General features: G+C 44.1%; 3 protein-coding genes and 1 pseudogene across 4 annotated transcripts; all 4 read left to right on the top strand.

Annotated features, from left to right (window-relative positions):
- Positions 1-6,443: 6,443 nt before the first annotated feature.
- LOC125638912 (olfactory receptor 5AR1-like) lies at positions 6,444-11,510 on the top strand. Of its 2 annotated transcripts, none has more exons than XM_075129182.1 (2): positions 6,444-6,458; positions 10,569-11,510. In XM_075129182.1, exons 1-2 carry the CDS (start codon positions 6,444-6,446, stop codon positions 11,508-11,510), a joined length of 957 nt encoding a protein of 318 aa, XP_074985283.1. The 2 variants fall into 2 exon arrangements, with proteins under 2 accessions (XP_074985283.1, XP_048711163.2); XM_048855206.2 differs by lacking the exon at positions 6,444-6,458 and adding an exon at positions 8,876-8,887.
- Positions 11,511-36,994: 25,484 nt separating this feature from the next.
- Positions 36,995-37,927, top strand: LOC125638704 (olfactory receptor-like protein OLF1). The gene has a single exon (XM_048854788.2). It carries the CDS (start codon positions 36,995-36,997, stop codon positions 37,925-37,927), a length of 933 nt encoding a protein of 310 aa, XP_048710745.1.
- A 15,029-nt stretch (positions 37,928-52,956) lies between these two features.
- On the top strand, positions 52,957-53,895 carry LOC125638125 (olfactory receptor 5W2-like). The gene has a single exon (XM_048853443.2). The coding sequence runs from the start codon at positions 52,957-52,959 to the stop codon at positions 53,893-53,895; it is 939 nt and encodes a 312-aa protein (XP_048709400.2).
- A 14,918-nt stretch (positions 53,896-68,813) lies between these two features.
- On the top strand, positions 68,814-69,750 carry LOC125639188 (olfactory receptor 5G9-like; annotated as a pseudogene).
- Positions 69,751-72,089: the final 2,339 nt, after the last annotated feature.

A 72,089-nucleotide genomic window follows, 5' to 3' on the forward strand; every position in this document is an offset into this window, starting at 1 on the left:
TGGAGTTTTGGAGTCACACGGGCAAGTCACATTTTGATGCATGACTCAGTTCCTTACAGGCCGATGCCACATTCCCAGGAAAGCTCAGATGTGGATTGGCGTCTCTCAAAGTTGATTGTTAGCTTCAGTGTTTTTTGACTGGGCACTTACAGAGAATAGTCTTTTCTCAAATAGCTGACCAACTGCTTCACTGAGGTTACTTAAAATCAAACAAGTACAGAGCCAATATTCATAACTTCAAGTAAAAAAATGATACATGGAAATAGGATGACTATATCCAATAGATAATAACCTTTGCAGAGATATGTTACTTGGCCTATCTAGCATATAACATATTTCAATTTTGTCATATTTACAGCCATGAGCATATTTCTATAAAGAATTATGGGGAGCAACATCACACTCTGTTTCACGGACTGTAAGTTATAGGAAATAAATAAAATTAGCAAAAGAATCAGGAGGGAGCTGGCCTGCTCGGAGATATTTTGTAGCAGCATCTGCAGAGATGCTGCAGACATCTTGAGTGTTAACCACCAGTTTGGGAAATATCCTCGTTTTTGCAACCTGCAGTGACCTTGGCGTTTTCAGTGAGGACTGCCCCAGGCACTTCCAGGTCACAGGAAGCAAAGAAAGAAGAGGAGGAGTTATGAGTTCCTAGAGAAAGTAGGGGCAGAGCGTTTCCTGGGCACAGACCTGGGGTGATAGACTTTGGCGTTTCTGAATACAGAGATTGCTGGTTGTTTCCACTGGTGTTCAGGGAAGCAGGATGTTGTGTACATTCTTTGAAACCCGTCTCCCAGAGGGAAACCCGTCTCCCATACGAAAGAATATGGCTGACTTGGATGATCAATTTTTCCTCCTAATACAATATACCCTGCAATGCCTCACAGGTTGGCACCACTTAGGAGAAGGGGGCACCAACATTCCCTAGAGCACTGATAATACCAGGAAAGCCTGAACACCCGTGGGGAATAATTTCTCTTACCATAGTGAAGAAGGGAAAAGTCATCAATGGGCCTGCATTGGATCTCCTTGGTGGAGGTGATGACCACAATGTCCTTGTGCATCTGCAGCAATGGACCAGTGCATGGGCCCATGCCTGTGGTGACCTCACCGTTTCATGTCAATCAAACACTACTGTCAGTCAGCACCACACCTTTGGTGTGACTGGGATCTTTTCTAGGTTGGTGGCTGTGACATACCATTGTACAACTCAGTAATCAACAGCTGTGTCACACCTACATGTAACCTTACAATGCCTTGCTGAAGTGGCTTCCACCTGGGCCACTCACAAACAACTTTCAAGCATGCAAACCACACGAGGAAGTACACACGAGGCATGTGTGTGTAACTGCAACATGGCCAGGGATAGATGAGTTACACTCAGGCTCTTGCCACCCTTGGTTATAGTGCAGGGTGACTCCAACACACTCCCCAGTCTTCAATTTCCCTCCCGAAATGTACATCCTGTGCTCCCCAGTCCTCTCCTGGACAATACAGGTTACATTCTCCATTATTTCTTTATCAGCACTAATATGCATACAACTCTCAAACATTTGTATTTAAGCACACTGGATTAGATAAAACAATAAAACAAAGTTTATTGAGCACAAAGATAGATTTTCAGTGGGTGCAAATGAGAAGGCAAAGAAGTCACACATGGTTACAAGAAAAATAGAGCTAGAATGCAACTTGTGCTGAAGTTAGTAAATGATGTGAAATTGAAAGCAAAAGTTTCCTCACCACATTCTTAGAGAAGTCTTACTTACCAAACTTCTTAGTTCAGGACCCCTCCCCCAGTCTAATGGCTGCTTCCATTCTCCCTTCACATGCAGTGAATCAATGGGCAGGCAGAGAGACAGAGAGAGAGAGAGTGGTGCCTTGGGATGTCTGCCCCTTCTTTTTATAGTACTATCCCCACCTTTAGAAACATTTCCCCCTGGTTACCAGGAGACAAAATGTCAATGTAGAAGGATGTTTTCTTCCGCTTTTTCCTCACCTTTTCAGGCTACCTTTGTTTCCCTTCCTGCTTAATGACTCTGGTTACTGTTTAGATACAAAATTAATGAGAGCACACATTTCTTTGTTGAAGAGAGACCAGTTTGCCAGCTTCAGTTTGGAACATATATGAATAACATGATACAGTGTCATCTTATAACTTCACATATATTATAAAACAAAATGTATTAATATTTGTGATGAGAGCATGACTATTTCTAGTTGACTCATAGATTTATTTATCATCTTAAACTGAGCTCTGTGTGCAGATAATATGCATGCAAGAGGGATAGTTTTTTGAACTGCAGAATTCTGTTGCATGCTGAGGTCTACCTCTGAGCTCCTCTGGTACTCATGTTGTCTCCATCAAGCAAAATGAGTGTACCTACCTTTCCTACTTTGGGAAGTAACCTAGCAACAGAAGGACATAAAATATCATTGTGATTGGCATGCTATAAATAGCTGGATAATCTGGAGTACTCTTACATGTCTTACAGGTTTTACATTCCACCTATCGGGGCCAGGACAGTGAGGTGATTCTGAAACCTGGAATGACTTAGAAGATGTCACCTGCAATCAATTCATACATTTCACCTGTATCTAACTTTCTGTTCCTTTGATTCCAAATTTCTTGCTAAAGCTGGTTGAAAATTTTCCTTAAGACCTTTTTTATGGGAAATTGGATTTTGCATTCAACTATTTTTTTCATGTAATTATTTTTCCCTGGAAATTATCAGCTTTCCATCAAAATACAAAACTCCCATCTTCCCAAAACCATGGCTGTGTGACTCTGGTGAAGTTCCAGGGCAGTTCAGCAAGAGGAGAGACCATGATGCATAATGGGGGGATGTAGTCCAGCCTGGGAGCCTGCCCCATGGAAGAGATTGGTGGTGTGTGGTACCTGAGGCACCCCTGTGGCATTTCCAAGTCGAAATATTAAGTTTTTAGCAAAAAGATTTCGGTCTCCACAAAAAAACAAAACAAAAACCTTTGTGGATCAGGTCTACACAGTACCCAACTTGCACTGAAAACATCATGATGAAATATACCCTAACCTCATACTCTGTAACTATGGTAGAAATTGAATAATTTAATAACACAGTAAGAAAGATTGGGACAAATTAATCCCCAGGGCACCAATTACACCAAGGTGGCTTTGGTTCACTGAATGCATTAATTCGGTGTTGTGTCTCTCTGAGCTCAGGTATTCCCAGTTGCTTCTGGAATCATGTCCCATAGATCACACATGTCAGTATAAAATTTCCCACATGCTCCAAACTGGCAGTTTCTATTGATGGGGAAATGTCACCACATCTCTCTCTCTCTCTTCTCAGCAGGTACGTGCTATTGTCCTGAATTACAGTCACACACACATGCAGGCACGATGTTTATCAGCAGGTATTCAATTCAGGACCTCCAGCACTTCGCGCCTCAGTTCCAACTCCTACCCCTTCAGCTAAAGGAGCAACCTCCTGGGTTGGAAAAAATAGACAATTACCTAGTCACCGAAGCCAGGGTTTTCCATTATGTCTCTGGATTTTCATACAGGCTCAAGTAAATGCAAAAAAGCTTAATTAGCACAGTAAACAACTTTAACCCAAAAGGACATGCCAAGCCATAGAGCTCCCCTTGCCCAAAGACGGTAGAAAGATTGACACTACTTTGCCCTCACCCCTTATTTCAGGAAGGAATAATCTCTTCAAGCTGAGATGTTTTTTATCCTGATTCGGGTACAGCAGATTTCAGAGTAACAGCCGTGTTTGTCTGTATTCGCAAAAAGAAAAGGAGTACTTGTGGCACCTTAGAGACTAACCAATTTATTTGAGCATGAGCTTTCGTGAGCTACAGCTCACTTCATCGGATGCATACCGTGGAAACTGCAGCAGACTTTATATATACACAGAGACCATGAAAAAATACCTCCTCCCACCCCACTGTCCTGCTGGTAATAGCTTATCTAAAGTGATCATCAAGTTGGGCCATTTCCAGCACAAATCCAGGTTTTCTCACCCTCCACCCCCCCACACAAATTCACTCTCCTGCTGGTGATAGCCCATCCAAAGTGACAACTCTCTACACAATGTGCATGATAATCAAGTTGGGCCATTTCCTGCACAAATCCAGGTTTTCTCACCCCCCCACCCCCCTCCCAAAAACCAGAGTGGTGTTTATGTGACCATTGTTTATTAGCACTGTAGTGTTTGTCTTTGTGACTTTGTCCTTACCCATAACTATTTTACATTTGGGGACAATGTATACCTTCAGATCAGCGGCACTGCTATGGGTAACCGCATGGCCCCACAGTATGCCAACATTTTTATGGCTGATTTAGAACAACGCTTCCTCAGCTCTCGTCCCCTAAAGCCCGTACTCTACTTGCGCTATATTGATGACATCTTCATCATCTGGACCCATGGAAAAGAAGCCCTTGAGGAATTCCACCATGATTTCAACAATTTCCATCCCACCACCAACCTCAGCCTGGTCCAGTCCACACAACAGATCCACTTCCTGGACACTACAATGCTAATAAACAATGGTCACATAAACACCACCCTATACCGGAAACCTACTGACTTCTATTCCTACCTGCATGCCTCCAGCTTTCACCCTGACCACACCGCACGATCCATCGTCTACAGCCAAGCTCTGCGATACAACCGCATTTGCTCCAACCCCTCAGACAGAGACAAACACCTACAAGATCTCTGTCAAGCTTTCTTACAACTACAATACCCACCTGCGGAAGTAAAGAAACAGATTGATAGAGCCAGAAGAGTTCCCAGAAGCTACCTACTACAGGACAGGCCCAACAAAGAAAATAACAGAACGCCACTAGCCGTCACCGTCAGCCCCCAACTAAAACCCCTCCAATGCATTATTAAGGATCTACAACCTATCCTAAAGGATGACCCAACACTCTCACAAATCTTGGGAGACAGGCCAGTCCTTGCCTACAGACAGCCCCGCAACCTGAAGCAAATACTCACCAACAACCACATACCACACAACAGAACCACTAACCCAGGAACTTATCCTTGCAACAAAGCCCGTTGCCAACTGTGCCCACATATCTATTCAGGGGACACCATCACAGGGCCTAATAACATCAGCCACACTATCAGAGGCTCATTCACCTGCACATCCACCAATGTGATATATGCCATCTTGTGCCAGCAATGCCCCTCTGCCATGTACATTGGTCAAACTGGACAGTCTCTACGTAAAAGAATAAATGGACACAAATCAGATGTCAAGAATTATAACATTCATAAACCAGTCGGAGAACACTTCAATCTCTCTGGTCACGCAATCACAGACATGAAGGTCGCTATCTTAAAACAAAAAAACTTCAAATCCAGACTCCAGCGAGAAACTGCTGAATTGGAATTCATTTGCAAATTGGATACTATTAATTTAGGCTTAAATAGAGACTGGGAGTGGCTAAGTCATTATGCAAGGTAGCCTGTTTCCTCTTGTTTTTTCCTACCCCCCCCCCAGATGTTCTGGTTTAACTTGGATTTAAACTTGGAGAGTGGTCAGTTTGGATGAGCTATTACCAGCAGGAGAGTGAGTTTGTGTGTGTATGGGGGTGGGTGTGTATGGGGGGTGAGAAAACCTGGATTTGTGCTGGAAATGGCCCACCTTGATTATCATGCACATTGTAGGGAGAGTGGTCACTTTGGATGAGCTATTACCAGCAGGATAGTGAGTTTGTGTGTGTGGTTTTTGGGAGGGGGGTGAGGGGGTGAGAGAACCTGGATTTGTGCAGGAAATGGCCCAACTTTATTATCATGCACATTGTGTAAAGAGTTGTCACTTTGGATGGGCTATCACCAGCAGGAGAGTGAATTTGTGTGTGGGGGTGGAGGGTGAGAAAACCTGGATTTGTGCTGGAAATGGCCCAACTTGATGATCACTTTAGATAAGCCAGAGCTTCGCGAACCAGCTGAGCGGCGGAGAACCAGCTGAGCAGCGGGGACAGCAGAGCAGCTCACAGCAGGAGTTTGCCTGGGAGTTCGCCTGGAGTGAGCCCAGTGAGGCTTACGTCTTGCAAACTGCTCTGAGGAAGCTCATAGAAGGAAGGTGATATGGAAGGGGGGGTTCAGCTGTTGTGACCTGCACTGGATGTGCCATGTTTGTCTTTCTTCCACAGGACAGAAGCGACTTTGTCTGTACAAAGTGCAAGCTGGTCTCCATATTGGAAGAGAAGATTGAAGGTCTGGAGCAACAGATAACAACCCTGCGTTGCATACGGGAAACTGAGGATTTTCTGGACAAAACTCAGGATAGGCTTCTAGGGGCACAAAGCTCTACAGATATAGAGCAGGTTGCACAGAGGAGCCAAGAGGCCAGTGAAGAAGCTTGGCAACATGTGACCTCCAGAAGAGGTAAGCGGAATGTCCGGGTTCCAGTAACACAGATACAGGTAACTAACCGCTTTCATGTTCTCTCCACAGGTATCGTTGCGGAGAGTGGACCAGATGATATGTCTGGGGCGAGAAAGCAGAAGGAGACTCCGCTGGTTGGAAGGCATGAGATGCGCTGTCCTGAGGTTGGGAGTTCCACGACCACCACTCCCAAGAGGAGAAGGCGGGTGGTGGTGGTCGGGGACTCTCTCCTCCGGGGGACTGAGTCATCTATCTGCCGCCCTGACCGGGAAAACCGAGAAGTCTGCTGCTTGCTGGGGGCTAAGATTCGCGATGTGACGGAGAGACTGCCGAGACTCATCAAGCCCTCGGATCGCTACCCCTTCCTGCTTCTCCACGTGGGCACCAATGATACTGCCAAGAATGACCTTGAGCGGATCACTGCGGACTATGTGGCTCTAGGAAGAAGGATAAAGGAGTTGGAGGCGCAAGTGGTGTTCTCGTCCATCCTCCCCGTGGAAGGAAAAGGCCTAGGTAGGGAGCGTCGAATCGTGGAAGTCAACGAATGGCTACGCAGGTGGTGTCAGAGAGAAGGCTTTGGATTCTTCGACCATGGGATGGTGTTCCAAGAAGGAGTGCTAGGCAGAGACGGGCTCCACTTAACGAAGAGAGGGAAGAGCATCTTCGCAAGCAGGCTGGCTAACCTAGTGAGGAGGGCTTTAAACTAGGTTCACCGGGGGAAGGAGACCAAAGCCCTGAGGTAAGTGGGAAAGCGGGATACCGGGAGGAAGCACAGGCAGGAATGTCTGTGAGGGGAGGGCTCCTGCCTCATACTGGGAATGAGGGGCGATCAACAGGTTATCTCAAGTGCTTATATACAAATGCACAAAGCCTTGGAAACAAGCAGGGAGAACTGGAGGTCCTGGTGATGTCAAAGAACTATGACGTGATCGGAATAACAGAGACTTGGTGGGATAACTCACATGACTGGAGTACTGTCATGGATGGTTATAAACTGTTCAGGAAGGACAGGCAGGGCAGAAAAGGTGGGGGAGTAGCACTGTATGTAAGGGAGCAGTATGACTGCTCAGAGCTCTGGTACGAAACTGCAGAAAAACCTGAGTGTCTCTGGATTAAGTTTAGAAGTGTGTGCAACAAGAGTGATGTAGTGGTGGGAGTCTGCTATAGACCACCGGACCAGGGGGATGAGGTAGATGAGGCTTTCTTCCGGCAGCTCACGGAAGCTACTGGATCGCATGCCCTGATTCTCATGGGTGACTTTAATTTTCCTGATATCTGCTGGGAGAGCAACACAGCGGTGCATAGACAATCCAGGAAGTTTTTGGAAAGCGTAGGGGACAATTTCCTGGCGCAAGTGCTAGAGGAGCCAACTAGGGGGGGCGCTTTTCTTGACCTGCTGCTCACAAACCGGGTAGAATTAGTGGGGGAAGCAAAAGTGGATGGGAATCTGGGCGGCAGTGACCATGAGTTGGTTGAGTTCAGGATCCTGACACAGGGAAGAAAGGTAAGCAGCACGATACGGACCCTGGACTTCAGGAAAGCAGACTTCGACTCCCTCAGGGAACGGATGGCCAGGATCCCCTGGGGGACTAACTTGAAGGGGAAAGGAGTCCAGGAGAGCTGGCTGTATTTCAAGGAATCCCTGTTGAGGTTACAGGGACAAACCATCCCAATGAGTCGAAAGAATAGTAAATATGGCAGGCGACCAGCTTGGCTTAATGGTGAAATCTTAGCGGATCTTAAACATAAAAAAGAAGCTTACAAGAAGTGGAAGGTTGGACATATGACCAGGGAAGAGTATAAAAATATTGCTCGGGCATGTAGGAATGTTATCAGGAGGGCCAAATCGCACCTGGAGCTGCAGCTAGCCAGAGATGTCAAGAGTAACAAGAAGGGTTTCTTCAGGTATGTTGGCAACAAGAAGAAAGCCAAGGAATGTGTGGGCCCCTTACTGAATGAGGGAGGCAAACTAGTGACAGAGGATGTGGAAAAAGCTAATGTACTCAATGCTTTTTTTGCCTCTGTTTTCACTAACAAGGTCAGCTCCCAGACTGCTATGCTGGGCATCACAAAATGGGGAAGAGATGGCCAGCCCTCTGTGGAGATAGAGGTGGTTAGGGACTATTTAGAAAAGCTGGATGTGCACAAGTCCATGGGGCCGGACGAGTTGCATCCGAGAGTGCTGAAGGAACTGGCGGCTGTGATTGCAGAGCCATTGGCCATTATCTTTGAAAACTCGTGGAGAACCGGGGAAGTCCCGGATGACTGGAAAAAGGCTAATGTAGTGCCAATCTTTAAAAAAGGGAAGAAGGAGGATCCTGGGAACTACAGGCCAGTGAGCCTCACTTCAGTCCCTGGAAAAATCATGGAGCAGGTCCTCAACGAATCAATCCTGAAGCACTTGCATGAGAGGAAAGTGATCAGGAACAGCCAGCATGGATTCACCAAGGGAAGGTCATGCCTGACTAATCTAATCTCCTTCTATGATGAGATTACTGGTTCTGTGGATGAAGGGAAAGCAGTGGATGTATTGTTTCTTGACTTTAGCAAAGCTTTTGACACGGTCTCCCACAGTATTCTTGTCAGCAAGTTAAGGAAGTATGGGCTGGATGAATGCACTACAAGGTGGGTAGAAAGCTGGCTAGATTGTCGGGCTCAACGGGTAGTTATCAATGGCTCCATGTCTAGTTGGTAGCCGGTATCAAGTGGAGTGCCCCAAGGGTCGGTCCTGGGGCCGGTTTTGTTCAATATCTTCATAAATGATCTGGAGGATGGTGTGGATTGCACTCTCAGCAAATTTGCGGATGATACTAAACTGGGAGGAGTGGTAGATACGCTGGAGGGGAGGGATAGGATACAGAAGGACCTAGACAAATTGGAGGATTGGGCCAAAAGAAATCTGATGAGGTTCAATAAGGATAAGTGCAGGGTCCTGCACTTAGGACGGAAGAACCCAATGCACAGCTACAGACTAGGGACCGAATGGCTAGGCAGCAGTTCTGCGGAAAAGGACCTAGGGGTGACAGTGGACGAGAAGCTGGATATGAGTCAGCAGTGTGCCCTTGTTGCCAAGAAGGCCAATGGCATTTTGGGATGTATAAGTAGGGGCATAGCGAGCAGATCGAGGGACGTGATCGTTCCCCTCTATTCGACATTGGTGAGGCCTCATCTGGAGTACTGTGTCCAGTTTTGGGCCCCACACTTCAAGAAGGATGTGGATAAATTGGAGAGAGTCCAGCGAAGGGCAACAAAAATGATTAGGGGTCTAGAACACATGAGTTATGAGGAGAGGCTGAGGGAGCTGGGATTGTTTAGCCTGCAGAAGAGAAGAATGAGGGGGGATTTGATAGCTGCTTTCAACTACCTGAAAGGGGGTTCCAAAGAGGATGGCTCTAGACTGTTCTCAATGGTATCAGATGACAGAACGAGGAGTAATGGTCTCAAGCTGCAGTGGGGGAGGTTTAGATTGGATATTAGGAAAAACTTTTTCACTAAGAGGGTGGTGAAACACTGGAATGCGTTACCTAGGGAGGTGGTAGAATCTCCTTCCTTAGAGGTTTTTAAGGTCAGGCTTGACAAAGCCCTGGCTGGGATGATTTAACTGGGAATTGGTCCTGCTTCAAGCAGGGGGTTGGACTAGATGACCTTCTGGGGTCCCTTCCAACGCTTATATTCTATGATTCTATGATTCTATGATTCTAAGCTATTGCCAGCAGGACAGTGGGGTGGGAGGAGGTATTTTTTCATATTCTCTGTGTATATATAAAGTCTGCTGCAGTTTCCACGGTATGCATCCGATGAAGTGAGCTGTAGCTCATGAAAGCTCATGCTCAAATAAATTGGTTAGTCTCTAAGGTGCCACAAGTACTCCTTTTCTTTTTGGGTACAGCAGAGTCACTAGTCACTGTTGACTTCTGGGATTAGTGAATAGGAGTGTCCACGTGGGGGGCATGATTAACCTCTGTCATTGTATTTATGCAGTGTGTATTTTATCGAACAACTGGAAAGACCAGCCGTGAACATCTGGCTCTGTGGACTAAGCCCTTCCCTGAGTGCGCACTGATGACAATTGAGAAACTCATCTCCATTTATTTTCACGTACTTCATTAAGAGAAGGAACAGGTTTTCCACACCATCCACCTGCCCACATCTCTGTAGCTGCCTGATGACTGTTCAGAGGAGATGGAAAGGGGAAATCACTCAGAGGCGACTGAGTTCATTCTCTCAGGACTGACAGATCATCCAGAGCTGCAGGTCCCCCTCTTTGTGGTATTCCTACTGATTTATGGTATCACCCTGGTGGGGAATGGGGGGATGATCTTGTTAATCATGATTGATCCCCAACTCCACACCCCCATGTACTTTTTCCTCAGGAATTTGTCTTTCTGTGACCTCTGCTATTCCTCGATAATTTCCCCTAAGATGCTGCTGAATTTTCTAGTCGAGAAGAAAAGCATTTCTTACACTGCGTGCGCTGTGCAAATGTATCTCTTTTACGTTTTTTCAGATGTTGAGTGCCTCTTGCTGGCTGTGATGGCCTATGACCGTTATGTGGCCATCTGTAACCCGCTGCTCTATACGGTCACTATGTCCAGGCAGCTTTGTAATCAGCTAGTGGCTGGGGTGTACACTGTGGGGGTGGTGGATTCAATGATATACGCATGTTTTACATTTCGACTGTCATTCTGCAACTCCAACATCATCAATCATTTCTTCTGTGACATCCCACCACTGTTGGCACTCTCCTGTTCTGACACCCGCATCAATGAGATTGTGATGTTTACTTTAGCATGCTGCATTATCGTGAGCAGCTTTCTGACTGTCCTCCTTTCCTATGTCTATATCACCTGCACCATCCTGCAGATCCGCTCCTCCAAGGGCCGGCACAAAGCCTTCTCCACCTGCACTTTCCACTTGACCACTGTGGTTCTGCTTTTTGGCACCCTCCTCTTCATGTATTTACGTCCCACCTCCAGCTATTCCATGGATACAGACAAAGTGGCCTCAGTGTTTTACACGCTGGTGATCCCCATGTTGAACCCCCTCATCTACACCCTGAGGAACACGGAGGTGAAGGACGCCCTGAGGAAAGCAGTGAATAAACTCCTAACCAATTCTTGAATCTGTTTAACTCTGTACTGGTTTAGTGATGGGGAGTGGAAACAGGTGCATTCAATTCCCAGCCCACTGGAATGTAATTCTGCAAAGCCCATGGCAATATTGTTGATGATTGTATTGTTATTACTATTAAAATGTTTGTATTCCAACAAGGTCTGCAGGCCCCAACTGAGATCAGTGGACAAAACAAGGGAAGAATCAGAGGTCCAAAAGGAGAGAATGATTTTATCAGCTGGTGCAAGGGGCATCCACCTAGATATTCCATCATATTCCAGTTATGACATATTCATGAGCATATTTTCATAAAGCATATGGAGTATAATGTCACACATAGCTTTGCCCAGCCCTGGACAGAAGGAGGAAATGAATCTGGATCTCCCACCTTACAGGTGAACATCCCAGATATTGGGCTAAAAATTACAAAGGGAAGGACCACCACTGCCTCCTCCAGTGGCTGTCTTGCGACCGGCACCTAAACCCGCCTCCTGCACACAAGCATTGTTTTTTGACAAAGCTATTAGGAGTATTTTTGACACATTTGAGAAGAGTTTCAGGTCAATTCAAACGGTATTGTTTTTGACAATAAATTATTAGTCAGAAAAAGCTCACCCGTTTCTAGACACCTTTGTGTCTCAATGCTGGGAAATTACTTAAAGAGAATTTTGGAGAGGTGACCAACAAATAAAGTGGAATACATTCACCTCAGTTTTGTATCATATTAAAAAGACCTCACGGGAGAGACAGTGATCCAGAGTAGCTGATGCTCTGGCCCTCTGTGTTCCATTTTCAAAAGGAAAAGGAGGACTTGTGGCACCTTAGACACTAACCAATTTATTTGAGCATAAGCTTTCCGATTAAGTGAAGTGAAGTTTAGCTCACGAAAGCTCATGCTCAAATAAATTGGTTAGTCTCTAAGGTGCCACAAGTCCTCCTTTTCTTTTTGCGAATACAGACTAACACGGCTGCTACTCTGAAACCTGTCATTTCCAAAAGGAAAGACATGGCAAGAGCATTAATCATATTTGCTATGCACACCTGTTGTACTGGGAGCAAAGATGCTCCAGGGATCAAATCTCAGATTCATCAAAGCCAAATTTAACCACCAAGAAAGCAGCTACAGATGTATTAAGGGTATCGTTGGTGTGGTTAGCAAACAGGGAAAGATTCATCTATAAGTCTGATTTCTGGGTTCTGAGCAGGTACTGCTTCCATCCTTCTCAACTCATTGAAAGTGAAGGGAGGAAAAACAAAGAGATACCACCAAGTCATGGGTAAACAAGTCAGTTTCAGAGCACTTCAGCCTTTAATTGAAATGACAGTGGGCCATTCATGGGAGGGGAAGGAAGGAATTATTGTGAGAGGATAATTTTCAACTTTTGTGAACATATTTACCTATCTATCAAAAGAAGAAAAGAGCTTTACAAAGGGAGGGAGAAGAGTAACTGGAAGAGGAGACAAAAATAGCTTTAATAGAAATGGGTTAAACTCCCCCATCGATTCAGGGAATGTCTATCCTCAGGCCATTACATTGACTCAGCTATGGTGAGCAGCAGCACCGTAGTGTAGATGCTTTGCACATTGATGGAAGGGTTTTCCCTTTGATGTAGTTAATCCACTCCCCTGCATTCATGGCAGGACTGAGTATTATCTAGACCATCCCTAACAGGTGTTTGTCTAACCTGCTCTTAAAAATCTCCAGTAGTGGAGATTCCACAACCTTCCTGGGCAATTTATTCCAGTACTTCACCACCATCACTGTTGGGATGTTTTTCCTAATGTCCACTCTAAACCGCGCTTGCTGCAATTGAACTCCATCGGTTCTTGTCCTGTAGTTCCCCGCCTCCTCCATTGTTTTGCATTTTTAATCGTAAACTCTGTGTGACGGGTTGTGTCACAGAAACTCCTTTGGGACTGCCACCTGATGTGCCCAGATTACCTCTGAGACTGTTTCCCTGCCAGCTTGGGACTTCAGTACCTTACCTTGTTTGAGCCAGATATGCTGCCCTGCTACATACAAAGATCCAAGTCTGAACCATGTCCCATACAAACTGCTTAACTGAAAACAGCTTAAGCAGTGCTCTTGTCTGCAGAACTCAGATACCCCGCTCCCAATGAGGTCCAAACCCCAAAGAAATCCGTTTTACTCTCTATAAAGCTTATAAAGGGGCAACTCAAAAATTGTTCGCCCTCTATAACACTGATAGAGAGATATGCACAGCTGTTTGCTCCCTCCCCCTCCTGGTATTAATACATACTTTGGGTTAATTAATAATTAAAAAGTGATTTTATTAAATACAAGTAGCAGGATTTAAGTAGTCCAATGTAATAACAGACAGAACAAAGTAAATTACCAAACAATATAAAATAAATCATGCAAGTCTTAGCCTCATACAGTAAAAATTAAATGCAGGTAAATCTCACCCCCAGAGATGTTCCAATAAGCATCTTTTACAGACTAAACTTCCTCTTAGTCTAGGTCCAGAAATCACGCACACCCCTCTAGTTACTGTCCTTTTATCCAGTTTCTTTCAGGCACCTCCTTGGGGTGGAAAGGCTATCTAAAAGTTGAAGACAAAATGGAGGGGGTTCCCCAAGGGCTAATATAGTCTCTCTCTTGTGGGTGGAAACCCCTTCCCCTGTCCTATGGAGAATCCAGCTCCAAGATGGAGTTTTGGAATCACATGGGCAATTCACATGTCCATACATGACTCAGTTTCTTACAGGCTGACGCCACATTCCAGGAAACCTCAGGTGTGTATTGCTGTCTCTCAAAGTTCATTCTTGGCTTAAGTGTTTCTTGATTGGACACTTATAGAGAATAGTCTCTTCTCAAGAAGCTGACCAACTGCTTCACTGAGGCTACTTACAATCAAACAAGTACATAGTAAATATTTACAACTTTGAATTCAAAGTGATACGTGCATGCAAATAGGATGAATATATCCATTGATGATAACCTTTGCAGAGATATCTTACATGGCATATCTGGCATAAAACATATTCAAGTTATGTAATATTTACACTCATAAGCATATTTCTATAGAGCATTATGGGGTGCAACATCACACTCTGTTTCATGGACTATAAGTTATAGGAAATAAATAAAACTAAGAAAATAATTGGGAGGGAGCTGGCTTGCTCGGAGACATTTTGTAGGAGCATCTGCAGAGATGCTGCACAGGTCTGTGTTAACCACCTGTTTACGGAAAATCCTCCTTTTTGCAGCATGTGCTGACCTTGGCACTTTTAGTGAGGAATGGCCCAGGCACCTCCCGGTTACCGGAGGCAGAGAAACCAGGTGGAGGAGTTATGAGCATGACTCCTACAGGAAGTAGGGGCATAGTGTTTCCTGGGCACAGACCTGGGAGTTTCTGAATACAGAGATTGCTGTCTGTTGGTTGTTTCTACTGGTGTTCAGGGAAGCAAGACTTTGTGTACATTCTTTGTAGCCCCTTCCCCAAGGATTATACCAAACAATATAGCTGACTTGTATCATCAATTTTTCCTCCTAATACAATCAACCCTGTAATACCCCACAGGTTGTCACCACTTAGGAGAAGGGGGCACCAACATGCCCTGGAGCACTGATAATACCAGCCAAGCCTTGAGACCCATTCGGGATAATTTCTGCTACCATAGTGAATAAGGGAAGAGTCATCACTGTGCCTGCATTGTATCTTCTTGGTGGGAGGTGATGGCCACAATGTCCTTGTGCATAGAATCATAGACTATCAGAGTTGGAAGGGACCTCAGGACGTCATCTAGTTCAACCCCCTGCTCAAAGCATGACCAATCCCCAAATTTTGCCCCAGAACCCTAAATGGCCCGCTCAAGGATTGAATTTATAACCCTGGGTTTCACAGGCCAATGCTCAAACCACTGAGCTGTCCCTCCTGATCCATCTGCAGCCATGGATCAGTGCATTGGCCCATGCCTGTGGGGACCTCACTCTTTCATGTCAATTCAACACTACTGTCTGTCAGCACAAAACCTTTAGTGTTCCTGGGATATTTTCTAGGTTGCTGGATGTGACATACCAGGGTCCAACTCATACTAATCAGCAGCTGTGTCACACCTGCATGAAACCTTCAATGCCTTGCTGAAGTGGCTTCCACCTGGGCCACTCAGAAACAACCATCTAGCATGCAAATTGCACCCTGAGCATGTGAGTGTAACTGCAGCTTGGCCTGGAATAGTGGGGTTACACCCAGGCTCTCACCATCCTTGGTTATACTGCAGAGTGACCCCAATAGACTCCCCAGTCTTCTATTTCCTTCCAGAAATATATATCCTGTTCTGCCCAGCCATCTCCTGGACAATACAAGCTACACTGTCCATTATTTCTTTAATAGCATGCATGTAACTTAGTTTCTCAGACACTTCTATTTCAACACACTGGATGAAAAAACAATAAAAGAAAGTGTATTAACTACAAAGATAATTTTTAGGTGAGTGCAAATAAGGAGGGATAGAACTGAGACATGGTTAGAAGAAAAATATACTTTTTTGTCTTGACCCATAGATGAAGCAGCAAAAGTCAAGATTAACAGCAAACCAATGGCGGATTTGCATAGAAGGCAGACATGGTTACAAGAAAAATAAAGCTAAAATGAAACTTGTCCCTAAGTTAGCAAATGATGTGAAATTCAAAGCAAAAGTTTATTCACCACATGCTTTCAGCAGTCTTACTGACCAAACAGGTTAGATCAGGACCCATCCACCAGTCCAATTGCTGCTTCCTTTATCCCTTCAGATGCAGTGAATCAATGGACAGAGGGGGGGAGAGAGAGAGAGAGAGAGAGAGAGAGAGAGAGAGAGAGAGAGAGAGAGAGCACAGTGCCTTGGGATATCTGCCCCATCTTTCCATAGTTCTATCCCCACTTTGAGAAACATTTCCACCTGGTTTCCAGAAGACAAAATGTCTATGTAGAAGGATGTTCCCTGCTGCTCTTTCCTCACGTTTTTGGGTTTCATTTTATTCTTTTCCTGCTGCATAACTTTGATTACTGTTTAGATACAAAATTAAGTAGAACACACATTTCTTTGTTTAAGACAGACCAGTTTAGCAGCCTCAGTTTGGAACATGTATTAATAACACGATACAGTATAATCTTATTACTTCACAGACATTATCAAAAATATTGTATTAATATTTGTGATGAGAGCATGACTATTTCTAGCTGACACATAGATTTATTTAGCATCTTACAATTGAGCTTTGTGTGTGGATAATACGCATACAGGAGGGATAGTTTTGTGAACTTCAGAAGTCCGTAGCATGCTGTGGTCTCCTCCTGAACCGATCTTTCCTACTTGGGTGAGTAACCTAGCAAGGGAAGGACATAGGATACCATGGACATTGGCATACTATAAATAGCTAGATAATCTGGAGTACTCTTACATGTCTTATAGGTTTTACGTTCCACCTATTGGGGCCAGGACAATGAGGTGATTCTGAAACCAGGAATGACTCAGAAGATATCAGCTACACTTGCACACAATTAGTACTTTTCACCTGTATCTAACTTTCTGTTCCTTTGATTACAAATTTATTGCAAAGGCTGATTGAAAAAATTTTCTTGAGAAGTTTTTTTGGATGGGAAATTGGATTATTTTTTCCATGTAATTATTTTTTTCCCTGGAAATTATCAGCTTTCCATGAAAAAAGCCAAACTCCCCTCCTCCCTAAACCATGTCTGTTGGACTCTGGTGATGTTCCAGGGCAGTTCAGCAAGCAGAGAGACCATCATACATCATGGGAGGGAGGGATAGCTCAGTGGTTTGAGCATTGGCTTGCTAAACCCAGGGTTGTGAGTTTAATCATTGAGGGGGGCATTTAGGGAAGAGGCAAATATTGGGGATTGGTCCCGCTTTGAGCAGGGGGTTGGACTAGATGAGTTCTAGTACCTCTGTCCCTTCCAACCCTGATATTCTATGATTCTATGGGGGATGAAGTCGAGCCTGGGAGCTTGGCCTATGGAAGTGATTGTTGGTGTGTGGTATCTGAGGCACCCCCATGATATTTCCAAGCTGGGGAATCTAGGAAGTGTAAACTAATAGGCCAAAAACTTTGGTCAAACTAACTGTGTATATGAAGTGTATATGTATAAAGTGTATGTATAACTGTGTATATGGAAGTGATTGTTTGTGTGTGGTATCTGAGGCACCCCCATGATATTTCCAAGCTGGGAAATCTAGGAAGTGTAAACTAATAGGCCAAAAACTTTGGTCAAACTAACTGTGTATATGAAGCATAAGAAGAGAGTGAGGAAAATTCCATTAAGGGGCAATTGCAACAGCACAGCTTAAGAAATGTAACCACAACAGCTAAAAGTTAAATAAACGTTAACCGCAAAGAAAACACCTGTCAATAACAGGAAAAGCTTGTTTTGCAAAACTGCAAGTAAGGCAAAGCTACAGTTAAAGCTTACACTATATGCCAAATAAGAAAAATGCTGTTGAAGGAAGTGGGTTTGACAAATTGTGGTTTTCAGCAATATAAGCTTCTGTATTTCTGTTCACACCAGAGCACCTCTGGCTGACTCTCCCTGTATGTGTGTGCTTGAATAAAGGAGCCTTAGGTTTGTTCTGATCCAAAGAGAACGTGTGGTTAATTTTCCACCACAATCTTGGTGCCGTGACTCGGAGAGACAGCCGACCCCCAGAACCAGAGGACCGCGAGGAATTCCCTGCCAGACCCAGGGCCCATCTGAAAGGTAAGAGACCTTTTGAAATCACTATTGTGTGTTTCTGGTGGAGGACTGCCCGTAGGCTTTGGGTTTGGGTGAGTTGCACGCTCTATTTCGACTTTTGCTGCCAGACATGCCTGATGCCCTTGGGGTGGGTGAGAGTCCCATCCAGGTTTGGTTTCCCCGGGAACAGCCACTGAGTTTGGCTTGGCAGGTCATGGATAGACCTGGACAGGTCATGAATGTAGAAGCCCTCTACACCAACATTCCACACAAAGATGGACTACAAGCCGTCAAGAACACTATCCCCGATAATGTCACGGCTAACCTGGTGGCTGAACTTTGTGACTTTGTCCTTACCCATAACTATTTCACATTTGGGGACAATGTATACCTTCAGATCAGCGGCACTGCTATGGGTACCCGCATGGCCCCACAGTATACCAACATTTTTATGGCTGAGTTAGAACAACGCTTCCTCAGCTCTCGTCCCCTAAAGCCCCTACTCTACTTGCGCTATATTGATGACATCTTCATCATCTGGACCCATGGAAAAGAAGCCCTTGAGGAATTCCACCATGATTTCAACAATTTCCATCCCACCACCAACCTCAGCCTGGTCCAGTCCACACAAGAGATCCACTTCCTGGACACTACAGTGCTAATAAACAATGGTCACATAAACACCACCCTATACCGGAAACCTACTGACCGCTATTCCTACCTGCATGCCTCCAGCTTTCACCCTGACCACACCGCACGATCCATCGTCTACAGCCAAGCTCTGCGATACAACCGCATTTGCTCCAACCCCTCAGACAGAGACAAACACCTACAAGATCTCTGTCAAGCTTTCTTACAACTACAGTACCCACCTGCAGAAGTAAAGAAACAGATTGATAGAGCCAGAAGAGTTCCCAGAAGTTACCTACTACAGGACAGGCCTAACAAAGAAAATAACAGAACGCCACTAGCGGTCACCTTCAGCCCCCAACTAAAACCCCTCCAACGCATTATTAAGGATCTACAACCTATCCTAAAGGATGACCCAACACTCTCACAAATCTTGGGAGACAGGCCAGTCCTTGCCTACAGACAGCCCCGCAACCTGAAGCAAATACTCACCAACAACCACATACCACACAACAGAACCACTAACCCAGGAACTTATCCTTGCAACAAAGCCCGTTGCCAATTGTGCCCACATATCTATTCAGGGGACACCATCACAGGGCCTAATAACATCAGCCACACTATCAGAGGCTCGTTCACCTGCACATCCACCAATGTGATATATGCCATCATGTGCCAGCAATGCCCCTCTGCCATGTACATTGGTCAAACTGGACAGTCTCTACGTAAAAGAATAAATGGACACAAATCAGATGTCAAGAATTATAACATTCATAAACCAGTCGGAGAACACTTCAATCTCTCTGGTCACGCAATCACAGACATGAAGGTCGCTATCTTAAAACAAAAAAACTTCAAATCCAGACTCCAGCGAGAAACTGCTGAATTGGAATTCATTTGCAAATTGGATACTATTAATTTAGGCTTAAATAGAGACTGGGAGTGGCTAAGTCATTATGCAAGGTAGCCTATTTCCTCTTGTTTTTTCCTACCCCCCCCCCCCCAGATGTTCTGGTTTAACTTGGATTTAAACTTGGAGAGTGGTCAGTTTGGATGAGCTATTACCAGCAGGAGAGTGAGTTTGTGTGTGTATGGGGGTGGGGGGGATGTGAGAAAACCTGGATTTGTGCAGGAAATGGCCCAACTTGATTATCATGCACATTGTGTAAAGAGTTGTCACTTTGGATGGGCTATCACCAGCAGGAGAGTGAATTTGTGTGGGGGGGTGGAGGGTGCGAAAACCTGGATTTGTGCTGGAAATGGCCCAACCTGATGATCACTTTACATAAGCTATTACCAGCAGGACAGTGGGGTTGGAGGAGGTATTGTTTCATATTCTCTGTGTATATATAAAGTCTGCTGCAGTTTCCACGATATGCATCCGATGAAGTGAGCTGTAGCTCACGAAAGCTCATGCTCAAATAAATTGGTTAGTCTCTAAGGTGCCACAAGTACTCCTTTTCTTTTTGCGAATACAGACTAACACGGCTGTTACTCTGAGACTTGGTTCCATGTGCCAGTGTGAAAGTGAACGTCGGTAGACAGGTGTGAGTGTGGGTCACAGGAAGATGCCCAGAGCACCCTGCGAAGCCGTGAGCTCATGACCGGCAATGGGCCTGTCTGGGTCTAGGAGTGTGTGATCCCATCCCTTCTGTCCTCTGACGGTCTGTTTCCGTACCCTCTTTCCTCCCCTATCTCTTGTTCCCGCCTGAAGGCAGTTTGAAAAGCCACTGAGTGATCTGATCACCTCGCCCGAAGTGACAGAGTATGTGGCACCAGCTGATGCTCTTTGCTGAAGGGGGGCTGTAAGACAGTTGTGGAGGCCCTAAACAAACCTTCCCTGTGTGAGTGGGACGAGTGAAAGATCCGTAGGGATTCTGTGGGCCAGGGGATCCAAAAGCGATTCCCTCACTCACCAGCTGAAATGAGGGCCGGTGAGTCAAAAAGGATCACTGTACCGCCAAAAGGCACACACTACTTCACTTACAAGTTTCTGGAAAAATTGGAATTGGTATACCAGAGATCGGGATAATGTAAGGGTAAAGAGAAAGTTTCAACCTTGACAAGGTTGTGCACCTCAGAAGTGCACTTCTGGCCAATGTCTTATTCCCCACTCCATCTCTTCACCTCTGTCTGTTTCTATCAGTCCTTTGTTTGACTGTCATGCTTTCCTCCAAAGCCCTTGTTCACCTGCTAACCTTTTCGGAAAAGACTTGCTGTGTAAGTTAAGTTGTATAATCTGCTGTACCCCAAAAGGTATGTATCTGGACGTGCCTGATCCCACTCAAAATGAGGTCCTGGTAGTTTACAGGAGAAGACCAACCCCAGCCCTTCCTCTTTGCAACAGGAACTGCTGGCTAAGGTTTCTCCCTCCTTGCAAGCCTTGTGAGCCGATCATGCAAATCAGGCTGGGTGCACTGCATCTGCCCAACTCGTTAAGATTATCCTAAACCCAGCAAGACCCCTTCCTGAGGTGCAGAAGTACCCTCTATCAAAACAGGCCAAGGGAAAATCCAGCCTGTTCTTACCTCCTGCATTCAGCAAGGAATCATTATTCCTATGGTCAGTGAGTGTAGCTCCCCCATTTTACCATGCTGTTAATACTGCTGTACTCCCTACCTTTCCCATTGTCCCTAGCCCTGCTACTATCCTTTCCTACAAAGCACCGGTGCTGAGGGGTTGTTACCGCCTCAAATAAGAGAAAGGTTGTATTAAGTCCGGACATAAAGAATTAAGGTTATTGTTAAATAAGATGAATCTAGATATGAGAAATAAATGTGTGTATAAATAAATAAAAGGGGGGGTTGTCAAAAAGCCCACCCTTCTTGCTAAATTGGTAGTGAAACAATGCCTGTGTCCATGGAAAGAAATAATGCAAGAAGAAAAAAAAAAGAGAAGAGAAAAAGGATTGGGCCAGACAAGCAGGCAACCACAGTAGAGGAAGTTAAAAGAAAGAAAGTGAGAGGTTAACTCTGTAGTTACTGGAGGAAATTAAACAGTGAAACTTTGTATGGATGTTAAAAGAAGGTGTTATAAAAAGAAAATTCTTGGTTTCTTTGCAGCCATTCCTTTGAAGAAAGGGCACATTTCTCTGGAAGAATTTCTGTAAATAATCGAGGCAAAAGGTTATTTAAGTGAAAACATTTAACTATGAACAAGTTAGGCAAATTAGCTAAAAAACACTCCTGGTGTGTACAATCTTTGTTTTATAAGTTTAAGATAAATTGGTGTTGTTTTCAAATTGTAAAACCAAAAAATACTTTTGCCAGACAAAAGAAACTAGTGTTGTTTAATTTTGGTATTTAGCATTTAATCCTTAAGGTGACTTAATGCTTTACAAGTTTTAAAATGTTTTTAAATAAAGACCAAAGTTGTGGCTGCAGCAGGACAGTCAAAGACAGAAAAATGGAAAAAGATTTTGAATCTGTTTTGGTAACCTGCCTATAAAACAAATACAGGAAAATAAGGGGAGTAATTCCTCAGTTTTGCCTGCAATCAGAAAGGGTATTTGTAAAAAAAAAAAAATATTTTAAGCAATACTGCCAACAGTGTGTAATCTGCCAGGAACATAGTGTTGGTAAAGCTGTCAAGGTTAGGCAGGCAGCACATCCCCCTTCCTGGGGACCTTTTGTAAATATTCAAATGGATTTTATTTAAATGTCTAAATGTTGTAATTATAAGTATGTTGGTTTTAGTTCATGTATATTCCAACTGGGTTGTGGCCTTTCCCTATAAAAAGGCAGAGGCCAAAACTATTGTAAAACTTTGTTTAAGGATTTTGTACCACAATTTGGCATACCTGTGAGTAGCAACAGTGATAGTGGACCCAATGTTATTGAACAAATTATAAGAAGTTATGTGTAGCTTTACAGATCCAACACAATCTCCACTGCCCCCACCATTCTGCAGATCTGCTCAGCCGAGGACCGGGGAAAAGCCTTCTCCTCCTGCACTTTCCACTTGACCGCTGTGGTTCTGCTTTTAACACCCTCCTCTTCATGTATTTATCTCCCACCTCCAGCTATTTCATGGACAGAGACAAAGTGACCTCAGTGTTTTACATGTTGGTGATCCCGATGTTGAACCTTCTCATCTACAGCTTGAGGAGCACGGAGGTGAAGGACATCCTGAGGAAAGCAATGAGTAAACTCCTAACCAATTCTTGAATCTTTTAAACTTTGTATTGCTTTAGTGGTGGAGTAGGAAACAGGTGAATACAATTCCCATCCAATTACAAAGTAATTTTGCAGAGCCCGTGGGAGTATTGTTCATTATTGAGTGTTATTATTATTAATTTGTATTCCAACAAGGTCTGCAGGCCCCAACTGAAATCAGTGGACAAAACCTGAGGAAGACTTACAGGTCCAGAAAAAGGGAGTGATTTTATAAGCTGGTGGCTAGGGGCACCCATCCAGATGGTGAAATGTTCAACTTCACGTCTCAGGAGATCGGGTGGCAGTTCCAAAGGGGTTTCTGTGACCCAACCCGTCACACAGAGTTTAGGAATAAAATTGCAAAACAATGTGTGTGGGGAGGTGGCGGGGGGTGGGGTGGGGTGGGAGGACAGCACAAGAACCTATGGACTTCAATTGTAAGAACCCATGAAAGGATGGTTTAAGTTGGACATTAGGAAAAACATCCCAACAGTGAGGGTGGCTAAGCACTGGTATAACTTGACCAGGAAGGTTGTGGAATCTCCACCACTGGGGATTTTTAAGAGCAGGTTGGACAAACACATGTCAGGGATGGTCTAGATAATACTCAGTTGTCCTGTGAGTGCAGGGGAGTGGACTAGATGACCTCTCGAGGGCCTTCCAGTCCTATTATTCTATGATCTCACAAGGAGCCCCGCAGTGTTAGCTTGTACTGACCCTAAGTGTCATTCTTCCATTGACCTAGCTACTACCTCTCAGGGACGTGGATTAACTACATTGAAGGAAAAAACCCTTCCATCAATGGGGAAAATATCTATACTATGGCGCTGCTGCACATCATAGCCGAGTCAATGTAACGGCTTTAATATAGATATTCCCTGTATCGATTGGTGAGTTTTTCCCCTTCCCATTAAAGCTATTTTTCTCTCCTTTTCCATCTTTCTTCTCCATCCTTTTAAAGCTCTTTCTTTCTTTTGATAGGTAAATATGTTCACAAAAGTTGAAATTTCTCCTCAGAATAATTCCTTCTGACCCCTCCCATGAATGTCATTTCAATTAATGGCTGAAATGCTCTGAAACTTGACTTGTTTGCCCTTGGCTTGGTGGTACCTCTTTGTTTTTCCTCCCTTCACTTACAATGAGTTGAGGATGGAAGCAGTACCAGCTCAGAACCCTAAAATCAGACTAAGAGTCAAATCTTTCTCTGTTTGCTAACCACACCAACGTTATCCTTAATACCTCTAGAGCTGCTAACTTGGGAGCAGAGGTTAAATTTGGCTTTGATGACTTTGAAATTTGCTCCCTAGAGCATCTTTGCTCCCAGGACAACAGGTGAGGACAGCATATGCAATTAATGTTGTCGCCGTGTCTTTCCTTGTGTAAATGCAACACCGACGGCGAGAATATCAGCTGGTCTGGATTGCTGTCTCTCCTGTTAGGTCATTTTAACACAATACAAAATGGAAGAGACTGTATTCCACTTTATTTGTTGGTCACCTCTCCAAATATCTCTTTAAGTAATTCCCCAGCGTTGGGACACAGAGATGTTTAGAAATCAGTGAATTTCTTCTGGACTAATCATTTATTGTCAAAAACAATACCGCTTGTATTGACCTGAAACTGTTCACAGATGTGTTACAAATGTGCCTAACAGCTTTGTCCAAAAAAATGTGTGTGTGCGGGGAGAGAATTTTCATGCCGGTCGCAACACAGCCACTATAGGAGGTGGTGGTGGTCCTTCCCTTTGTAATTTTTATCCCAATAGTTGGGGTGTTCACCTGTGAGGTGGTAGATCCTGGTTCATTTCCCCCTTCTCTCCAGTGCTGGGCAAAGCTCTGTGTGACATTGCACTCCATGTGCTTTATGAAAATATGCTTCGGAATAAGACATCACTGTAATATTCTTTATGCTAAGTGCCCCATGTAACATGTCATTATAAAGGTTATAATCCACTAAGTGTGTTCATCCTATTTGTTTACATGGATTATTCATTATCCATGTTTACATGGATTATTTCTATGTATGGAGTTAGGAGAATAAGATATAAACTTGTATTACTGATGTAGACAATTAAGTGGAGGCCATTAAAGGTGCTTCAGAATCAATGAACTGTGAATGACTTTGTTTCACTGCAAGCCTTCCTGTGTACATGTGGGACAAATGAGGAAGAGTGCAACTTGGTGTCTTATTGTGACATGTGACCATGTCACCCGATACTGAGCTCCATCTTGAAGCTGGTACTTTTCCTCAGGGGGGTTGAATTCAAAGCAAAGGCTTCCCTCCTTGGGGATGTTCTATAGAAAGTGGGGAAGCTAACAATGAGTGTCTTGAGCTGGCTTAAGAGATGGCCTCCCCACCCCACAGAGATACCTTCAAGCACCTAGAAACATAAGAACTGTAATGACAGGGGTGGGTGAGAACAGGCTGGACCCAGATCAGAGAAGACATCTGATCTGAGAAGGATTTTACCAGAAATCACAACTTAGGTGAGAAGTTGACTGATTTCTGTGTGTATTAAGCTTAGCCTTGCACATTTTACTTTGAGATTTACTTTGTTCTATCTGTTATGACTTAAAATCACTTGAATCCTACTTTTTATACTTAATAAAATCACTTTTGTTTATTTATAAATTCAGTATGAGTAATTGTTACCTTTCCTACCTTGGGGAGTAACCTAGCAGGAGAAGGACATAGGATATCATGGTGATTGGCATGCTATAAAGAGCGAAATAATCTGGAGTACTCTTACAAAAATCTGGAGTACTCTTGTGGGCAGACAGCTATGCATATCTTTCTTTCAATTATATAGGGGGTGAAAATGTATCATTTTACCCTGGATATGCTTCATACAGAGTAAAATGGATTTATTTGTGGTTTATATCCGATTGGGAGCTAGGGGTCTGCATGCTGGAGCCAGGTATCCTGCTGAGATGGTTTCAGTCTAGATCTGCATTTTTGGGGGTGTGGCCCAGACCCTTGATCTGTGTTGCAGCAGGCTAGCATGTCTGGCTCAACAAGGCAGGGCTCTGGAGGCTCAGGGTGGCAGGGAAAACAGCACATCAGATGACAGGAAGGAGGGAGGGGGGTGCCATGCTTGGAGATACTTTGTTGCAACATCTGCAGATGTGCTGCAGAGATCTTCATTGTTAACCACCAATGACCAAAATATGAAGGGGAATACTGTCACCTCAGTTTCATATTATATTCAAATGCCTCATGGGAGAGACAGTGATCGAGACCAGCTGACTCTCTGGCCCTCTGTGTTCCATTTCCACAAGGAAAGTCACAACAACAACATTAATTGAATGTGCTGTGCACACCTGTTGTCCTGGGAGCAAAGATGATCCAGGGAGCAAATCTCAAAGTCATCCCAGGAAGCAGCTCCAGAGGTATTAAGGGTAATGCTGGTGTGGTTAGCAAACAGGAAAAGATTCAACTCTGATTTTATGGTTCTGATTTTAGGGTTCTGAGCAGCTACTGCTTCCATCCTCAATGTAAGTGAAGGGAGGAAAAACAAAGAGATACCATCAAGTCTTGGCAAACAAGTCAGTTTCAGAACATTTCAGCCTTTAATTGAAATTACAGTGAGCCAGTCACGGGAGGGAGAGGAAGGAATTATTCTGAGAGGAGAAATTTCAAATTTTCTGAACATATTTACCATTCAAAAGAAGGAAAGAGCTTTACAAGGGAGGGAGAAGAATGATGGAAAAGGATACAGAAATAGCTTTAATAGGAAGGTGGAAAACTCCCCCATCGATTCAGGGAATGTCTATACTAAGGCCATTACATTGACTCAGCTATGGTGTACAGCAGTGCCGTAGTGTAGATGCTTTCCACATTGATGAAAGGGTCTTTCTTTCAATGAAGTTAATCCACATCTCCGAGAGGCAATAGTTACCTCAATGGAAGAATTACACTGAGGGTCAGTAAAAGCTAAATGCTTCGCACAGGGTGTGAAAAGATTCCCCACCCTGTTTGACAGAGCTCTGTTCATCTAACTTTTAAGTATAAACCAGGCCTCAGGAAAGCTGCCGATGGAAAGGACTAGTTAGGAAGTCTAGTCCTATCTCCCTGTTATTTCAGCAGAATCCTCTTCGGTTCTTTTTGTTCAGACTAGTTGGAAATATTCCATCTATCCCAGCTTCCCCATACAGACTTTTCTGCATTCTGACTGAGCTCAGTGTCAGGCTGTGTGTGTCTTTGGTGTGCAGTTGGCACTGTGTGTGTTGTGTTTATTGGGCACCTGTGTGTGTGCTTATTGGGCATTATGTGTGTATGTGCTTGGTGTGCGGTAGACACTATGTATGTGCATGTGTTGGGGGGTACAGTGGAGCTGAATGTCAAATGGAGGCAGTTGCGTGTCCCTTGCCCTGCCCACGGCTCAGGCTGGTGTCCCCCCTCTTCTCAGTGCAGGGCTCCTTGTAAGATTATAGAATCACAGGACTCGAAGGTACCTCGTGAGATCATCTATTCCACTCCGCTGCACTCATGGCAGTTCTAAATATTATCTAGACCATCCCTGACAGGTGTTTGTCTGACCTGCTCTTAAAAATCTCCAATGGTGGAGATTCCACAACCTTCCTAGCCTAGTTAATCCAGTGCATAGCCACTCTCACTGTTGGGATGTTTTACCTCATCTCCAAACTAAACCGCCGATTCTTGTCCTACACTGCACTCCCAGATACATTGCTTTCCAGTTTTATTCCTAAACTCTGCTTCACGGAGTATAAATTACAGGAAATAAATAAAATTAAGAAAAGAATAATCGGGAGGGAACTGGCCTGCTCGGAGATATTTTGGAGCAGCTTCTGCAGAGATGCTGTGGAGATCTTCAGAGTTAACCACCAGTTTGGGGAATATCCTCCTTTTTGCAGCCTGCTCTGACCTTGGCATTTTCAGTGAGGACTGCCCCAGGCACCTCTGGGTCACAGGATGCAGAAAGCCAGGAGGAGGAGTTATGAGCATGAGTCTTAGAGGAAGTAGGGACACAGTGTTTCCTGGGCACAGACCTGGGGCGACAGACTTTGGAGTTTCTGAATACTGAGATTGTTGGTTGTTTCTACTGGTGTTCAGGGAAGCAGGACATTGTGTACATTCTTTGAAACCCCACGCCCACAGATTATACCAAAGAATATAGCTGACTTGGATCATCTATACTTCCTCCTAATACAATCGACCCTGCAATGCCTCACATGTTGGCACCACTTAGGAGAAGGGGGCACCAACATTCCCTAGAGCACTGATAATACCAGGAAAGCCTGAACACCCATGGGGGATAATTTCTGTTACCACAGTGAAGAAGGGAAAAGTCGTTACTGGGCCTGTATTGGATCTCCTTGGAGGTAGGTGATGACCACAATGTCCTTGTGAATCTGCAGCCATGGATCAGTGCATGGGCCCATCCCTGTGGTGACCTCACCCTTTCATGTCAATCAAACACTATTGTCAGTCAGCACCACACCTTTGGAGTTACTGGGACATTTTCTAGGTTGGTGGCTGCGACATACCAGGCCAACCCAGACTAATCAGCAGCTGTGTCACACCTGCCTGCTACCTTGCAATGCTTTGCTGAAGTGGCTTCCATCTGGGCCACTCTAAAACAACCGTGAAGCATGGAAATCGTACCTGAGGCATGTGTGTGTAACTGCAGCCTGCCCAGGAATAGATGGGTTACACTCAGGCATTCCCCACCCTTGGTTATACTGCAAGGTGACCCCAGCACACTCCCCATTCTTCAATTTCCTTCCCGAAATGTACGTCCTGTGATGTCCACTCCATTATTTTTTTTTCTCAGCACTAACATGCCTGCAATTCTCAGACATTTCTATTTAAACACACTGGATTAGATAAAAGAATAAAACAAAGTTTATTGAACACAAAGATAGATTTTCAGTGAGTGCAAATAATGAGGCATAGAAGTCAGACATGGTTACAAGAAAAATAGAGCTAGAATGCAACTTGTGCCTAAGTTAATAAATGATGTGAAATTCAAAGCAAAAGTTTCCTCACCACATGCTCTCAGCAGTCTCACTGACCAAACTTCTTAAGTCAGGACCCCTTAAAACCTGATTCACAGGAGAGGGGTCTGTCCTTTTAAATGCACATTTTTCACCCTCCTCCTGGGAAAAAGCCTCCCTACAAAAGGTGGACAGCCTCTCTGAACCCCCCCCCACCTTCCATCTTGACTTCGCTCTCTGGGCTTCCGTCTGGGTCAGAATCTCCTGCGTCTCCCAGAAGGGAAGGTGTCCCTGGTCCAGCTGTTGGCTCACAGCTATCAGCAAGGACAGACCCTTCCCTGGCCAGCAAAATCCCGCTCTTTCCCTCAGGTTGGCCTTGCTTCCAGCTACAGAATCTGGGGTCTGTTCCCACCACAGCGGTTACCAGGACCTCAACCTCCACCTTTGGGGTACATGTTTCTGTGCACCCCAGAGCAGGGCCTGTCCCCTGCCGACCTGCAACTTCCTGGCAGTCAGCAGCTGGGATGGCTTCCTTGTTACAGGTGGAACATTCCCCTCCCCTAGGCACAGGACAGGAGCTGGCTTTGTCCAGCCCCTCCCGCAAGGACTTGCCTTGAGCCCCAGAGCTACAGGAACTGGATACAGACATTCCTGCCCCCAAAGCTGCATGCTTCACTGCTACAGAGGAATTTAAGAGACTCTCTCCTATTCCCCCACTAGCCCATGTGTCCTCAAACACACACCCCCACTCTGGGGCTTTGATCACAAGATTCCTTCCCGCTGTTAACCAAGCCAGGGACAGATTCCACCACATCAAAGAAATGATTCCCCAGTCGAAACAGTGCAAGATTGTGTGCCACTGTGGCAACAGTCAGCTCAGCCTGCAAATCACCAGTTTCCATGTGTACCTTAGCTAAAGGGGCAAGGACTTTCTAACCACCCACCAGTTCTAATTCTGCCATTTTCCATGGCAACAAATCCTTCTCCTGGATCAGGTCCCTCCTGACCACAGAAATCTCTGCACTTGTGTCCCTCAATCCTAGGAGAACTTTCCCATTCAGTTTAACAGCATGCATATACTCACTGCTTGGCTGGGTGGAAGCCCCCTTTACAAATCCTGTGTGGAAGGAGGCAGCAGCCTGGCTCTGAGAAGCAGCAGCTTCATGTGTTACCTGCTGCCTGTTCCCCCTCAGCAAAGGACATTTATTCCTCAGGTGCTCAGTGGACTCACAATCCGCGCACCTCTTGGGCTCCTCTGCGCGTACAGGAGACTTTGGACGAGTAACAGGGGAATGGGGAGGTGAACGCCCAGCCTCCTCTTTCCCTCTGGTAAAACAGTGATTCTGCTTCCCCAACCCTATGTCCCTCTGCCCCTGGTATCTGTTTAGTTGCAGCTTGTGATGGCTCAAAAGAGTCTGCAAACTCAGCCAATCCACCCACTGCATCCACCTTTTTGTCCCACAAATCGTGTTTTACATCATCATTGCACATATTCAGGAATTGTTCCTGACTAACCAAATCACACATTCCTTCCAAGCTTGTAATGTCTATTCCCCTCACCCACCTATCGAACAAATCTCTCATTTCATTCCCATAAGCCACATTACTCAATCCAGATCATAGAATCATAGAATCATAGAATATCAGGGTTGGAAGGGACCTCAGGAGGTCATCTAGTCCAACCCCCTGCTCAAAAGCAGGACCCATACCCAATTAAATCATCCCAGCCAGGGCTTTGTCAAGCCTGACCTTAAAAACTTCTAAGGAAGGAGATTCCACCACCTCCCTAGGCAACGCATTCCAGTGTTTCACCACCCTCCTAGTGAAAAAGTTTTTCCTAATATCCAACCTGAACCTCCCGCACTGCAACTTGAGACCATTACTCCTTGTCCTGTCCTCTTCCACCACTGAGAATAGTCTAGAACCATCCTCTCTGGAACTACCTCTCAGGTAGTTGAAAGCAGCTATCAAATCCCCCCTCATTCTTCTCTTCTGCAGACTAAACAATCCCAGTTCCCTCAGCCTCTCCTCATAACTCATGTGTTCCAGACCCCTAATCAATTTTGTTGCCCTTCGCTGGACTCTCTCCAATTTATCCACATCCTTCTTGAAGTGTGGGGCCCAAAACTGGACACAGTACTCCAGATGAGGCCTCACCAATGTCGAATAGAGGGGAACGATCACGTCCCTCGATCTGCTGGCAATGCCCCTACTTATACATCCCAAAATGCCATTGGCCTTCTTGGCAACAAGGACACACTGTTGACTCATATCCAGCTTCTCATCCACTGTCACCCCTAGGTCCTTCTCTGCAGAACTGCTGCCTAGCCATTCGGTCCCTAGTCTGTAGCGGTGCATTGGATTCTTCCGTCCTAAGTGCAGGACTCTGCACTTGTCCTTGTTGAACCTCATCGGATTTCTTTTGCCCCAATCCTCCAATTTGTCTAGGGCCCTCTGTGTCCTATCCCTACCCTCCAGCGTATCTACCACTCCTCCCAGTTTAGTGTCATCCGCAAACTTGCTGAGGGTTGAATCCACACCATCCTCCAGATCATTAATGAAGATATCGAACAAAACCAGCCCGAGGACAGACACTTGGGGCACTCCGCTAGATACTGACTCCCATCTAGACATGGAGCCATTGATCACTACCCGTTGAGCCTGACAATCTAGCCAACTTTCTACCCACCTTGTAGTGCATCCATCCAGCCCATACTTCCTTAACTTGCTGACAAGAATACTGTGGGAGACCGTGTCAAAAGCTTTGCTAAAGTCAAGGAATAACACGTCCACCGCTTTCCCTTCATCCACATAACCAGTGATCTCATCATAGAAGGCAATTAGATTAGTCAGGCATGACTTGCCCTTGGTGAATCCATGCTGACTGTTCCTGATCATCTTCCTCTCGTCTAAGTGCTTCAGAATTGATTCCTTGAGGACCTGCTCCATGATTTTTCCGGGGACTGAGGTGAGGCTGACTGGCCTGTCGTTCCCAGGATCCTCCTTCTTCCCTTTTTTAAAGATTGGCACTACATTAGCCTTTTTCCAGTCTTCTGGGATTTCCCCCGATCGCCATGAGTTTTCAAAGATAATGGCCAATGGCTCTGCAATCACAGCCGCCAATTCCTTTAGCACTCTCGGATGCAACGCATCCAGCCCCATGGACTTGTGCACGTCCAGATTTTCTAAATAGTACCGAACCACTTCTTTCTTCACAGAGGGCTGGCCATCTCCTCCCCGTGCTGTGCTGCCCAGTGCAGTAGTCTGGGAGCTGACCTTGTTCGTGAAGACAGAGGCAAAAAAAGCATTGACTACATTAGCTTTTTCCACATCCTCTGTCACTAGGTTGCCTCCCTCATTCAGTAAGGGGCCCACACTTTCTTTGGCTTTCTTCTTGTTGCCAACATACCTGAAGAAACTCTTCTTGTTACTCTTAACATCTCTCGCTAGCTGCAACTCCAGGTGTGATTTTGCCTTCCTGATTTCACTCCTACATGCCCGAGCAATATTTTTATACTCATCCCTGCTCATTTGTCCAATCTTCCACTTCTTGTAAGCCTCTTTTTTGTGTTTAAGATCAGCAAGTATTTCACTGTTAAGCCAAGCTGGTCGCCTGCCATATTTACTATTCTTTCTACACATTGGGATGGTTTGTCCCTGTAACCACAATAAGGATTCTTTAAAATACAGCCAGCTCTCCTGGACTCCTTTCCCTCTCATGTTATTCTCCCAGGGGATCCTGCCCATCAGTTCCTGGAGGGAGTCAAAGTCTTCTTTTCTGAAGTCCAGGGTCTGTATTCTGCTGCTTTCCTTTCTTCCTTGTGTCAGGATCCTGAACTCGACCATCTCATGGTCACTGCCTCCCAGGTTCCCATCCACTTTTGCTTCCCCTACTAATTCTTCCCAGTTTGTGAGTGGCAGGTCAAGAAGAGATCCCCCCTAGTTGGTTCCTCCAGCACTTGCACCAGGAAATTGTCCCCTACATTTTCCAAAAACTTCCTGGATTGTCTGTGCACCACTGTATTGCTCTTCCAGCAGATATCAGGATGATTGAAGTCGCCCATGAGAACCAGGACGTGCGATCTAGTAGCTTCTGCGAGTTGCCGGAAGAAAGCCTCATCCACCTCATCCCCCTGGTCTGGTGGTCTATAGCAGACTCCCACCACGACATCACCCTTGTTGCTCACGCTTCTAAACTTAACCCAGAGACTCTCAGGTTTTTCTGCAGTTTCATACCGGAGCTCTGAGCAGTCATACTGCTCCCTTACATACAGTGCAACTCCCCCACCTTTTCTGGCCTCCCTGTCCTTCCTGAACAGTTTATACCCATCCATGAGAGTACTCCAGTCATGTGAGTTATCCCACCAAGTCTCTGTTATTCCAATCTCATCATAATTCTTTGACTTTGCCAGGACCTCCATTTCTCCCTGCTTGTTTCCCAGGCTTTGTGCATTTGTATATAGGCACTTGAGATAACCCGCTGATCACCCCTCATTCTCAGTATGAGGCAGAGGCCCTCCCCTCTCACACACTCCTGCTTGTGCTTCCTCCTGGTATCCTGCTTCCCCACCTACCTCAGGGCTTTGGTCTCCTTCCCCCGGTGAACCTAGTTTAAAGCCCTCCTCACTAGGTTAGCCAGCCTGCTCGCGATGATGCTCTTCCCTGTCTTCGTTAAGTGGAGCCGGTCTCTGCCTAGCAATCCTCCTTCTTGGAACACCATCCCATGGTCGAAGAATCCAAAGCCTTCTCTCCAACACCAGCTGCGTAGCCATTCATTGACTTCCACAATTTGATGATCCCTACCCCGGCCTTTTCCTACCATGGGGAGGATGGACGAGAACAACACTTGTGCCTCATACTCCTTTTTCCTCCTTCCCAGAGCCACGTAGTCTGCAGTGATCCGCTCAAGGTCATTCTTGGCAGTATCATTGGTGCCCACGTGGAAAAGCAGGAAGAGGCAGCGGTCCGAGGGCTTGATGAGTTTTGGCAGTCTCTCCATCACATAGTGAATCTTAGCCCCTGGCAAGCAGCAGACTTCTCGGTTTTCCCGGTCAGGGTTCCGCAGTTCTAGCTTCTTTTGATCTTCACTCTAACTTATTTTGCTTATTTTTCTGTCCTTATTTCCCTTACCTGAAATAAGCAATCAGAAACTAACAAAACAGTAATCACTTTGTCTATTCTCCACCCACAACAGCCAAAATTCACTTAAAATCACTACCAGAGTCTCAAAGCTATCAGCTGTGCACAGATCCTGCTCAGCTACACCACTGTAACGTGTTGGGTCACAGAAACCCCTTTGGGACTGCCACCCGATTTGCTGAGTCTCCCCCTGAGCCTGTTTTCCCAGCCAGCTTGGGACTTCAGTACCTTACCATGTCTGAGCTAGACACGCTTGCCTGCTGCAAACCCAGATCCAAGTCTCAACCACTTCCCCCACAAGCTGCAGGCTTCACTGAAAACAGCTTAAGAAGTACTCCTGTCTCCAGCACTCAGATAGCCAGCTCCCAATGGGGTCCAAACCCCAAATAAATCAGTTTTACTCTGTACAAAGCTTATACAGGGTAAACTCATAAACTGTTTGCCCTTTATAACACTGATAGAGAGATAGCACTAACATTCCTGCAACTTAGCTTCTCATATATTTCTATTTAAACACACTGGATTAGATAAAACAATAAAAAACAAAGTTTATTGACTACAAATAAGGAGGCATAGAATTCAGAGATGGTTTCAAGAAAAATAAAGCTAGAATGCAACTTCTTCCTAAGTTAACAAATGATGTGAAATTCAAAGCAAAAGTTTCCTCACCACATGCTCTCAGCAGTCTCACTGACCAAACATCTTCGGTCAGGACCCATCCCCCAGTCCAATGGCTGCTTCCTTTCTCCCTTCAGATGCAGAATCAATGGGCAGAGAGAGGGGGAGAGAGAGAGAGCGGTGCCTTGGGATGTCTGCACCTTCTTTTCAGAGTCCTATTCCCCCTTTGAGAAATATTTCCACCTGTTTACCGTAAGACAAAGTGTCTTTGTGGAAGGATGTTCCCTGATGCTTTTTCCTCACCTATTTAGATACATAATTAAGTAGAACACACATTTCTTTGTTTGAGACAGAGCAGTTTGCCATCCTCAGTTTTGAACATGTATTTATAACACAATACAGTGTAATCTTATAACTTCACATCCATAATATAAAAATATTATCAATATTTGTGAGGAGAGCATGACTAATTTTAGTTGACTCATAGATTTATTTAGCATCTTATAGCTGAGCTCTGTGTGCAGATCATATGCGTGCAAGATGGACAGTTTTGTGAACTGCACAAGTCCATAGCATGCTGTGGCCTCCCCCTGAGCTCCTCTGGTCATCATGTGGCCGGCATCAAGCAAAATGAGTGAACCTGTCTTTCCTACTTTGAGGAGTAACCTAGCAAGGGAAGGACATAGGATAGCATGGTGATTGGAGTGCTATAAATAGCTAGATAATCTGGAGTACTCTTACATGTCTTAAAGGTTTTACATTCCACCAACTGGGGCCAGGACAATGAGATAACTCTCAAACCAGGAATGACAGAGAAGATATCAGCTACACCTGCAAACAGTTACTACGTTTCACCTGATCTAACTTTCTGGTCCTTTGATTCCAAATTTGTTGCTAAGGCTGGTTGAAAATTTTTCTTGAGAAGTTTTTTTGATAGGAAATTGGATTTTCGGTTTAACTATTTTTTCCAAGAAGTTACCTTTTCCCCGGAAATTATAAGCTTTCCATCAAAATACCAAATACCCATCCTCCCTAACCATGGCTGTGGGACTCTGGTGATGTTCCAGGTCAGTTCAGCAAGAGGAGAGTCCATCATGCATCATGGTGGATGTAGTCCAGCCTGGGAGCCTGGCCCATGGATTGTTGGTGTGTAGTATCTGAGGTACCCTGATGGTATTTCTGAGTCAAATTATTAAGTTTTTACTGAGAAGATTTTGGTCTTCACAAAACAAACAAACAAACAAACAAACAAACAAACAAAAAAACCCTTTGTGGCTCAGGTATACACAATACCCAGCCTGAAGTGAAAACAGCAGGAAGAAATACACATCTAACCTCATACTCTGTAAATCTGGCATAAATTGCATCATTTAATAAACCAGTAAGAAAGAGTCAGTCAAATTAGTCCCCAGGGCAACAATTACACCAAGGATGACTTTGGTTAACTGAATTAATTAATTACGTGTTATGGCTCTCTGAGCTCAGCTATTCCCAGTTGCTTCAGGAATCATGTCCCATAGATCACACGTCTTAGTATAAAGCTTCCCGAATGGTCCAAACTGGCAATTTCTGTCAATGATTAAACACCACCACAGCTATCTCTATCTTCTCAGCAGGTACGTGCTATTGTCCTGAATTACAGACACGCACGCACGCAAGCACCTTGGGGATCAGCAGGTATTGAATTCCAGACCTACAGCACTGAAAGCCTCAGCCCCAACTCCTGCCACTTCAGCTAAAGGAGCGACCTCCTTGGTTAGAAAAAAGTAGGCAATTACCTAGTCACTGAAGCCAGGGCTTCCCATGATATCTCTGGGTTTTCATACAGGATAAAGTAAATGCCAAAAAGCTTACAAAGCATGGTAAGCAACTTTACCCCAAACGGACACGCCAAGCCACAGAGCTCACCTTGCCCAAAGAGTGTGGAAAGATTGACACTCCTTTACTCTCACTCCTTCTTTCACTAAGGAATAATCCCTTCAGACTGATTCTCTCCCAGCAGAGTCACAAGTTGCTGTTTTCTTTTCGGATTCGTGAACAGTAATAGTTGTGTGTGGGACATGATTAACCTGTGTGTCATTGTGTTTGCACAGAGTGTGCATTTTATCGAACATCTGGAATGACCAGCTGTGAACACCTGGCTCTGTGGACTAAGCCCTTCCCTGAGTGGGTACTGATGTCCACTGAGAAACTGATCTCCATTTATCCTCTCTTACCTCTTTACAGAGAAGGGACAGATTTTCCTCACAATCGACCTGCTCACATCTCTGTAGATGCCTGATCTGTGTTCAGAGGACATGGGAAATCATTCGGATGTGACTGAGTTCATTCTGTCAAGACTGACAGCTCGTCCGGAGCTGCAGGTCCCCCTCTTTGTAGTATTCCTACTGATTTATGGTATCAACCTGCTGGGGATTGGGGCGATGATCTTGTTAATCACAATTGATCCCCGACTCCACACCCCCATGTACTTTTTCCTCAGGAATTTGTCTTTCTGTGACCTCTGCCTTTCCTTGATAATTTCCCCTCAGATGCTGCTGAATTTCTTAGCCGAGAGGAAAAGTATTTCTTACACAGCCTGCACTGTGCAAATGTATCTCTCTATCATTTTTTCAGATATTGAGTGCCTCTTGCTAGCTGTGATGGCATATGACCATTATGTGGCCATCTGTAACCCTCTGCTCTATACGGTCACTGTGTCCAGACATCTTTGCAAACAGCTGGTGGCTGCTGTGTACGCTGTGGGGGTGGTGGATTCAGTGATACACACGTGTTTTACATTTCGGCGGTCATTCTGCAGCTCCATCATCATCAATCATTTCTTCTGTGACGTCCTCCCACTGTTGGTGCTCTCCTGTTCTGACACCCACATCAAAGAGATTGTGATCTTTGCTTCCATGAGCTCCACTCAAGTGATCAGCTTTGTGAGTGTCCTCCTCTCCTATGTAAATAGCATCTCCGCCATCCTACAGATCCACTCTCCCGAGGGCCGCCACAAAGCCTTCTCCACCTGCACTTTCCACTTGACCTCTGTGGTCCTGTATTTTGGCACCCTCTTCTTCAAGTATTTACGTCCCACCTCCATCTATTCCATGGACCCAGACAAAGTGACCTCAGTGTTTTACACGCTATTGATCCCCATGTTGAACCCGCTCATCTACAGCCTGAGGAACATGGAGGTGAAGGATGCCCTGAGGAAAGCAATGAATAAACTCCTAACCAATTCTTGAATCTTTTTAATTGTGTATTGGTTTAGTGGTGGGAAATGGAAATAGGTGAATTCAATTCCCAGCCCATTAAAAGTAATTTCGTAGAGCCTGTGGGAGTATTGTTGTTTATTGTATTGTTGTTATTATTATTTTTTCTATTCCTACAAGGTCTGCAGGCCCAAACTGAGATCAGTGGACATAACATGGGAAGCATCACAAGGCCAGAGAGAAAGAATGATTTTATAAGCTGGTGGCCAGGGGCATCCACCTTGAGGATGAAATGTTGAACTTCAGATCTCAGGACATTGTCTGGCAGTTCCAAAGGGATTTCTGTGACCCAACGAGTTACACAGAGTTTTAGGAATAAAATAAGGAAAAAAATTGCAAAAAGTATGTGTGTGTGTGTGTGTCCGTGCGTGTGGGGGGGGAGGAGGGCAGGGGAAGATAGCACAAGAACCCATGTACTTCAATTGCAGGAAGGGTGGTTTAGGTTGGACATTAGGAAAAACATCCCAACAGTGAGGGTGGCTGTGCACTGGAATAACTTGCCTCGGAAGTTTGTCGAATCTCCACCATTGGAGATTTTTATGAGCAGGTTAGAGAAACACCTGTCAGGGATGGTCTAGATAATACTCAGTTTTGCTGTGTGCAGGGGAGTGAAATAGATGATCGCACAAGAAGCCCTGCACTTGGAGGAGGACAGATGCCAGGCAGAGCACTGGGCAGCGCAAGGGACACACACCTGCCAACAGTTGATATTCAATTGATATTCAGCTCCACTGTACCCTGCACCACATGCACACACACAGAAGGAACAGTACACACACACAGAATGCCCACTACAACTCACACAGGGTGCCCACTACAAACAACACACACAGTGCCAACTGCACACAAAACACACACACACAGCCTGACACTGAGCTCGATCAGAATGCAGAATAATCTCTACTGGGAAGCTGGGACAGCTGCAATATTTCTAACTTGCCTGAACAAAAAGAACTGAAGGGGATTCTGCTGCCCTGGCAGGGAGATCTGACTAGTTTTCCTAACTGGTCTTTTCTATCGACATCTGTGAAGGTTCCTTCCCCACTCTGAACTCTAGGGTACAGATGTGGGGACCTGCATGAAAACCTCCTAAGCTATTTTTACCAGCTTAGGTTAAAACTTTCCCAAGTTAAAACTATTTTACCTTTTGCCCTTGGACTTTTGCAGCCACCACCAAATTTTTAACCGGTATTATTATTAGGAAAGAGTCCGTTTGGAAACGTCTTTCCTCCCCAAAATTCTTCCAAACGTTACCCCCTCCCCCTTTCTGGGGAAGGTTTGATAAAAATCCTCACCAATTTTCATAGGTGACCAGAGACCCAAACTCTTGTATCTTAAGAACAATGAAAAAAACACTCAGTTTATTAAAAGAAGAATTTTAATAGAAGAAAAAGTAGAAAAGAATCACCTCTGTAAAATCAGGATGGTAAATAACTTACAGGGTAATTAGATTCAAAACATAGAGAATCCCTCCAGACAAAACTTTAAGTTACAAAAAGACACAAAACAGGAATATCCATTCCATTCAGCACAGCTTATTTTCTCAGCCATTTAAAGAAATCAGAATCTAATGCATATCTAGTTAGATTACTTACTAAGTTCTAAGACTCCATTCCTGTTCTGTCCCTGGCAAAAGCATCACACTTACAGAGAGAGAGGCTTTGTATCTCCCTCCCCCCAGCTTTTGAAAGTATCTTGTTTCCTTATTGGTCATTTTGGTCAGGTGCCAGAGAGGTTATCCTAGCTTCTTAACCCTTTACACGTGAAAGGGTTTTTCCTCCGGTCAGGAGGGATTTTAAAGGTGTTTACCCTTCCCCTTATATTTATGACAACATCTATTCTGAGACCTGGTTCAGGCTTAAAAAATAGATCAACAGAGCTCTGTCGCACAGGGCGGGGAAATTTTTCACACCCTGTGCAAGGCAGTAAGTTTGTGCTGACCCTAAGTGTCATTCTTCCATTGACCTACCTATTGCCTCTAGGGGACGTGGATTAACTACATTGAAGGAAAAACCCTTCCCTCAATGTGGAAAGCATCTACACCATGGCGCTGATGCACACCAATGCTGAGTCAATGTAATGGCTTTAGTATAGACATTCCCTGACTCGAAGGGGGGGGGGGGGTCCCCCTTCCCATTAGAGTGATTTTTCTCTCCTATTCCATCATTCTTCTACCTCCCTTGTAAAGCTCTTTCCTTCTTTTGATGGTAAATATGTGCATAAAGTTTTACTCTCAGCATCATTCCTTCCTTCCCCACCCATGAATGCCATTTCAACTAAAGGCTGAAATGCTCTGAAACTGACTTGTTTGCCCATGACTTGGTGGTACCTCTTCTTTTTTTCTCCCTTCACTTACTATATGTTAGGAGGGATGGAAGCAGTACCAGCTCAGAACCCTAAAATCAGACATAGAGTCAAATCTTTTCCTGTTTGCTAACCACACCAACATTACCCTTAATACCTCTGGAGCTGCTTCCTTGGCCAGAAGAGGTTAAATTTGGCTTTGATGACATTGAGATTTGATCCCCGGAGCATCTTTGCTCCCAGGACAACAGGTGTGCACAGCAAATGGAATTAATGTTGTTGCCGTGTATTTCCTTGTGGAAATGGAACACAGACCGGCAGAGAATCACCTGGCCTGGATCGCTGTCTCTCCTGTGAGGTCATTTTAGCATTATACAAAACTGAGGTGACTTTATTCCACTTTATTTGTTGGTCACCTCTCCAAAAGTCTCTTTAAGTAATTTCCCAACATTGAGACACAAATCTCTTTTTTAGTAATTTCACAGGTTTGGGACACAAAGGTGTCCAGAAATGAGTGAATTTCTTCTGGACTAATAATTTATTGTCAAAAATAATGCCATTCTGATTCACCTGAAACTCTTCACAAATTTGTTACAAATACGCTGAATAGCTTTTTCCCAAAACAATGTTTGTGTGTCGGGGGTGGGGTGAGGGGGGGATTTAGATGCCAGTCAGAATGCAGCCACTGTAGGAGGCAGTGGTGGGCCTTCCCTTTGGAATTTTTAGCACAAGAGTTGGGGTGTTCACCTGTGAGGTGGGAGATCCAGGTTCAATTCCCCCTTCTGTCAAGGGTTTGGAAAAGCTCTGTGTGACATTACACTCCATATGCTTTATGAAAATATGCATATGAATATGACATCACTGGAATATGCTTTATGATGAGTGTCCCTTGTAACATATCATTATAGATGTAATAATCTAGTAAGTGTGTTCATTCTATTTGTTTACATGGATTATTTTTATGTCTGGAATTAGGAGAATAAGATATAAACTTGTATTACTGATTTAGACATATTAAGTGGAAGTCATTAAAGATGCTTCAGAATCAATGAACTGTGAATGGCTTTGTTTACCTGTAAGCCTTTTTCTGTACATGTGTGAGGAACAAGGAAGAATGGAGATTGGAGTCTTACAGTGACATGTGTCGATGTCACCAGACACTGAACTCCATCTTGAAGCTGGTACTTTTCCTGAGCGGGGTGGGATTCCAAACAAAGTTTTCCCACCTTGGGGAAGTTCTATATAAAGTGGGGAAGCAAACAATGAGTGCCTTCAACTGGCTTAAGGTATCCTCACAGTGATAGCTGCAAGCACCTGGAAACATAACAACTGTAACCACAGGGGTGGGTGAGAACAGGCTGGACCCAGGTTAGAAAAGGCATCCGGTCTGAGAAGGATTTTACCTGAAATAACAACTGGGGTGAGAAGTTAACATTTGTAACTGATTTCTGAGTGTATTAAGCTTAGCCCTGCACATTTTACTTTGAGATTTACTTTGTTCTATCTGTTATGACTTAAAATCACTTGAATCCTACTTTTTATACTTAATAAAATCACTTTTGTTTATTTATAATCTCAGTGTGAGTAATTTTTACCTGGGGGGCAAACAGCTGTGCATATCTTTCTTGAAGTGATAGAGAGGGCAAACATGTATCATTTTACCCTGTATAAGCTTTATACAGAGTAAAATGGATTTATTTGTGGTTTAGATCCCATTGGGAGCTGGGTATCGGCGTGTTCAAGACAGGTATCCTACTGAGGTTTTTTTCAATCTAGATCTGTAGCTTTGGGGGTGTGACCCAGACCCAGGGTCTGTGGTGTAGCAGACCGGTGTGTCTGTTTCAACAAGGCAGGGTTCTGGAGGCCGAGGATAGCAAGGAAAACAGGCTCACAGGTAATTTCAGCACATCAGCTGACCATCCCAAAGGGGGTCTCTGAGACTGAACCCGACAAATTATGCACTTGGGTTACCTGCATTTCCAAAAAACACCCCAGCCCCTGAGTGTGCTATTTCAGTCTGGGTTTCTCTCAATCTCTCCTTTCAGAGTTGTTCTACTGTGGATAACTCATTTAATAAGCATTAAACAGCATTATACAGATTAAAATTGATTTATTTGGGGTTTAGATCTGATTAGGAGCTGGGTATCGGAGTGCTCAAGACAGGTATCCTCTTGAGGTCATTTCAGTCTAGATCTGCAGGTTTGGGGGTGTGGCCCGGACCCTTGTTCTGTGTTGCAGCATGCTAGCATGGCTGACTCATCAAGGCAGAGTTCTGGAGGCCCAGGCTGGCAGGGAAAACAGCACACCAGATGACAGGAGGGAGAGATGGGGGGGTGTCATGCTTGGACATACTTTGTTGAAGCAGCTGCAGAGATCTTCAGTGTTAACCACCAGTGACCAACACATGAAGTGGAATATACTCACCTCAGTTTCAAATTATATTGAAAAGGCCTAACGGGAGAGACAGCAATAGAGACCAGGTGATTTGCTGGCCCTGTGTGTTCCATTTCAAGAAGAAAAGACACAGCAACAACATTAATTGCATGTGCTGTGCAAACTTTTTGTTCTGGGAGCACAGATGCTCCAGGGAGCAAATCTCAAAGTCATCCCAGGAAGCAGCTCCAGAGGTACTAAGGGAAACTTTGGTGTGATTAGAAAACAGGAAAAGATTCAACTCTGATTTTATGGTTCTGATTTCAGGGTTCTGAGCAGGTACTGCTTCCATCTTCAACTCATTATAAGTGACGGGAGAGAATACAAAGAGGTACCACCAAGTCATGGGCAAACAACTCAGTTTCAGAGCCCTCCAGCCTTTAATTGCAATGACAATGAGCCATTCACGGTAGGGAAAGGAAGGAATTATTCTAAGAGATGAAATGTCAACTTTTATGAACATATTTACCTATCAAAAGAAGGAAAGAGTTTTACAAACGAGGGAGAAGAGTGATTGGAAAAGGAGAGAAAAATAGCTTTAAGAGGAAGGGGGAAAACTTCATCATCGAGTCAGAGAATGTCTATACTAAGACCATTGCATTGATTCAGCTTTGGTGTGCAGCAGCGCCATAGTGTAGATGCTTTCCATATTGATGGAAGGGTTTTTCCATCAATGTAATTAATCCATGTCTCCAAGAGGCAGTAGGTAGGTCAATGGAAGAATGACACTGAGGGACAGTACAAGCTAACTGCTTTGGACAGGGTGAGGAAAATTTCCTCACCCTGTGCGACAGAGCTCTGTTGATCAAATTTTTAAGCATAAACCAGGCCCCAGAGAAGCTGCTGATGGAAAAGACCAATTGGGAAATCTAGTCTTATCTCCCTGCCAGGGCAGCAGAATCCCCTTCAGTTCTTTTTGTTCAGGCAAATTGGAAATATAGCAGCTGTCCCAGATTCCCAGTAGAGATTATTCTGCATTCTGACTGAGCTCAGTGTCAGCCTGTGTGTGTGACTTTGGTGTACAGTTGTAACTGTGTGTGTTGTATGAAGTGGGCTCGGTGTGTGTTTGTGTGTAGTGCGCACTCTCTGTGTGTGTTTAGTGGGCATTATGTGTGTCTGTGCTTGGTGTGCAGTGGGCACATGTGTTGGGGGGTGCAGTGGAGCTGATTGTCAAGTGGAGACAGGTGCATTTCCCTTTCCCTGCCCACGGCTCAGGCTGGTGTCCCCCCTCCTCCCAGTGCAGGGCTCCTTTTAAGATCATAGAATCATAGGACTGGAAGGGACCTTGAGAGGTCATCTATTCCACTCCCCTGCACTCATGGCAGTGCTAAGTATTATCTAGACCATCCCTAACAGGTGTTTGTCTAAAATGCTCTTAAAAATCTCCCAGTGGTGGGGATTCCACAACCTTCCTAGGCAAGTTATGTGCACAGCCACCCTTACTGTTGTGATGTTTTTCCTAATGTCCAACCTAAACCTCCCTTTCTGTAATTGAAATCCATCGGTTCTTGTCCTATCCTGTCCCCCCACTCCCCCAGAGACATTACTTTGTAGTTTTATTCCTAAACTCTGTTTAACAGATGATAAATTATAGGAAATAAATAAAATTAAGAGAAGAATAATCGGGACAGTGCTGGGATGCTCAGAGATATTTTGTAGCAGCATCTGCAGAACATGCTGCAAAGATCTTGAGTGTTAACCACCAGTTTGGGGAGTATTCTCCATTTTGCAGCCTGCCCTGACCTTGGCATTTTCACTGAGGACTGCCCCAGGCACCTCTGGGTCACAGGAGGCAGAAAACGAGGAGAAGGAGTTATGAGCATGAGTCTTAGAGGAAGTAGGGACATAGAGTTGCCTGGGAACAGACCTGGAGTGACAAACTTGGGAGTTTCTGAATACAGCGATTGTTGGCTGTAGGTTATTTCTACTGGTGTTCAGGGAAGCAGGACTTTGCGTACATTCTTTGTCACCTCTCCTCCAAGGATTATACCAAAGAATATAGCTGACATTCATCATCAATTTTTCCTCCTTATACAATCAACCCTGCAGTGCCTCACAGGTTGGCACCACTTAGGAAAAGGGGGCACCCATATGCTCGGGACCACTGATAATACCCGGCGAGCCTGAACACCCGTGGTGGATAATTTCTGCTACCATAGTGAAGAAGGGAAGAGTCATCACTGGGCTTGCCATGGATCTCCTTGCGGGGAGGAGATGACTGCAATGTACTTGTGCATCTGCAGCCATGGATCAGTGCATGGGTCCATCCCTTTGGTGACCTCACCCTTTCATGTTTATCGAACACTACTGTCAGTCAGCATTACAACTTTGGTGTTACTGGGATATTTTCTAAGCTGGTGGCAGTGACATATCAGGGTCCAACCCAGAGTAATCAGCAGCTGTGTCAGAACCTTGCAATGCCTTGCTAAAGTGGCTTCCACCGGGGCCACTCACAAACAACGTCTAGCATGCAAAGTGCACCCTTAGCCTCTGTATGTGTAACTGCAGCCTGACCAGGAATAGTTGGGTTACACTCAGGCTCTCACCACCCTTGGGTATACTGCAGGGTGACCCCCAACACACTCCCAAGTCTTTGATTTCCTCCAGAAATGTGCGTCCTGCGCTGCCCAGTCCTCTCCTGGACAATACAAGCTACATTGTCCATTATTTCTTTAATAGCACTAATATGACTGCCACTTAGCTTCTCAGACACTTCTATTTAAACACAGTGGATTAGATCAAACAAAAAAACAAAGTTTTTTGATGACAAAGATAGATTTTAAGTGAGTGGAAATAAGGAGGCATAGAAGTCAGACATGGTTTCAAGAAAAATTAAGCTAGAATGCAACTTCAGCCTAAGTTAACAAATGATGTGAAATTCAAAGAAAAAGTTTCCTCATCACATGCTTTCAGCAGTCCTACTGATGAAACTTCTTCGGTCAGGACCCCTCCCCCAGTCCTATGGCTGCTTCCTTTCTCCCTTCAGATGCAGTGAATCAATGGGCAGAGAGAGAGAGAGAGAGCGAGAGAGCGGTGCCTTTGGATGTCTGCCCCTTCTTTTTATAGTCCTATCCCTCCTTAAGAAACATTTCCACCTGGTTTCCAGAAGATGAAATGTCTGTGTAGAAGGATGTTCCCTGCTGCTTTTTCCTCACCTTTTTAGGTTATCTTTGTTTCCGTTCCTGCTTGACGACTCTGGTTACTGTTTAGATACAAAATTAAGTAGAACACACCTTTCTTTGGTTAAGACAGACCAGTTTGCCAGCCTCAGTTTGCAACATGTATTAATAACAAGATACAGGGTCATCTTATACCTTCACATACTTTATCAAAAAATTTGTATTAATATTTGCAGTGAGAGCATGACTATTTCTTGTTGACTCACAGATTTGTTTAGCATATAAAAGCTGAGCTCTGTGTGCAGATAATATGCATGCAAGAGGGATAGGTTTTTGAACTTCAGAAATCCATAGCATCCCACAAATACTTGTTAGGATATAGATATTCAGGCCTGTTTGTAAAGGCCTATACTCTAAGAATTTAGGTGTATTCTTATTGCTTGGCTAGTTCTAGAGGTATAAAAGAAAGAAATCACTGTCTGCCAGTGTAAGGGCCTTCTCTTACTGTGACAGATTGAGGCCCTGTTCTTAGGCTAAGGCCTTTGGCTAAGCAGCAGAGGCAGCCATAAGCTAGGAAGCGAACAGTCACATCCTCACATTCCAAACTAGTCACATTGAAATAAGGTGCTATTGGGCTGTTAGGCTCTATCAGGACAGGATTGTATTCCTATCACCTCCAGAGAAAGGGAAGTGCCTAGAAAATGTAAAAGGAAACTTAGTTTGATAGCATCCTGTCTGGCAAGAACTCACTTATCAATAGCTGGGATGTGAAATCCTCGCTTCTGTGTTGTCTTGTCATTGTAGTTCCCACTTTGCTATTGTTTGTTTGTATAATCTCTGTCTGGTTCTGTGATTGTTCCTGTCTGCTGTATAATTAATTTTGCTGGGTGTAAACTAATTAAGGTGGTGGGATATAATTGGACAATATGTTAGGATTGGTTAGTTAAATTTCAGAAAAATGATTGGTTAAGGTATAGCTAAGCAGAACTCAAGTTTTACTATATAATGTGTAGTCAATGAGGAAGTGAGTGGGTGTGGGTGGGGGTGGGCATGGGCATGTGGGTGAGGGAAATGGGAGCAGGGAATGAGGGTAAGTAAAATGGAATCATGTTTTGCTAAAGGGTGAAATGGGAACAGGGAAGGGGAGTGGGGAAATTGGAATCATGTTTGGCTAAGGGTAGGAATTGGAACAGGGACACAGGTCTAAGGCTCTGTGGTGTCAGAGCTGGGAAGGAGGACACTAAGGAAGGAAACTGGAATCATGCTTGCTGGAAGTTCACCCCAATAAACATCAAATTGTTTACACCTTTGGACTTTGAGTATTGTTGCTCTCTGTTCATGCGAGAAGGACCAGGGAAGTAAGTGGGTGAAGGAATAAGCCCCCTAACAATACTGTTTTACGTCATCACTGCACATATTCAGGAATTGTTCCTGAGTAACCAAATCACACATTTCTTCCAAGCTTCTAATGCCTTTTCCCCTCACCCACTTATCTAACAAATCTCTCATTTCATTTACATAAGCCATATTACTCAATCCAGATCCCCGCTTAAGACTCCTGTAGGTTTCAGTTGTAATCTGAAACTGTTTCAAAACCATAAATTTACCATAGTTTGAAGCATCATCAATAAGAATCATCAATAGAAATCTTTTTGAATATGTCCAGAGCTCTTTCAGTCAATTTTGCGACCAATGTGCTCATTTTTTGATTGTCAGGAAGTGTATGGAGGGTGCACAGACTCTCAAAGGTGATGAAATATTGAGCAATATCACTGGACTCATCATATCATGGAGATATTCGCTCCCATTGTGTATTTTTGGGGAAGTGGGGTCAGCTTCTGGAGGGATTTGTCTCTTCCACTACATAACAACAAGTTCAGGCTTCTGAGCCTCAGTCTGGGCCTGTATTTCTCTATCTCTTAACCACAGGGCTCATTGTCCATGATTGCTTCTGCTTTCTTAGCCCTTTTGTGGGCAGCTTCTTCCCTGGCTGCCTATGCCTCTTTGAGCTTCAATTGAAACTCCAGGTCCTTTGCCTTCTCTTCTGCTTCCAGTCTGGCCAGCTCTACGTTAGCAGCTGCCTCACTGGTAGTCATTTTCCTGCTTTTTTGTGCTGGGCCACACCCCCTCTGCAGTTCACTGAAACTGAGATTCACTCAGTTCAGGGGCTCCTTAGTTAACAGAGACTTTCCGAATACCCAGTTTTCAGCCATTCTGGCAGTCTGCAACATCTGCAGTTCTAGCTTCTTTTGATCTTCACTCTTACTTATTTCACTTATTTTTCTGTCCCTACTTACCTTACCCGAAATAAGCAAACAGAAAATATCAAACCAGTAATCACTTTTGTCTATGTGCCACCCACCGCAGCCAAAAATCACTGAAAATCACAACTAGAGTCACAAAGCAATCAGCTGTGCACAGATCCTTCTCAGCTACGCCACTGTTATGTGTTGGGTCCCAGAAACCCCTTTGGGACTGCCACCCAATGTGCTGAGTCTCCCTGTGAGCCTGTTATCCCTGCCAGCTTGGGACTTCTGTACCTCACCTTGTTTGTGCTAGACACACTTGCCTGCTGCAAACCTAGATCCAAGTCTGAACCACATCCCCCACAAGCTGCAGGCTTCACTGAAAACAGCTTAAGAAGTACTCCTGTCTCCAGCACTCAAACACCCAGCTCCCAATGGGGTCCAAACCCCAAAGAAATCCGTTTTACTCTTTATAAAGCTTATATAGGGTAAACTCATAAATTGTTTGCCCTCTATAACACTGATAGAGAGATATGCACAGCTGTTTGTCCACCCCCGCCCCTCCCCCAGTATTAATACATACTCTGGGTTAATTAATAAGTAAAACGTGATTTTATTGAATACAAAAAGTAGAATTTTAGGTGGTTCCAAGTAATAACAGACAGAACAAAGTGAATTACCAAACAAAATAAAATAAAACATGTAAGTGTAAGCCTAATACAGTGAAAACTAAATGCAGCTAAATCTCACCCTCAAAGATGTTCTAATAAGCCTCTTTTACAGACTAGACTTCCTCTTAGTCTGGGTCCAGTAATCACTCACATCCCTGTAGTTACTGTGCTTTGGTCCAGTTTTTTTCAGGCATTTCCTCGGGGTGGAGATGTGCCAGCTGAAGACAAAATGGAGGCATTTCCCCAGGGGCTTATATAGTCTCTCTCTTGTGGATGGAAACCCCTTCCCCTCTCCTATGCAGAATCAAGCTCCAAGATGGAGTTTTGGAGTCACATGGGCAACTCAAAGGTCCATGCATGACTCAGTTCCTTACATGACAATGCTACATTCCCAGGAAAGCTAAGATGTGGATTGGTGTCTCTCAAAGTTCATTGTTATCTTTAGTGTTTCTTGATTGGGCACTTTCAGAGAATAGTCTTTTCTCAAGAATCTGTCCAACTGCTTCACTGAGCCTACTTAAAATCAAACAAGTACATAACCAGTATTCACAACTTCAAATACAAAAATGTTACATGCATGCAAACAGGATGAATATATCCAGTAGATCATAACGTTTGCAGAGATATGTTACATGGCCTATCTACCATAAAACATATTCCAGTCATGTCATATTTACAGCCATGAGCCTATTTCTATAAAGAATTATGGGGTGCAGTGTCATACTCTGTTTCACGGACTATAAATTATGGGAAATAATTAAAACTAACAAAAGAATCAGAAGGGAGCTGGCCTGCTCGGAGATATCTTGTAGCAGCATCTGCAGAGATGATGCAGAGATCTTCAGTGTTAACCACCAGTTTGGGGAATATCCTCCTTTTTGCAGCCTGAAATAACCATTTTCAGTGAGCACTGCCCCAGGCGCCTGCAGGTCACAGGAGGCACAGAAACCAGGAGGAGGAGTTCTGAGTTCCTAGAGGAAGTATAGGCATAGTGATTCCTGGGCACAGACCGGGGGTGACAGACTTTGGAGATTCTGAATACATCTGACTTGGATCATCAATTTTTCCTCCAAATACAATCAAACCTGCAATGCCTCACATTTTGGCACCACTTCGGAGAAGGGGGTACCAACTTTCTCTGGAGCACTGATAATACCAGGAAAGCCTGAACACCCATGGGGAATAATTTCTTTTACCATAGTGAAGAAGGGAAAAGTCATCACTGGGCCTGCATTGGATCTCCTAGGGGGAGGTGATGACCACAATGTCCTTGTGCATCTGCAGCCATGGATCAGTGTATGGGCCCATGCCTGTGGTGACCTCACCCTTTCATGTGACTCAAACACTACTGTCAGTCAGCACCACACCTTTGGCGTTATTGGGATATTTTCTAGTTTAGTGGCATTGACATACCATTGTACAACTCAGTAATCAACAGCTGTGTCACACCTACATGGAACCTTACAATGCCTTGCTGAAATGGCTTCCACCTGGGCCACTCACAAACAACTTTCAAGTATGCAAACCACACCCAAGGCATCTGTGTTTAACTGCAACCTGGCTTGGAATACTTGAGTTACTCTCAGGCTCTCACCACCTTTGGTTATACTGCAGGGGGACCCCAACACACTCCCCACTCTTTGATTTCCCTCCCGAAATGTACATCCTGTGCTCCCCAGTCCTCTCCTGGACAATACAAGTTACATTCTCCATTATTTCTTTATCAGCATAATATGCATACAACTCTTAGACATTTGTATTTAAACACACTGGATTAGATAAAACAAAAAAACAATAAAACGAAGTTTTTTGAACAGAAAGATTTTCAGTGAGTGCAAATGAGAAGGCAAAGAAGTCACACAGGGTTACAAGAAAAACAGAGCTAGAAGGCTATCTGTGCCTAAGTTAACAAATGATGTGAAATACGAAGCAAAAGTTTCCTCACCACATGCTTAGAGAAGTCTTACTTGCCATCCTTCTTAGGTCAGGACCTCTCCCCCAGTCCAATGGCTGCTTCCTTTCTCCCTTCACATGCAGTGAATCAATGGGCAGGCAGAGAGAGAATGAGAGAGAGTGGTGCATTGGGATGTCTGCCCCTTCTTTTTATAGTCCTGTCCCCAGTTTGAGAAACATTTCCACCTGGTTACCAGGAGACAAAATGTCTATGTAGAAGGATGTTCCCTTCTGCTTTTTCCTCACCTTTTTGGGCTACCTTTCTTTCTCTTCCTGCTTAATGACTCTGGTTACTGTTTAGATACAAAATTAATCAGAGCACACATTTCTTTGTTGAAGAGAGACGAGTTTGCCAGCCTCAGTTTGGAACATCTATGAATAACATGATACAGTGTCATCTTATAACTTCTCATACATTATGAAAAAAATATTAATATTTGTTATGAGAGCATGACTATTTCTAGTTGACTCATAGATTTATTTATTGTCTTAAACTGAGCTCTGTGTGCAGATAATATGCATGCAAGAGTTTTGTGAACTGCAGAAATCTGTAGCATGCTGTGGTCTCCCCCTGAGCTCTTCTGGTCATCATGTGGTCTCCATCAAGCAAAATGAGTGAACCTATCTTTTCTACTTTGGGGAGTAACCTAGCAAGGGAAGGACATAGGATACCATGGTGATTGGCATGCTATAAATTGCTAGAGAATCTGGAGTACTCTTATATGTCTTACAGGTTTTATATTCCACCCATTCGGGCCAGGACAATGAGGTGATTCTGAAACCAGGAATTACTGAGACAATATCCTCTATAGCTGCAAACAATTTGCACGTTTCACCTGTGTCTAACTTTCTGTTTCCTTTGATTCCAAATTTCTTTCTAAGTCTGGTTGAAAATTTTTCTTAATAACTTTTTTATGGGAAATTGGATTTTGCATTTAACTATTTTTTCATGAAATTATTTTTTCCTGAAATTATCAGCTTTCCATCAAAATAAAAAAACTCCCCTCCTCCCTAAACCATGGTTGTAGGACTCTGGTGATGTTCCAGGACAGTTCAGCAAGAGGAGAGACCATGATGCATAATGGGGGGATGTAGTGCAGCCTTGGAGCCTGGCCCATGGAAGAGATTGGTGGTGTGTGGTATCTGAGGCACCCGTATCGTATTTCCATGTCGAAATATTAAGGTTTTAGCAAAAAAATGTTAGTCTCCACAAAAAAAAAAAAACACACACACAAAAAACTTTGTGGATCAGGTATACACAGTACCGAACTTGCACTGAAAAAAGCAGGATGAAATACACCGTAACCTCATACTCTGTAACTATGGTAGAATTTGCATCATTTAATAACATAGTAAGAAAGAGTGGGATAAATTAATCCCCAGGGAACCAATTATACCAAGGTGTCTTTGGTTCACTGAATGCATTAATTAGGTGTTCTAGCTCTCTGAGCTCAGGTATTCCCAGTTGCTTCTGGAATCATGTCCCCCAGATCACACATGTCAGTATAAAATTTCCTGCATGCTTCAAACTGGCAGTTTCTACTGATTGGGAAATGTCACCACATCTCTCTCTCTTCTCAGCAGGTACGTGCTATTGTCCTGAATTACAGTCACACACACACTCAGACATGATTTTTCTCAGCAGCTATTGAATTCAGGACCTCTAGAACTTAACGCCTCAGTCCCAATTCCTACCCCTTCAGCTAAAGGAGCGACCTCCTGGTTTGGAAAAAGTAGACAATTACACAGTCACCAAACCCAGGGCTTTCCATTATGTCTCTAGATTTTCATACAGGCTCAAGTAAATGCCAAAAAGCTTAATTAGCACAGTAAGCAACTTGACCCCAAAAGGACATGCTAAGCCATAGAGCTCCCCTTGCCCAAAGATGGTAGAAAGATTGACACTACTTTACTCTTACCCCTTCTTTTGGGAAGGAATAATCTCTTCAGACTGAGATGGTTTTTATCCCGATTCTGTTACAGCAGAGTCACAAGTCACTTTTGGCTGCTGGGATAAGTGAACAGGAGTGTCCATGTGAGGGGCATGATTAACGTCTGTCATTGTATTTATGCAGTGTGTATTTTATCAAACAACTGGAAAGACCAGCCATGAACATCTGGCTCTGTGGACTAAGCCCTTCCCTGAGTGCGTACTGATGACAATTGAGAAACTCATCTCCATTTATTTTCACGTACTTCATTAAGAGAAGGAACAGGTTTTCCACACCATCCACCTGCCCACATCTCTGTAGCTGCCTGATGACTGTTCAGAGGAGATGGAAAGGGGAAATCACTCGGAAGCGACTGAGTTCATTCTCTCAGGACTGACAGTTGGTCCGGAGATGCAGGTCCCCCTGTTTGGGGTGTTCCTACTGATTTATGGTATTACCCTGGTGGGGAATGCGGGAATGATCTTGTTAATCAGGATTGATCCCCAACTCCACACCCCCATGTACTTTTTCCTCAGTAATTTGTCTTTCTGTGACCTTTGCTATTCCTCGATAATTTCCCCTAAGATGCTGCTGAATTTCCTAGCTGAGAGGAAAAGCATTTCTTACACTGCCTGTGCTGTGCAAATGTATCTCTTTTACGTTTTTTCAGATGTTGAGTGCCTCTTGCTGGCTGTGATGGCCTATGACCGTTATGTGGCCATCTGTAACCCACTGCTCTATACGGTCACTATGTCCAGGCAGCTTTGTAAACAGCTGGTGGCTGGGGTGTACGCTGTGGGGTTGGTGGATTCAATGATATACGCATGTTTTACATTTCAACTGTCATTCTGCAGCTCAAATATCATCAATCATTTCTACTGTGACATCCCACCACTGTTGGCGCTCTCCTGTTCTGACACCCACATCAATGAGATTGTGATGTTTACTTTAGTATGCTGCATTATCCTGAGCAGCTTCGTGACTGTCCTCCTCTCCTATGTCTATATCACCTGCACCATCCTGCACATCCGCTCTGCCAAGGGCCGACGCAAAGCCTTCTCCACCTGCACTTTCCACTTGACCACTGTGGTTCTGCTTTTTGGCACCCTCCTCTTCATGTATTTACGTCCCACCTCCAGCTATTCCATGGACACAGACAAAGTGGCCTCAGTGTTTTACACACTGGTGATCCCCTTGTTGAACCCCCTCATCTACAGCCTGAGGAACAAGGAAGTGAAGAACGCCCTGAGGAAAGCAATGAATAAACTCCTAACCAATTCTTGATTCTGTTTAACTCTGTACTGATTTACTGATGGGGAGTGGAAAGAGGTAAATTCAATTCCCAGCACATTGCAATGTAATTCCCCAAAGCCCATGGTAGTATTGTTCATTATTCTATTGTTATTACTTTTAATTTGTTTGTATTCCAACAAGGTCTGCAGGCCCCAACCAAGATCAGTGAACAAAACAAGGGAAGAGTCACAGGTCCAGAAAGAGAGAATTATTTTATCAGCGGGTGCTAGGGGCATCTACTTAGAGAGTGAGATGCTGAACTTCACATCTCTGTTCCAATGGTTATTTAATTAGTTATCCACAGTAGAACAACTTTGTCAGGAGAGATTGAGAGTAACCCAGACTGGAATAGCACATCAATCAGGGGCAGGGATGCTTTCTGGAAATGCAGGTAATCCATGTGTATAGCGTGACAGGTTTGGTCACAGACACCCCTATTGGTACTGTCACCTGATGTGCTGAAATTACCTCTGATCCTGTTTTCCCTGCCAGCCTGGGCCTCCAGAACCCTGCCTTTTTGGGCCAGACACACTAGCCTGCTGCAACACAGACCAAGGGTCTGGACCACAACCTCCAAACTACAGATCTAGACAGAAACTAGCTCAGCAGGATACCTGTCTCCAGCATGCAGACATCCAGTTCCCAATGAGATGTAAACCCCAAACAAATACGTTTTACTCTGTATAAAGCTTATACAGGGTAAAATGATAAATGTTTGCCCTCTATATCACTGCAAGAGAGATATGCACAACTGTCCCTCCCCCCAGGAACAATTATTTACAGTGAGTTTATAAATAAACAAAAGTGATTTTATTAAGTGTAAAAAATAGGATTAAGCGGTTTCAGTAAGTCACAAAACGAAATAAAACAAAACACACAAGGCTAAGCTTAATACACTCAGAAATCAGTTACAAATGTTAACTTCTCACCCCAGTTCTTACTTCAGGTAAAATCCTTCTCAGGTCAGATATCTTTTCTGACCAGGGTCTCACCTGTTCTCACCCACCTCTGTGGTTACAGTCCTTTTGTTTCCAGGTGCTTGCAGGTATCTCTGTGTGGTGGGGAGGCTGTCTCTTAAGCCAGCTGAAGAAACTCATTGTTTGCCTTCCACACTTTAGATAGAACATCCATAAGGTGGAAAACCTTTGTTTCAAATTCCACCCCCTCAGGAAAATTACCAGCTTCAAGATGCATTTCAGTATCAGATGACATGGTCACATGTCACTGTAAGACACCAGTGTGACATTGCACTGCATAAGGCTTTATGGAAATATGCTTATCAATGTAAATATGACATAACTGGAATATGGTTTATCTTAGATAGGCCATGTAACATATCTCTGCAAAGGTTATGATCAACTGGATATATTCATCCTATTTGTATGCACATAACATTTTTGTATTCGAAGTTATGAGTAATGGCTATGTACTTGTTTGATTTTATGTATCCTCAGTGAAGCAGTTGGTCAGCTTCCTGAGAAAAGATTATTCCCAGTAAGTGCCCAGTCAAGAAACACTGAAGCCAGCAATGAACTTGGAGGCAGCAATCCACATCTGAGCATTCCCAGGAATGTGGCGTCAGCCTGTAAAGAACTGAGTCATGCATGGACATGTGACTTGCCCCTTTGACTCCAAAACTTCATCTTGCTGCTGGGATTCTACACAGGGGGAGGGAAGGGTGTTCACCCACAACACAAAGTCTATTTAAACCCTTGGAAGACCCTCCATTTTGTCTTCAGCTGGCTCAAGAGATATCCTGTGAGGGTGGAGAGGAAACCAGAAAGAAACTAGGACAAGGGTCAGTAACTACAGGGGTGTGAGTGATTGCTGAGCCCAGACTAGAAGGAGACTAGTCTGTAAAAGGAAGCTTACTGGAACACCTCTGAGGGTGAGGTTTTATCTGTATTCAGTTTTCTTACTGTATGAGGCATAGAGTTGAATCTTCTATTTTATTTTGCTTGGTAATTCACTTTGTCCTGTCTGTTACTGTTTGGAACCACTTAAATCCTACTTTATGTATTTAATAAAATCACTTGTTACTTATTATTTAACCCAGAGTAATTGATACCGGGGGAGGGGGGCAGCTGTGCATATATCTCAGTGTTATAGAGGGCAAACAATTTATGAGTTTACCCTGGATAAAATTTATTCAGGGTAAAACAGATTTATTTGTAGTTTGAGAGTAGGGCATCTGACTGTTAGAGACAAAAACACTTCTTAAGCTGCTTTCAGTTAGGCCTGCAGTTTGTGGGACGTGGTTCAGACCTGGGTATGTGTTTGCAGGCAGCAAGCGCGTCTGACACAACCAGGCAGGGTTCTGGAGTCCCAAATTGGCAGGGAAAGCAGGGACAGAAGTAGTCTTGGAACATCAGTTGACAGCCCCAAGGGGGTTTCTGTCATCCAACCCATCACATTCTTCCTGGTTTGTGCCACACATACACAGGAAGGCTTGCAGGTAAACAGAGACTTTCACAGTTCATTGATTCTGAAGCACCTTTAATGGCCTCCACTTAATGTGTCTAAATCAGTAATACAAGTTTATATCTTATTCTTCTAACTCCAGACAGAGAAATAATGCCTGTAAACAAATAGGATGAACACACTTAGTAGATTATAAGATTTATAATGATGTGGTACATGGGACATTTAGCATAAAACATATTCCAGTTATGTCATATTCAGACGCATATTTTCATAAAGCATACAGAGTGCAATGTCACACACAGCTTTGCCCAGCCCTGGACGGGAGGGGGAAATGAACCTGGATGTCCCACCTTACAGGTGAACACCCCAGCTATTGGGTAAAAATTACAAAGAGAAGGACCACCACTGCCTCCTAGAGTGGCTGTCTTGCGACTGGCACCTAAACCTTCCCCCTGCACACAAGCATTGTTTTTGGACAAACCTATTAGGAGTATTTGTGATACATTTGAGAAGAGTTTCAGGTCAATTCAAACGGTATTGTTTTTGACAATAAATTATTAGTCCAGAAAAACCTCACCCATTTCTAGACATCTTTGTGTCTCAATGCTGGGAAATTACTTAAAGAGACATTCGGAGAGGTGACCAACAAATAAAGTGGAATACAGTCACCTCAGTTTTGTATCATATTAAAAAGACCTCACGGTAGACACAGCGATCCAGAGTAGCTGATGCTCTGGCCCTCTCTGTTCCATTTCCAAAAGGAAAGACATGGCAACAGGATTAATTTTACTGGGAACAAAGATGCTCCAGGGATCAAATCTCAAAGTCATCAAAGCCAAATTTAACCTCTGACACCAAGAAAGTAGCTACTGATGTATTAAGGGTATCGTTGGTGTTGTTAGCAAACAGGGAAAGATTCATCTCTGATTTCTGGGGTCTGAGCGGGTACTGCTTCCATCCTTCTCAGCTCATTGAAAGTGAAGTGAGGAAAAATAAAGAGATACCACCAAGTCATGGGCAAAAAAGTCACTTCAGCCTTTAACTGAAATGACAGTGGGCCATTCATGGGAGGGGAAAGAAGGAATTATTGTGAGAGGAGAAATTTCAACATTTGTTAATATATTTACCTATCAAAAGAAGGAAAGAGATTTACAAAGGGAGGGAGAAGAGTAACTGTAAGAGGAGGGGAAAATAGCTTTAATAGGAATGGATTAAACTCCCCCATCGATTCAGGGAATGTCTATCCTCAGGCCATTACATTGACTCAGCTATGGTGTGCAGCAGCGCCGTAGTGTAGATGTTTTCCACATTGATGGAAGTGTTTTCCCTTCAATGTAGTTAATCCACTCCCCTGCACTCATGGCAGGACTGAGTATTATCTAGACCATCCCTGACAGGTGTTTGTCTAACCTGCTCTTAAAAATCTCCAGTGGTGGAGATTCCACAACCTTCCTTGGCAATTTATTGCAGTACTTCGCCACCATCACTGTTGGGATGTTTTTCCTAATGTCCAATCTAAACTGCCCTTGCTGCAATTAAAGTCCATTGGTTCTTGCCCTCTTGTTCCCCACCTCCCCCATTGTTTTGCATTTTTATTCATAAACTGTGTGACGGGTTTGGTCACAGAAACCCCTTTGGGACTGCCACCTGATGTGCCTAGATTACTTCTGAGCCTGTTTCCCTGCCAGCTTGGGACTTCAGTACCTTACCTTGTTTGAGCCAGACATGCTTCCCTGCTACATACAAAGATCCAAGTCTGAACCACGTCCCCCACAAACTGCAGGCTTAACTAGAAACAGCTTAAGAAGTGCTCCTGTCTCCAGCACTCAGATACCGAGCTCCCAATGGGGTTCAAACCCCAAAGAAATCCGTTTTACTCTGTTTAAAGCTTATAAAGGGGCAACTCATAAATTGTTTGCCCTCTATAACACTGATAGAGAGATATGCACAGCTGTATGCCCCCACCCAGGTATTAATACATACTCTGGGCTAATTAATAAGTAAAACGTGATTTTACTAAATACAGAAAGTAGAATTTAAGTGGTTCCAAGTAACAATAGACAGAACAAAGTGAATTACCAAACAAAATAAAATAAAACACGCAAGTCTTAGCCTAATATATGAAAAACTAAATGCAGGTAAATCCCACACTCAGAGATGTTCCAATAAGCCTCTTTTACTGATTAGATTTCCTCCTAGTCTATGTCAAGCAATCACTCACACCTCTGTAGTTACTGTCCTTTTATCCAGTTTCTTTCAGGCACCTCCTTGGGGTGGAAGGGCTATCTAAAAGCTGAAGACAAAATGAAGGCGGTTCCCCAAGGGCTAATATAGTCTCTCTCGTGGGTGGAAATCCCTTCCCCGCTCCTATGCAGAATCCAGCTCCAAGATGGAGTTTTGCAGTCACATGGGCAACTCACATGTCCATGCATGACTCAGTTCCTACAGGCCGATGCCACATTCTCAGGAAAGCTCAGATGTGGATTGGCGTCTCTCACAGTTCATTTTTAGCTTAAGTGTTTCATGATTGGGCACTTACAGAGAATAGTCTCTTCTCAAGAAGCTGACCAACTGCTTCACTGAGGCCACTTAAAATCAAAGAAGTACATTACCAATATTCAAACTTTGAATACACAATTGATACATGCATGCAAATAGGATGAATATATCCAGTAGATCATAACCTTTGCAGAGATATGTTACATGGCATATCTCGCATAAATCATATTCCAGTTATGTCATATTGAAAGTCATAAGCATATTGTTGTAAAGCATTATGGGGTGCAACATCACACTCTGTTTCACGGAGTATAACTTATGGAAAATACATAAAACTAACAAAAGAATCGGGAGGGAGCTGGCCTGCTCGGAGACATTTTGTAGTAGCATCTGCAGAGATGATGCAAAGATCTTGAGTGTTAACCACCAGTTTGGGGAATATCCTCCTCCTGATGTCGGCATTTTCAGTGAGGACTGCCCCAGGCACCTCCAAGTCACAGGAGGCAGAGAAGACAGGAGGAGGCGTTATGAGTTTCTAGAGGAAGTAGGGGCATAATGTTTCCTGGGCAAAGATCTGGAGTGACAGACTTGGGAGTTTCTGAATACAGAGATCTCTGGCTGTTGGTTGATTCTTTTGGTGTTCAGGGAAGCAGGACATTGTGTACATTTTTTGTAACCCCTCACCCACAGATTGTACTAAAGAATATAGCTTACTTGGGTTGTTGCGGTTCAATGACAAGACAGCACAGAGCTTTAAGCAAGCAAGTGAGCTGCTCTGCTAACGGGCTTCTGCCTATCAGCTTTCCACTTTCCCCTTTATTCTTTCTCTCCCCCCGCACATTACATTCTCCAACAGATAAAAGGAATACACTGGCTTTGTTTAACATTCTTATTTACCAATTTCTATCTACCGCATTCCTTGCTCTCGGGCCTTGAGCCCAGTCTCGGGAGGCTTCCCACGGTTCACGTCATCTGGGCGAGATTCCAAGGTTCATGCCCTTGAGAAGAGCTGTGTGTGCACAGATCCTATACAACACTCCGGGTGTGCCCTGAATGTTGCCAAGCACATGAACCTTGTATGAATCCTACATTGGGTCATCAATTTTTCCTCCTAATATAATCAACCCTACAATGTCTTACAGGTTGACACCACTTAGGAGAAGGGGGCACCAACATGCCCTGCAGAATTGATAACACTTGCCAAGCCTGTACACCCATGCAGGATAATTTCTTCTATCATAGTGAAGAAGGGAAGAGTTAACACTGGGCCTGCCAGGGATCTCCTTGAGGGGAGGTGATGACCACTTTTGCCTTGTGCATCTGCAGCCATAGATGGGCCAAACCCTTGGGGGACCTCACCCTTTCATGTCAATTGGACACTACTGTCAGACCGCACCGCACCTTTGGTGTTACTTGGATATTTTCTAGGTTCATGGCTGTGACATACCAGGGTCCAACCCAGACTAATCAGCAGCTATGTCACACCTACCTGAAACTTTGCAATGCCTTGCTGAAGTGGGCCACCTGGGCCACTCACAAACAACCATCTAGCATGCAAATCACACCCTGAGCATGTGTGTGTTACTGCAGCCTGGCCAGGAATACCTGGGTTACACTCAGGCTCTCACCACCCTTGGTTATAGTGCAGGGTGACCCCAACACACTCCCCACTCTTCAATTTCCCTCCTGAAATGTACGTCCTGCACTGTCCAGTCCTCTCCTGGACAATACAATCTACATTGTCCATTATTTCTTTAATAGCACTAATATGCTTGCAACTTAGCTTCTCAGACACTTCTATTTAAAGAAACTGGACTACATAAAACAATAAAATAAAGTTTATTGATAAGAAAGATCGATTTTAAGTGAGTGCAAATAATGAGGCATAGAAGTCAGAGATGGTTTCAAGAAAAATAAAGCTAGAATGCAACTTGTGCCTAAATTAACAAATGATGTGAAATTCAAAGCAAAAGTTTCCTCACTGCATGTCTTCAGCAGTCTTACTGACCAAATTTCATATGTCAGGACCCCTCCCCCAGTCCAATGGCTGCTTCCTTCATCCCTTCAGATGCAGTAAATCAATGGGCAGAGAGAGAGAGAAAGAGCACAGTGCCTTGGGATGTCTGCCCCTTCTTTTTAGAGTCTGTCATAAATATAAAGGGAAGGGTAAACCCCTTTAAAATCCCTCCTGGCCAGAGGAAAAATCCTCTCACCTGTAAAGGGTTAAGAAGCTAGGATAACCTCGCTGGCACCTGACCAAAATGACCAATGAAGAGACAAGATACTTTCAAAAGCTGGGAAGAGGGAGAACATCAAAGGGTCTGTGTCTATCTGTGTGAGCCTTTTGCTGGGGACAGAACAGGAAAGGAGTCTTAGAACTTAGTAAGTAATCTAGCTAGATATGTGTTAGATTATGATTTCTTTAAATGGCTGAGAAAAGAGCTGTGCTGAATAGAATTAATATTCCTGTCTGTGTGTCTTTTTTGTAACCTAAGGTTTTCCCTAGAGGGATTCTCTATGTTTTGAATCTAATTACCCTGTAAGGTATTTACCATCCTGATTTTACAGAGGTGATTCTTTTTTACTTTTTACTTCTATTTAAAGTCTTCTTGTAAGAAAACTGAATGCTTTTTCATTGTCCTTAAGATCCAAGGGTTTGGGTCTGTGGTCACCTATGCAAATTGGTGAGGGTTTTTTTCCAAACCTTCCCCAGGAAGTGGGGTGCAAGAGTTGGGAGGATTTTGGGGGGAAAGACGTGTCCAAACCATGTTTTCCCAGTAAGCCAGATAAACGTTTGGTGGTGGCAGTGGAAATCTAAGGGCAAAGGATAAAATAGTTTGTACCTTGGGGAAGTTTTAACCTAAGCTGGTAAAAGTAAGCTTGGGGGGTTTTCATGCAGGTCCCCACATCTGTACCCTAGAGTTCAGAGTGGGGAAGGAACCTTGACAGCCACATTCCCAGGAAAGCTCAGATGTGGAATAGCATCTCTCACAGTTCATTTTTACCTTAAGTGTTTCTTGATTGGGCACTTACAGAGAATAGACTTTTCTCAAGAAGCTGACCAACCGCTTCACTGAGGCTACCTAAAATCAAACAAGTACATAGCCAATATTCATAATTTCGAATACAAAATTGATACATGCACACAAATAGTATAAATATATCCAGTAGATCATAGCCTTTGCAGAGATATGTTCCATGGCATATCTTGCATAAAACATATTCCAGTTCTGTCATATTTACAGTCATAAGCATATTTCTATTAAGCATTACGGGGTGCAATGTCACACTCTGTTTCACAGACTATAACTTACAGGAAATATATAAAACTAACAAAAGAATTGGGAGGGACCTTGGTTATACTGCAGGGTGACCCCAACACACTCCCCACTCTTCGATTTCCCTCCAGAAATTTACATCCTGTGCTGCCCAGTCCTGTCCTGGACAATACAAGATACATTCTCCATTATTTCTTTAACTCACTAAGATGCCTGCAACTTAGTTTCTCAGACACTTCTATTTAAACACTGTGGGTTAGATAAAACAATAAAACAAGGTTTGTTGACTACAAAGATAAATTTTAAGTGAGTGGAAATAAGGAGGCATAGAAGTCAGACATGGTTACAAGAAAAATAAACCCGGAATGCAACTTCTGCCTATGTTAACAAATGATGTGAAATTAAATGCTAAATTTTCCTCACCACATTACTGACCAAACTTCCTCAGTCATGATCCATCCCACAGTCCAATGGCTGCTTCCCTTGTCCCTTCAGATGCAGTGAATCATTGGGGAGAGAGAGAGAGAGAGAGTGCACAGCGCCTTGGGATGTCTCCACCCTCTTTTTAGAATCCTATTCCCCCTTCAGAAACATTTCCACCTGGTTACCAGAAGTCAAAATGTGTATGTAGAAGGATGTTCCATGCTGCTTTTTCCTCACCTTTTTGGGCTTCCTTTTTTCCCTTCCTGCTTGGTGACTCTGGTTACTGTTGTAAAGGAAAACCTAGGAGGCCTAAACTAATATGCCAAAAACTTTGTTCAAACTAAATGTGTATATGAAGCATAAGAAGAGAGTGAGGAAAATTCCATTAAGGGGCAATTGCAACAGCACAGCTTAAGAAATGTAACCATAACCACTAAAAGTTAAATAAATGTTAACTGCAAAGAAAACACCTGTCAATAACAAGAAAAGCTTGTTTTGCAAAACTCCAAGTAAGGCAAAGCTACAGTTAAAGCTTACACTATCTGCCAAATAAGGAAAATGCTGTTGAAGGAAGTGGGTTTGACAAATTGTGGTTTTCAGCAATATAAGCTTCTGTATTTCTGTTCACACCAGAGCAGCTCTGGCTGACTCTCCCTGTATGTGTGTGCTTGAATAAAGGAGCCCTAGGTTTGTTCTGATCCAAACAGAATGTGTGGTTAATTTTCCACCACAATCTTGGTGCCGTGACTCGGATAGACAGCCGACCCCCAGAACCGGAGGACCGCGAGCAGTTCCCCACCAGACCCAGGGCCCATCTGAAAGGTAAGAGACTTTTTGAAATCTCTATTGTGGGTTTCTGGTGGCGGACTGCTCGTAGGCTCTGGGTTCGGATGAGTTGCACGCTCTATTTGGACTTTTGCTGCTGGACATGCCTGATGCCCTTGGGGTGGGTGAGAGTCCCATCCAGGTTTGGTTTCCCTGGGAAGAGCCACTGAGTTTGGCTTGGCAGGTCATGGATAGACCTGGGCAGGTCATGAATAGACTCGATTCTATGTGCCAGTGTGAAAGTGAAGGTCGGTAGACAGGTGTGAGTGTGGGTCACAGGAAGATACCCAGAGTGCCCTGCAAAGCTGTGAGCTCATGACCAGCAAGGGGCCTGTCTGTGTCTAGGAGAGTGTGATCCCATCCCTTCCATCCTCTGACGGTATGTTTCCATACCCTCTTTCCTCCCCTGTCTCTGGTTCTCGCCTGAAGGCAGTTTGAATAGCCACTGCGTGATCTGATCACCTCGCCTGAAGTGACAGAGTATGTGGCCGCAGCCAATGCTCTTTGCTGAAGGGGGGCTGTAAGACAGTTGTGGAGGCCCTAAACAAACCTTCCCTGTGTGAGTGGGATGAGTGAAAGATCCGTAGGGATTCTGGGAGCCAGGGGGTCCAAAAGGGATTCCTACACTCACCAGCTAAAATGGAGGCTGGTGAGTCAAAAAGGATCACCGTCCCACCAAAAGGAACATACTAGTTCACTTACTAGTTTCTGGAAAAATTGGAAATGGTATACCAGGGATAGGGATAATTTAAAGTTAGAGGGAAAATTTCGACCTTGACAAGGTTGTACACCTCAGAAATGCACTTCTGGCCAATGTCAGAATGAGGCATATTTCTATTGGCATGAAGAAACAAAAGAAAAACAAACAAACAAACAAAATGTCCGCCATGAATCTCAAATGAGGAGTCACAAGGACTCCCAGGAATAACTTACTACATAATTAAAAGAGATAAAAAGAAAATTGGCAAAGAATTTAAATCCAACTAAGCCCACAAGAAATATTAAGTAACAGAAGCTCCTTATGTTCACCCCTCAGACAGTGTCTCCCCATACTGAGGAAATGTTCCCCTTGCACCAATTCCCGGACTTTGGTGCTTTGGGTCATGAGACCTCGGTGTCTGCACATATATGTTGGTCTCCTACAGAATGGTATAATTTACTTAAAAAATTTCCAAAAATAAGAGAGGACCCTGTTCAATTCAAAGAGGAATTGCAAATTGTTATAAACTATTATAACCCTACTTGGGCAGATTTAAAGCAGCTTCTCCGAGGGATCATGCTGAGGGAAACACTGAGTCACCTTTGTGAAGAAGCTCATTGGCCCAAGCAAAATCCAGGCCATGACCAGGAAAAGTTAAATAAAATCAGATAGAAGCTGTTCGATAAAATTCTCACAGTCTGCACAAAGAAAGACGACTGGAGCAAAAAATAGCACCTGTAAAGTAAGTAAAAATAAGAATTTGAATAAAACCCAAATACTCTCACCGCCACATTAAAACTATGTTAAGGACCTTCCAGCTCCAGAACATACAGTGTGTAATCTGCCAGCAACATAGTGTTGGTAAAGCTATCAAGGTTAGGCAGGCAGCACATCCCCCGTCCTGGGGACCTTTTGTAAATATTCAAATGGATTTTATTTAAATGTCTAAATGTTGTAATTTTAAGTATGTTAGTTTTAGTTCATGTATTTTCCAACTGGGTTGAGGCATTTCCCTATAAAAAGGCAGATACCAAAACTGTTGTAAAACTTTGTTTAAGGATTTTGTACCACAAGTTGGCATAACTGTGAGTAGCAACAGTGATAGTGGAGCTAATGTTATTGAACAAATTATAAGAAGTTATGTGTAGCTTTACAAATCCAACACAATCTCCACTGCCCCCGCCACCCGCAGTGTGCTGGGACAGTAAAACGTCAAAATGGGATTCTGAAAAATAAACTGGCCAAGATCTGTGCTAAAACAAATTTAAAGTGGCCAAATGCCCTCCCACTCACTGAAACCAGGAGACTGGATCTACATAGAAGTCCATCAGCAAGGCCCCATGCTGAAAGACCCTTATCAAGTCCTATTAATAATCAACACCTCTGTGAAGTGCCAAGAATTGACTACCTGCCAATGTTTCTCACTGTAATGGCTCTCCGACTGATGATCAGTCTATCTTTCCTTCTGGCGTTGTTGCTCCTTCTGGACAACAGGAGTGAAGGACAAGGTGAAAAGCCGGTAACCTCTCCCTTATCCACTGACAAAACTACTGTGCATTTGGACTTTGCTCGAAGAACCAAACCATTACAGGGTCATGTGCTAGTAACCTCTCCTCTGCATAATGCTAAAGCACGGCTGTTCCAAGAAAGAAGAAGGAACACTCGCTCTGCTGAAACCACCAAAGTCCAGGGATTCCTGACTACAAAAGACATTAAGAATTGGACATGATGGAAAAAGACAAAGTATTGTTTACTGGCAAGGAGGGAGTTGTGGACACTTTGCTTGGGAATGTGGCACTACTTGGTATTTGGGGTTTCTCCTGGGGGCGGAAAAATGCGCCATTGGGCAAGTACCCTGGGGATGGACTGTCCTCCCTAATTGGCTCCCAGACAATGGATATCCAAAACGCCTTGCTACCACAACCATTAACCCCACCATCCCTTCCTCCATTAACCTCACCACCACCCCCACAACCTACCCAAATATACACGATACCCTATATTCAAATGAAACCCAATGGCCAAAACCTTTGCATTTCTGTGATTTTTGGAAATTTTGCTAGGAGAAATTATTTTTTAAGGTTCAGGACCATTCATATGAGCGAATGATTGGGTGGAGAACCGATGGGTGGTGGAAATAGAAATATATGATATCACTGCAACTGAGCCCCAAAAGTCAGAAATTAAAATTAATGGGGCCCATAGCTGGACAAAGATGATGGTCATTCCCGGAGTTTGTAGCATAATAGATAAAAAAAGGCCCTTACTGTTATTTAATCACCCAACTGGTAAATAACCAAACAAATACCCCAAAAGTTTGTTCTGCTGCTGAAAAAATTACCGGTACTGAAAATGTTCCAGTAACTGACCATTAGACTCTGTCCTATTGTAATATACCCCATCCTAGGCCATTGATGTGAGATGTCTCAGTCTTTTTGGGAAGGTGTTTAGCCAACAGATGTGGTCTAATACTTCTCAAGGGAGAGATGTGTCAGTGTGTTGGGACACCGATGGACTATGTAATTCATGCTACACTAGGGACTGTAAAATTCACACCACCTTATCTACTTTTCAGATTACTTCTATATATCCTAATTGTTCAAAAGAAGCTGCCATTCGGTTGGCACAGCAACGGACCTGGGTTTCCGCTAGAAAGAAAAGGGACTTGGTTCAACACCTGTGGGATGGTGCAAATCGCGTAGCTGCAATCTGGAATATCCATAAAGGTCATCAACATGAGGAAAAATTGGAACAGTTGGAAAAAGCCATGGGCCTTATTACTGGAGCACAACTAGCCCAGGTTCAGGCTGGTTTTGATGAATTACACCATATATCCGCCCTTAGTTCAATGACCCAAAAGCTGTTAACAGAAATGGTACTAGGTATGACCAACGCTGGAAAGGCATTGCAGTGGGATCTGGCTTGTTCAGAGGTTCAGAATTTTCTGAATGACCAGCTTATGGCCATTCAGAAGGATCTTGAACATCAGGCATGGCCTACTGCCCTTACAAATACCTCAGGAGTTCCATGTAATCTGTGGCCGTGGAGACATACTTGGAGATTTTCTGAATGGAGATGCAGACGTTCTCAGTGCTCCTTCCAAGCATACGGGCCAGTCGGAGGGGTAGGGGCTCCCACCTACTGAATCCTGCTGGGTCTGTGGGGAGGATGCATGTGCAATTGGATTATTCACGGAGACATTTGGGAACTTGAACTACCTGCTATGCCCAACCGATTTGTAGTCAGTGCTCCTGGAACAACGCCTGACATTTGGGTAGGGATTGGAAGCCAATGGACACTCTGGCAGTTCGAGCCCCCTCAACTCCAGTGTATACGAAGACTAAAACCAGGAGAAGTTGTCATTGTTCATGACAACATTTGTTGGGAGGGTATGGGAAACGGGACTACCCTGACCGGACACCTACTTTTCCAAGCTAATAATAGCCATGTGCATCTTGAAACCACCACCTTCAATGATGTACATTTTAATCTCACCACAGCCGCAGGCAATCATATCATTCATTGGCCTGTGGATAAAACTCTGCAATTCACCCTTAGGTTCCAGATACCCTTTAACTGGACTGCTTTAGTACCTGACCGATTCCAAAATTTGCTTTCAATCCTACCAGAGGTTTAGAAAATTTCCAAATTACTGGGACAAATTCACATGCTCCAAAATATATATCAAGCCAAAAAGAATGCCTTTAATACTGCCTATAGAATGTCTACTTTGTGTACCCAGACTAATGTATTGTGTTTCATAGATAAAGCTATATAACAATCCCAACCACATCATATTGTGACCATGGGAATGCTGTTGCTTTTACCGCTGTTTAGCATAGGGTTATGTTCTTGTTCTGTAAGAAATGTACTTATCATTGCCTATCCAGCCCTAGACCTGCCAACCTCAGCGCAAGGAAGCAGGTGGCACCCATGATTGTAAATGAAATGTGTGACACAGTTTGGGCAGAAGAACAGGAGGACGAAAAGGAGAAAATTAACAGGCTCACGGCTATAGAAGTATAGGCCCAATTAGTGGGACCAAAAAGGCACCAAAGGGGGGAATGTGAAGGAACATCTAGTAGGCCTATCCTAATAGGCCAACAACTTTGGTCAAATTAACTGTGTATATGAAGCATAAGAAGAGAGCGAGGAAAATTCCATTAAGGGGCAAAAGTAACAGCACAGCTTAAGAAATGTAACCGTAACAGCTGGAAGTTAAAAAAAAAAATGTTAAGTGCAAAGAAAACACCTGTCAAGAACAGGAAAAGCTTGTTTTGCTAAACTCCAAGTAAAGCAAAGCTACTGGTAAAGCTTTCACTATCTGCCAAATAAGGAAAATGCTGTTGAACGAAGTGGGTTTGACAAATTGTGCTTTTCAGCAATATAAGCTTCTGTATTTCTGTTTACGCCAGAGCAGCTCTGGCTGACTCTCCCTGTATGTGTGTGCTTGAATAAAGGAGCCTCAGGTTTGTTCTGATCCAAACAGAACATTTTCTGTTCGGATTAGTGAACAGGAGTGTTTGTGTGGGGGGCATGATTAACCTGCCTGTCACTGTATTTGCACAGTGTCTGCATTTTATCGAACACCTGGAATGACCATCGGTGAACATCTGGCTCTGTGGACTAAGCCCTTCCTGGAGCGGGTACTGATGTCCATTAAGAAACTGATCTTCATTTATCATCACTTACTTCATTACAGAGAAGCAACAGGTTTTCTGCCCATATCTCTGTAGCAGCCTTATCTCTGTTCAGAGGAGATGGAAGAGGGAAATCACTCAGAGGGGACTGAGTTCATTCTCTCAGGACTGACAGATCGTCCAGAGCTGCAGGTTCCCCTGTTTCTGGTGTTCCTAGTGATTTATGGTATCACCCTCTTTGGAATGGGGGGATGATCTTGTTAATCTGAATTGATCCCCGACTCCATACCCCCATGTACTTTTTCCTCAGGAATTTGTCTTTCTGTGATTTCAGCATTTCCTTGATAATTGCCACTAAGATGCTGCTGAATTTCTTAGCTGAGAGGAAAACATTTCTTACACTGCCTGCACTGTGCAAATGTATCTCTCTATCATTTTTGCAGACATTGAGTGCCTCTTGCTGGCTGTGATGGCATATGACCGTTATGTGGCCATATGTAACCTGCTGCTCTATACGGTCACCATGTCCAGGCAGCTTTGTAAACAGCTGGTGACTGGGGTGTATGCTGTGGGGGTGGTGGATTCAATGATATACACGTGTTGTACATTTCGGCTGTCATTCTGCAGCTCAAAGGTCATCAATCATTTCTTCTGTGACGTCCTCCCACTGTTGGCCCTCTCCTGTTCTGACACCCGCGTCAATGAGATTATGATGTTTGCTTCCATGAGCTGCATTGTAGTGAGCAGCCTTGTGACTGTCCTCCTCTCCTATGTCTATGTCATCTCTATCTTTCTACAGATCCGCTCTGCCGAGGGCCGCCACAAAGCCTTCTCCACCTGCTCTGTCCACTTGACCTTTGTGGTCCTGTATTTTGGCACCCTCTTCTTTATGTATTTACATCCCACCTCCAGCTATTCCATGGACAGAGACAAAGTGACCTCAGTGTTTTACACGCTATTGATCATCATGTTGAACCCCCTCATCTACAGCCTGAGGAACACGGAGGTGAAGGATGCCCTGAGGAAAGCAATGAATAGACTCCTAACCAATTCCTGAATCTGTTTAACTCTGTGTTGGTTTAGTGGTGGGGAATGGATAAAGGTGAATACAATTCCCAGCCCATTATGAAGTCATTTCACAGAGCCCGTGGGAGTATTTTTATTTATTGTATTGTTATTATTGTTAATTTGTTTCTATAACACCAAGCTCTGCAGGCCGCAACTGAGATCAGTGGAGAAAACATGGGAAGAATCACAGGGCCAGAGAGGAAGAATGATTTTATAAGCTGGTGGCTAGGGACATTCACCCAGAGGGTGAAACATTTACCTTCACATCTCAGGAGATCAGGTGGCAGTTCCCAAGGGGTTTCTGTGACCCAACCAGTTACAAAGAGTTTTAGAAATAAAATTAGGAATAAAATTGCAAAATAGTGTGTGTGTGTGTGTGTGGAGGGTGGGGGGAGGATAGCACAAGAACCCACGGACTTCAATTGCAGGAAGGGTGGTTTAGGTTGGACATTAGGAAAAACACCCCAACAGTGAGGGTGGCTGTGCACTGGAATAACTTGCCTAGGAAGGTTGTGGAATCTCCACCATTGGAGATTTTTAAGAGCATTTTAGACAAACACCTGTCAGGGATGGTCGAGATAATATTCAGTTGTGCTGTGACTGCAGGGGAGTGGAATAGATGACCTCTCGAGGTCCCATCCCATCCTATGATTCTATGATTGCCCAAGAAGCCCTGCACTGGGAGGAGGGGCGACACCATCCAGAGCACTGGGCAGGGCAAGGGACACACACCTGCCAACAATTGATATTCAGCTCCACTGTAACCCCCACCAAATGCACACACAGAGTGCCTAATACACACCAAATGCACACACACACACAGAAGGCACAGTACACACACACACACATAATGCCCACTGCAACTCACACACAGTGCCCACTACACACAACACACACAGTGCAAACTGCCCACCAAACACACACACACAGCCTGACACAGAGCTCAGTCATAATGCAGAATAATCTCTACTGGAAGCTGGGACAGCTGCAATATTTCCAACTTGCCTGAACAAAAAGGAACCAAAGGGGATTCTGCTGCCCTGGCAGGGAGATAGGACTAGATTTCTCAAGTGGTCTTTTCCCTCGACATCTTTTCTGAGGCCTGGTTTAGGCTTAAAAAATAGATCAACAGAGCTCTATTGGACATGGCGGGAAAATTTTTCACACCCTGTAGAAGGCAGTAAGCTTGCGCTGACCCTAATTGTCATTCTTCCATTGACCTTGCTATTGCCTCTCGGGGACATGGATTAACTATATCGAAGGAAAACCCCTTCCCTCAATGTGGAAAGCATGTACACTTTGGTGCTGCTGCACACCATAGCTGAGTAATGTAATGGCCTTAGTATAGACATTCCCTGACTCGATGAGGGGGTTTTGCCCTTCCCATTACAGTGATTTTTCTCTCCTTTTCCATGATTCTTCTCCCTCCCTTGTAAAGCTCTTTCCTTCTTTTGATAGGTAAATATGTTCAGAAAGTTTTACTCTCAGCATAATTCCTTCCTTCCCCACCCATGAATGTCATTTCATCTAAAGGCTGAAATGTTCTGAAACTGACTTGTTTGCCCATGACTTGGTGGTACCTGTTTGTTTTTTCTCCAGCCTTTAATTGAATGACAGTGAGCCATTCACGGGAGGGAAAGGAAGGAATTATTCTAAGAGGTGAAATGTCAACTTTTCTGAACATATTTACCTATCGAAAGAAGGAAAGAGTTTTACAAAGGAGGGAGAAGAGTGATTGGAAAAGGAGAAAAAAATAGCTTTAAGAGGAAGGGGGCAAACTCCCCCATCAATTCAGGGAATGTCTATACTAAGGCCATTACATTGATTCAGCTATGGTGTGCAGCAGTGCTGTAGTGTAGATGCTTTCCACATTGATGGAAGGGTTTTTCCTTCGATATAGTTAATCCATGTCTCTGAGAGGCAGGAGCTAGGTCAATGGAAGAATGACACTGAGGGTCAGTGCAAGCTAACTGCCTCGGACAGGGTGAGAAAAATTTCACCACCCTGTGTGACAGAGCTCTGTTCATCAAATTTTTAAGCATAAACCAGGCCTCAGAGAAGCTGCCGATGGAAAAGACCAGCTGGGAAATCTAGTCTTATCTCCCTGCTATTTCAGCAGAATCCTCTTTGGTTCTTTTTGTTCAGGTGAGTTGGAAATATTCCAGCTGTCCCAGCTTCCCAGTCGAGATTATTCTGCATTCTGACTGAGCTCAGTGTCAGGCTGTGTGTCTTTGGTGTACAGTTGTAACTGTGTGTGTTGTATGAAGTGGGCGCGGTGTGTGTTGTTTGTAGTGCGCACTCTCTGTGTGTGTTTACTGGGCATTATGT

This window comes from Caretta caretta, chromosome 6 (genome assembly GCF_965140235.1).
Source record: "Caretta caretta isolate rCarCar2 chromosome 6, rCarCar1.hap1, whole genome shotgun sequence".
NCBI classification, from domain to species: Eukaryota; Metazoa; Chordata; order Testudines; family Cheloniidae; genus Caretta; species Caretta caretta.

Coding starts and splice junctions, on each gene's coding strand:
- LOC125638704 (XM_048854788.2), top strand. CDS start 36,995: ATGGGAAATCATTCGGATGTGACTGAGTTCATTCTGTCAAGACTGACA.
- LOC125638125 (XM_048853443.2), top strand. CDS start 52,957: ATGGAAAGGGGAAATCACTCGGAAGCGACTGAGTTCATTCTCTCAGGA.